At 50.6% G+C, this 69,885-nt stretch overlaps 1 protein-coding gene across 3 annotated transcripts; it reads left to right on the top strand.

Moving 5' to 3' along the window:
* The first annotated feature begins 10,265 nt into the window (after positions 1-10,265).
* On the top strand, positions 10,266-55,379 carry TENT4A (terminal nucleotidyltransferase 4A). 3 transcript variants are annotated; one of them, XM_053593154.1, is made up of 13 exons: positions 10,266-11,505; positions 33,805-33,928; positions 34,892-34,938; positions 36,309-36,429; positions 39,166-39,273; positions 40,221-40,349; positions 43,853-44,066; positions 46,395-46,521; positions 47,537-47,637; positions 48,290-48,462; positions 48,980-49,138; positions 51,530-51,694; positions 53,105-55,379. In XM_053593154.1, exons 1-13 carry the CDS (start codon positions 10,787-10,789, stop codon positions 53,294-53,296), a joined length of 2,379 nt encoding a protein of 792 aa, XP_053449129.1. In that variant the 5' UTR covers positions 10,266-10,786; the 3' UTR covers positions 53,297-55,379. The 3 variants fall into 3 exon arrangements, with proteins under 3 accessions (XP_053449129.1, XP_053449120.1, XP_053449137.1); XM_053593145.1 differs by having other exon boundaries at positions 53,102-55,379; XM_053593162.1 differs by lacking the exon at positions 51,530-51,694 and having other exon boundaries at positions 10,686-11,505; positions 53,102-55,379.
* The last annotated feature ends 14,506 nt before the right edge of the window (positions 55,380-69,885 follow it).

Genomic DNA, 69,885 nt, shown 5'->3' with positions numbered 1-69,885 from the left:
AGGATGTGAGCCAGTTTCCCGAGTGTAGTAATTACCCAAATATTTTATTGAATAGCGGCTTAAAAAAGTACAACACACGCCTCAGACCTCCTCAGAAATTTAAACAGGTTTAAACTGCCATGCAGCTAATTCACAGAGACAAAAGACAAGCCCCCCTGGGCCCCTGCCCTGTCCCCACCCACCCCACCCCGGGAGCTGAGCCACGTGGCAGCCGTGAGAGCATGCTCACTGATCGGCCTTTCCCGACCAGCTCCGCTCTAAATGCAAGCCTGTGTGTCCAGCTGGCTCCACAACATCTCCCAGGGGACACAGAAGGGATGCCTCAAACCTAACCATCCCTAAAGAGACGCTTCCTGCTCCTCCAGCGTCCCCACCTGAGGTCGCCTCAGGACATTCTGATCACCCGCTGCCTCACTCCTCTGTTGATTCTGATGGCTCTACTTAAAAGCCTGAGCTGGATCTGACTCCTGTCACCCATCTGACCCTCAGCCCCCATCTCCTCCTGAGGGACGCCACGTAACCCGGGCACTGTCCTTGCTCAGCCTCCACCCAGTTACCATTCTACATAGCACAAAGAGTGATCTCACCACCCACCTCACAAGTCTCCAGCGGTTGACCTCCTACTGTGGGGTGTGGGGTGAAGCCGCAGGTTTATGGGTGTTTTCCCTGCAGGGTCCAGGGAGGCTGCCCTTGTCTTCGCAGAAGCTAAAGCTCTGAGTGTGGGGCTTGGCAGCCACTGGACAGACGGATGCCTCTAGCCTGGCTTTCAAAGCCTCAGCTAGACCAATAGAACAAAATAGCCACCCAGGGGCCTAGCAGGGAATAGAGAGCAGTTAGAGAAATCAAAAAATTAGTTCATTAGAGCTGGGGAGTGATCCTCTCCCATCAGTGATGGAGCTGGGGCCTGAACTGAGGGCAGAAGCAAGGAGCAGGGACTGCTTTCCCCGCAGTCAGAGGAAGCAACAGGGAAAAGCTAAGAAGACTGAAGAAAACTTCAGCTTCTTTGAGACCCACAGAGGAATAACAGTTGCTAATACCCATACAGGCCTGGTACAAGGTGCCACTAACTCTTGTAAGCACACGACAGATGTGAATTCTTTTAATTCTCCAGTGATCCTAAACATGGGTTACAACTACTGTCCCCATTCTGCAGACAGGGAACTGAGCTAGGTTAACCACTTGCCTGAGGCCACCAGGCAAGGGCAGGATGACTGCAAAATCAGGCCAATGGGCTCCACGGCCCTGTTCTTACAAAAAGAGATCTGAAATTGAGAACTGGCTGTGTGCCCTGTTTAAAGACTTAAAACGGGGGAAATTCAGCACACGTTCCCTGAGGGGGACACTCTGGGTTTAATCACCTAGGACTGCTTCCCTGAATGGAGTTTCCTCCTCTAACTCCCGGTGCTGGTGGCAATAAGGTCTGGGCTGTCAATGACCTCAGTTGGCAAACTCAGGACGATTCAAGCTGCAGGGAGCGTCTAGCGTGGTGACACCCACAGAGCCTGGTGTGCAGCAGAAACCAGCTACAACTGCCGCTTCTTGTTGCTTTGGGACAAAGCCACAGAGCTGGAACTAAACGGGGGTGGGGTTGCTACTAGGCAAGAAGGAAAAACTGAAAAGGAGGATTTTTCTGTTTCACATTTGATTTGTCCTTTTATGTTGCAAATTCTGTCCATTTAAAAAATAAATAAAAGGAGACATTATTCTGATAAATGAAACACAGGTTGAATAGTCAACAGGTGGTAAATGCCACATGTTCTATGCTGCTTTTAAAATAAACTCATCGGCTTCCTTGCTAAGGCAGTGGCTTCTGTGTTCACCATCTGAGACACCTGTGCCAGCCCCTGGGTGGGAGCCAGAAAGCTCTGTAGTCTCTCCTTTGCTCCTTCTCCCATGTTGAATCAATTTTAGAGCCCTGAGGATTTCACCTCCTAAACATTTTTTGGCAGAGACAGTGCTGTGTGTTTGCCAGACCCGGTTCCATTTTATCTCGAGCTGTCAGCTGGACCACACTTCCCAGCCTCCCTCAGGGTAGGTGGAGCCCTATGCTTGAGTTCCCGCCGCTGAGAGACGTGAGTGTAAGTGACACACTGACTATTCCCAGGCTGGCCCCAAACCTCGGCAGGATCTTTCTTCCCACTGTCCTCCTGCCCAGCCCCATGCTCCTCTGCAGAGAACAAACGGAAAACTCCACTGACCAGGGCATGGCAGAGCTTCTGAAGGAAAGAGCCTGGATCTCTGAATTACTGTGTGCAGCAGAGCCCCCAGGCTCTCTTGCAGACTCATTTTGGGCTGGCATATGAATAAAAAACTCTTAATTTGGCCAGGCATGGTGGTTCACACCTATAATGCCAGCACTCTGGGAGGCCGATGTGGAAGGATCCCTTAACTTGCAAGTTCAAGACGAGACTGGGCAAGAGACAGTGTCTACTAGAAATAGAAAAATTATCCAGGCATTGTGGCAGGTGCCAGCTACTTGAGAGGCTGAGGCAGGGGGGATCTCTTGAGCCAAGGAGTTTGAAGATGCTGTGAGATTGCTGCTACGGACCTCTATCCTGGGCAACAATAACAAAAACTCTCCAATTTCAGATTGTTTCTTACAGCAACTACAGCTACTGATCCTAATTTATCTTCTCTTGAATAACCCTTTCCACACCCAATACCATGTCCATTATTGATTTTCTGTTTCTCTCGCTGGGCCGTGTGCCCCCAGCCTTTAACCTCTACCTTCAGTCTTGCCCCTCACAGCTGCAGGTGTTCACAGCAGAAGGGAGACCGTGCCACTCCTTTGGAGTCAGACTTTAATGGTATCCCCAACGTGTTCTCCCTGTGCCTGGTCCTGGGTGACAGCCTCATATCCAATTTCTGCTGCCACTCATGGACCTGGCCATTAAGAACCCTGGCCCTTTCTGTCCTCAGGGACCCCTCTCTTGCCACCTCATCCTGGGTTATGTCCTTCCTGGGTTATGCTACTTCTGTGTATCTTCCAAGATCAGCCTGGCAGTGGTATCCCACACCTGTGTACACCACACGTCTGTTTCCCACACTGTGAACATCTTTGGACTTTCACATAGACACTGTGTGTTTGACATACAGCAGGGGCCCAGCAAATACCCCTAGATGACAACCTAAATGTCTCCAGATATTACCAAGTGCCCCCAGAAGACAGAGCCAGCCCCAGCTAAGATTTCACACTCTCGAGTGATGCAAGAAGTGGTTACCAGACAAGAAAACAGAGGGCCACACTACCAAGGTTGTCCTTAAAACTGTACTCCATCAGAACAGGTGCTCAGAATCGGCCTCATATGGAGCAAGTCCAGAGAGGTCAAGGGTGGCAGACATTAGCTCTGCACGGCCCTCTGCCCCTGCTGCTTCTGCACTGGCAGAACCAGTGTTCCTGACAGTGCCCTGGGCCCAGCACAAGCAGTGGCTCATGGTGGGTCTAGGGCATTCGTGCTCATTCTGTGTCTCAACTTCCTGGTTTCTCTTGCAGTTGTGGTGGCAGTTCTACTTAATGAGATTTAAGGGAAAACCTATAGGACGACCTGAAAGTCACCCCTAAAGTTGCTATAATAGGGAAAATAGGAAATTGTAGCTAGGTGTACCTTTATTTACAAAATATTCACTACAAAGTTTTACAAAATACAGTTGAACCTCTGCAAGTCGACCACCCAAGGGACTGTAACAAACTGGTCAACATATGAAGGTGGTCAGCATAAAGATCTAGGCCTGCTGTGCCGACATAGACACGTGGTGCAGTCCGGTCTATGAAAATCAGGTCAGTTTTGAGGTGGCCAGCATAGGGAGGAGGTCGGCTATGGAGGCTCTGCTGTATTTACAAATATTCTTTACATTTTGGTCACCTCTGTGTAAAATTTTGCATGGATATTTTGTAAATAAAGATATAATTAGCTACAATTTTCTGTTTTCCCTATGTAAGGAGATTTTAAGGGTGACTGTTGGGACACCCTAGCGTGTGAGGGTTTCTTCGAAATTTTTTGCTTTTCTAATAAAAAGGGTCACACACAGAAGATGCTGCCTACTTCCTCCACCTGCCTTGAGTGTAGACACGAGTGCTGGGGCTGGCAGCCATGAGGCAAAGGCCCAGGGAATCTCACACAGGCCAGTGTGGGGGCCCTGGACCACTGGACCACCATGCTGGTGGCCTTCAATTTTGGGATTTCTTATTATGGGAGCAAAATGATTCTCTGGTTTTGTTTAAGCCTCTGTATCAAGTTAAGTAGTGTCATTTCTTTCAGAACGTGAACTTATTTGGAAATGAGGTCTTTATAGATGTAGTCAGTTAAGGATCTTGAGATGCAATCATTTTGAATTTAGAGTGGGCCCCAAATTTAATGACTATTATCCTTATCAGAAAGGGAGGTATAGAGCAGGGGTCCTCAAACTGTGGCCTGCAGGCCACATGACGTGGTGTGATTGTATCTGTTCCCGTTTTGTTTTTTTAACTTCAAAATAAGATATGTGCAGTGTGCATAGGAATTTGTTCATAGTTTTGTTTTTTTTTTTAACTATAGTCCGGCCCTCCAACGGTCTGAGGGACAGTGAATTGGCCTCCTGTTTAAAAAGTTTGAGGACGCCTGGTCTAGAGAGAAGCACAGGGGAGGATGTTATGTGAAGGCAGAGGAGGGATAACTAGCCTGTTACCCTCTTCCAGTATCCCACTCCCCCTGCAGTGTGATGTGCAGCTCCTTCCCCAAGACACAGAGGCTACTGTGTCTTGACCGTTCCTCCTTTCTTTAACTGTCAAGGTCATGCACTTCGTTTGGCTCACAGAATGGTGGGGAAGTGAAGACATCCACTTCTGAGCCTCCTCTCTTTCTTTCCAGAGTCCCCACTCTGTTGATCAGGCTAGAGTGTTCTGGTGTCAGCCTAGCTCACAGCAACCTGAAACTCCTGGGCTCAAGTGATCCTCCTGACTCAGCCTCCTGCATAGTTTGGACTACAGGTGTCCACAATACCTGGCTAATTTTTCTAATTTTAGCAGAGAGGTCTTGTTCTTGCTCAGGCTGGTCTCAAACTCCTCAGCTGCCTCGGCCTTCCAGAGTGCTAGGATTATGGGTCTGAGCCACTGCGCCTGACCTCAAGTTGCTTTCTTGAAACCCTGTTCAGCCCCACATTGAGAACAAGCTGGGACCAACCTGTTGGAGGGGAGGACAACCCTGTTGCCCCAGCTGTCAGCCAGCCAACAGCCAGCTATGTAAGCGTGTCCACTATGTATCTTCCAGCCATCAGCTGACCTGCCTTGAGTGCAGACACGAGGCAGGACTGACTTACAGCAAGATTGGTGGGGTTTGACCCAGAGCAGCTGAACTACTTAGCTGATCCATAGACTATACTTGCATTAAACTGTTGAGTGTGGGGATGGTTTGCTACCCAGCAGTAGCTAATATACACACGCCTTGATTTTTTTTTTTCAGTTATTTACATTACCTGTTCCATGACAGCGGTTTAGGCAGAGGTTTTCAACCTTTACAAGGTATCTGCATTTTGACCAGCACTGATGAATCTGGCATGGGTAGTCCATGGAGTTCACTTTCTAAATCACTTTCTCATGACAAAAAGTTGTAAAACCATAGTGTAATCGCTAATATTACCCATCCTCCAATATCAGGTGAGAGAGAGAGGAGTGGGTTTCGCTCAAAAAAAGATCTCCCTTGCCCAGGGTCTCAAGAAATGTATTTTACTCTTAGATTGTTTCTTGATTTGCATTAAAAAATATATTGCTCCCAACTAAAAAGAAGTACAGTCCAATTTCACTAATGACTATTGATGCAAAAGTATTCAACAAAATCTTAGCTAATAGATTGCAGCTACACATTAAAAACATCATACATCATGATCAAGCAGGTTTCATCCCAGGGATCTAAGGCAGGTTTAACATATGTAAATTCATAAATGTAATTCATCATATCAAAAAAAGCAAAACCAAAGACCATATGATCCTCTCACAATAGCTGCAGAAAAAGCATTTGATAAAATTTAGCATCCTTTACTAACAAGAACTTTCAAGAAAACAGGCATAGGTGGCACATTTCTTAAGCTGATTGATGTCATCTATGACAAATCCACAGCTAACATCATACTGGATGGAGTAAAGCTGAAATCTTTTCCACTTAGAATTGGAACCAGACAAAGTTGTCCTCTATCACCACTATTATTCAACATAGTTCTGGAAGTCCTACCCAATGCAATCAGGCAAGAGAAAGATCTAAAAGTGCATGCAAATGGGGGCAGAAGAGGCCAAACTCTTGTCGTTGATGATATGATCTTATACTTAGAAAATCCCAGAGATTCAACCACAAAACTCCTGGAAGTGATCAAGAAATAAAGTAATGTCTCAGGGTATAAAATCAGTGTCCACAGATCGGCAGACTTTATATAGGCCACTATACACCACTTTGTATAGTGAGAATGGCCCACATCACAAAGTCTCAAAGCTGCAGATGCTGGCGTGGATGGGGAGAGAAGGGAACACTTTTACACTGTTGGTGGGAAGGAAGTATGGAGGATCCTCAAATTAGATCTCCCACTTGATCCTGCAATCCCACCAGGCATATACCCAGAAGAAAAAAATCATTTCATCAAAAGGACATTTATACTAGACTGTTTATCGCAGTTCAATTTACAATCACATTTTGGTAGTTCAATTTACAATCACATATGGCAGTTCAATTTACAATCACCAAAATGTGATTGTAAATGCCCTAAATGCCCACCAACCCAGGAAAAGATTAACGAGTTGTGGTATACTATGGAATATACTATGAAATGCTATTCAGCCGTTAAAAAAAAAATGGAGACTTCACATCTTTTGCATTAACCTGGATGGAGTTGAAACACATTCTTCTTAGTAAAGTATCACAAGAATGGAAAAGCAAGCATCCAATGTCCTCAATACTAATATGAAGCCAGTAGATGATCTAATATATGCCCACATAAGAGAAAGACTCAAAACAAGTCAAGGTGGGGGGCGAGGGAATGAGGGAGCAGGGAAAGGGGACGAAGGAAGGGCATGGGTGTGCTCCCACTTAATGGGCATAATGTTAGGGTACATGGCACCTCTTGGGGGGTGTGACACAATTATAAGAGGGACTGTACCTAAAAATACAAACATTGAAACCTAATTCTTCGTATCTTCAAATTAACCTCATGCAATAATGAAAAAAATACTCATATAACCATACATCTAAAAAGAGTGAATTTTACTGAATAGAAATTATATCTCAATAAACCTTACCTTAAAAAAACAAATACATCGCTCCTAATTTACATGAAAACGTTTATGATCAAATATATAAATCACAAAACCTTGGATTTAATTATAAAAAGTTGTCTGGTGGCTGATGAATGTTAAGGGGCATTAGCTAGAGGCAAACTGCAAAGACAGAGCATGACGATAAAGTAAAACTCAGAGTGCTGAAAGCAGTAAACAGTGCCACTTTGTGCAGCTGACCTGGGAGGCTGGACAAGGACACCTGCTAGGCCAGTTGGCTGTCAGTTATTCTGCCACTGTACACTGAGGACCTAGCAGATGCCAGATGGTCCCTGAGCTGGCACACAGCAGAGGACAGGACAGGTACACACGCTTTCCTTGAGGAGTGCACATTCTAATGGGGTGGGGACATAGATCAGAAACAAGATAAAATATATACTAGATGATTCAGTGGGTGCCATTGTGTCCCCCCCAAACCGTATGTAAGTCCTAACCCTGGGTGCCTGTGAATGGTACACTATTTGGAAACAAGGTTTTTGCAAATGTCATCAGGGTAGGATGAAGTCATCAGAGGAGACCCTAATCCAATGTAACTGGTATCCTCATAAGAAGTGGCACACAGGGCGGCGCCTGTGGCTCAGTGAGTAGGGCGCCGGCCCCATATGCCGAGGGTGGCAGGTTCAAACCCAGCCCCGGCCAAACTGCAACAAAAAAATAACCGGGCGTTGTGGCGGGCGCCTGTAGTCCCAGCTGCTCGGGAGGCTGAGGCAGGAGAATCGCGTAAGCCGAAGAGTTGGAGGTTGCTGTGAGCCGTGTGACGCCACGGCACTCTACCCGAGGGCGGTACAGTGAGACTCTGTCTCTACAAAAAAAAAAAAAAAAAAAGAAGTGGCACACAAGGGCAGACATTGGAGTGATGACGAATCTACAAGCTGAGTGCCCAGATTGGCTAGTAACACCAGATGCTAAGAGAAAAGCACGGGACAGGCTCTCTCTGAGAGCCCTCTGAGAGAGCAAGGCCTTGCTGACAACTTGATTTTGAACTTTCAGCCTCCAGAAATGTGAGGGAGTAAGTATGCTGTGTCTTAAGCCACTTGATCTGTAGTGTTTTGTTTGCAGCCCTAGGAAACTCAATGGAGTAAAATGCAAAGAGAAAAATCAAGCAGCAAAGGGGAACAAGAGACCTTAGACAGAACCACTTGGAAGTCCTAAGAGAGTGGGGAGGGGGCTGTGAGGATACCCAGAAAAAGAGCATGCCAGGCAGCTGAACAGTAAGCACAAGAGCCCTGGGGCAGGAGCTTGTGCTGTGGCTGGAGCAGGCTGGATTAGGGGAAGAGTGAGAAGGACCAGACAGTCAGGAACTTGTGTGTGATAGTAAAGCCATTGTATTTTGTTTAGTCAGAAAAAAAGCCATCAGAGGGCTTTGAGCAGAAGAGTGGCATGAACTGACTTAAAAAAAAAAAGTTTTTTGTTTCTTTTTTCTTAAAAGGATTACTTAAGCAAAAATGCTGAAAGGGACAAAAATGGAAAGTGAGAAGCCAGCTAGAAACCAGCACTGCTTTAAAATAGCCAGAAACAGTGATGGCTGGAAGGGGAGCAAAGAAGGGTGAAGGCGGGAGGGGGTAGTAGTTGGGTTCTGGATATTGCTGGAGAGACAGACAGAGAGAGGGAGGAGCCAGGTATGACTTCAAGGATTTTGGAAACAGCCACTGGAAGCAAAAAGCTCCAGAGTAAGGACTTGGCTGTATGCAATATTTTGGAGTTTATTTAATGCACATGTACTAATTCGAGGCCATAATTTCCATCTGTACACCACACAGGTACTTAAAAATGTCTCAACCCAAACATTCATTTTTACTCGTCAACACTACTTGCCCCCAAATCTTAGTATGCAATACTGGGACCCCGCCAGTGGGCGACGTCTGAGGTGTCCCGCTCAGTAACGTGTGTATACTCATCTGTGATGCAGATGAGCAGGAGAGCGTTGAAAATATGCCACTGGCGTTGTGCTGAAAGGGCATCAGCCATGCGCAGCCGGGCCACTGCTAAGTTTCAGGGCCCTGGACTGGGACTGCGTTTGCAGGCGTGGGCACAGCAGTGATGGTCACCGACACTCTGGCGTCCACTTTGGATTTCACAGGACGTGCGGCCGGCGTTGAATTCCAACTCAGCCATTGCCAGCCAGCTGTCACCGCACTCCGGATACTGGGATGACGACCTAGCCCTGGCAACTCGATGCCAGCCGGAATAATTGAGCCGGGGGCCCGACGCCCAAGCTCCCGACTGCTTCCCCGAGTATCCTGGGAAAATCGCGTTAGGGAACGGACTCGGTTTCCATTTTCAAAAGGAAACCCAACGCCTGTAAGCAGGCCCTCCACGAAGCAGGCTCCTCCGCCTCTGCCGCCCGTCACCCCGCGCCAGGGGCCGAAACACCGCACCTAGCGCAGGCGGCGTGGGCGCGGGGGGCTACGATGGCAAGTGCGCGGACGCAGGTGACCGCAGCGGGAACGGCTGCACGGCCACTTCTAGTAAAAGACGTGGGGGGGCCGGACCTAGCCCCTACCCAAGACCCGCTGGCCCCAGGAGGAACCGCCTGAGGTGGCGCCCGCGGCCGGTTCCGCGGAACCTGCCCCCGCGCACGCGCAGAGCCGCTGCCCGGGAACCCCGGCCACAGCGCGCATGTCTGCACGCCTCCTCCTGCGCCCCGAAGAGTGACGGATGCCCACGGGCCTCGGCGCGGCTCGCTCTTCCTCCCCAGCCTAGTCTAGTCGGGAAGGGCTCAACGCCACCGCCGCCTCAGCCCCTCCCAGTCGCGTATCCTTCCGACGCCGTCCACTCCCCACCCGCAGACCAGAATGCCCAGTGCGCAGGCGCGGTAACCAAGGCGGCGGTGTCTAGTGAGGATTTGAAATGCGCCGCGCGTGCGCACTAGAGTCGCGGCCCGGGCCAGGGAGGCCGCGCTTCCTCCCCGCCGTCCCCTCCCCACCCCCTTCCCCGCCCCTCATTGGAGCGGAGGCAGCGGCGGCCCCCTCCTTCCCCAGCGCCCTGTCGCCACCGGGGGTGTCTTTTTGCTGCCGCCGCCGCAGAAGCACGAATCGAGCGGCGCGAGCGTGACTGAGGGGCCCAAGCACGGGCGGCGGCGCCTCCCGCGGGTACCCGGCCGCGCGGCGCCTGGGCCCGCCCCCTCGGCTCCGCCGCCCGCCCTTCTCCGATGGCCTCTCCCCCCGGCCCGAGCCGAACGCCGCCGCCGCCGCCGCCGCCGCGGCCCCCGCGCCCGCCCCGCGCCGCGTGAAGCGGGAGCCCAGAGGCCGGAGCCGCCCCGGGGACGTGGCCAACGCCGGAGCCGCTAGCCGCTGCCTGTCCGGGCCCGCAGCCGCCGCCGCCCGCGCCGGGACCCCGAGGAGAGCCGGACGCGAACAGGAGGCCGGGCGCGCCGCCGGCCCGGGGCCCGTCCGTCCGTCCGTCCGTGCGCGCGCGGCCGGGCCTCGGGGCGCGGCGGGGGCGGGGCCGCGGCGGGGCGGGCTGCGCGGGCCCCGCGGGGGCGGCGCGTGGATGGATCCGCGCGTGGCCTGGATCCAGCCGGAGCAGAAGGGGCCGGCCAATGCCCTGTGGATGCAGATCTGGGAGACCTCGCAGGGCGTGGGCCGCGGCGGCTCGGGCTTCGCGTCCTACTTCTGCCTCAACTCGCCGGCGCTGGACACGGCGGCCGCGGCGGGGGCGGCCGGGCGGGGCGGCGGCGGCAGCGGCGGGGGCCTGGGCTCCGCGCTGCCCGCCGCGTCGCCCCCGCCGCCCGCCCCCGGCCCCGCTGCTCCCCCAGCGCTGCTGACGGCGCTCGGGCCCGCGGCCGAGGGCGCGCGACGCCTGCACAAGTCGCCGTCGCTGTCGTCGTCCTCGTCGTCCTCGTCCAACGCCGAGTCGGGCACTGAGAGCCCCGGCTGCTCGTCGTCATCCTCCAGCAGCGCCTCGCTGGGCCGGCCGGGCGGCGGCCGCGGCAGCGCCTTCTTCAACTTCGCCGACGGCGCGCCCAGCGCCCCTGGCGCGGCTAACGGGCACCCCGGGCCGCGTGGCCCCGCGCCCGCCGGCTCCCCGCCGCAGCACCAGTTCCACCCCGGCCGCCGGAAACGCGAGAACAAGGCCAGCACGTACGGCCTCAACTACCTGCTGTCCGGCAGCCGCGCGGCCGCGCTGAGCGGAGGGGGCGGCCCCGGGGCCCAGGCGCCGCGGCCCGGCACCCCGTGGAAGAGCCGCACGTACAGCCCGGGCATCCAGGGGTGAGTGCGCGGGCGGGCCTGCCTGGGCCCCGGCTTTATTCCGAGCATGGATGTTGAGGGCCAAGACCCGATTTTACCCTAAAAGTTTGTCCTTTCTCTTAATTTTAAAGTCCTTTGTAAAAGAATGACTTGCCTAGGTCCTAGAACTAATAGTGCAAGAAATGGGTCGCCGAATCCGACTTGTAGGTATTTGCCTTTTCTCCTCTTGAGTCTGGAAAGGGAAATGGACGCGTTCTCTTCCTGTCCCTCCGGGTCAGGTTAGTTAGAGAGCTCTTGCCGGGGTGGGGGTGGGGAGGTGGGGCAGTTCAGTGCGGAGCTTCACTTAAGTTAAATTGCAGAAAAATTTAGTGTTGCCAGGAATTCAGGTTAAGTTGAAGGTAGATACCAACCCTTTTTTTTTTTTTTATTGGAGAAAGTTCTTTTAAAAGATACTAGGGTTTGGGTAGTGATACAATTTAACAGTGAATTTAGAGGTGATTTGGCAGGGTGATGTTGTATGTTATATTTTAATTTTGTGTTGAAATTGATGTAAAAAAGCATCAGCTGAAGTTTTTAAAAACTAATAGCGTTCAAAGAAAAAAAAGTTTTGTTATATATATTTTCTGAAAGCTGTTGCTTCATTTTAAATATTAATGCGTCCATGGGGGGGGGAATTAGAAGTTGTGTTTAAGTTGAGTGTACCTGCAGGGAACAGGGCACAACACAAAAACGTGGCGTGTGGGGCGAGACTTAAAGTTGTCCCAGGTGAGGCTTTTTGGACTGATGCTTTTTGTGTGGTTCCTTGGCTTTCTGGTGCTTTTCCAAGTGTCTAGAAAGAATTTGCTTGTAGGTTGTATGTCCGTATTTTCAGACTTGAATCTTGCTCCTTGCGTGGTATTTTGGTTGATTTTAAAAAAGCACTTAGGGATCTTGGGAGAAGGGGTGAATATTAGGGTCTATACATACATTTGGTAGAATTCTACAAATACCTACAATAGCTAGATTTTGGGATTCCTTCTTACAGTAAACTTTTTTCTTATACCTCTTATTTTTTATTGGAAGTACCTTGGAAAACACTTAAGTTGATAATACTTTAAGCATATGAGATACTGTGTAACAAAGCTGCTTGTTCTGTAACTTGTTTCACCTGGCTTGGCTTAGAAGCGTTACTTTCTTAAGTTCCTTGAAGCCTGGTGGTGCCCTGCAGACCCAGGCAGGCGCTCAGTCTCCTCTGCCCTCTCCCTCTGGTTCTTACTTGTGGAACTTCCTGAGGGTGTGTGGTGGGGAGAGTTTCTTCTTGATGCACGGCTCTCTGTACCTAAGGGCGCACTTGGGAGGAGCTTCAGGTTTCCAGCCTGTTATGTAACTGGAATGGACTCCCAGTGTCTCAGCACTAGGAAAAATAGGAAGGCACGTGGTCTCCGCTATAGCACGAGTTTGGGCCCCTGACAGTCTAGAGTTGCACCGCTGCTCTTGGTGAGCAGTGGTGCCCTGTACCCTGTACAGGTCACTCTGTTTCCTCATCTTAGTCCCGCCTGCCTCATTGCTGCTTTTGTTAGTAAATGAGCCCACAGGGGCCATGCTGGGGCTTAGGGTTCTGGAGCTAGGACTTGGGGAGGCAGATGTGCATTCTCCTGATCTTGACCCGGAAACCTGACCTTTCTTTGTGCCTTTGGTCCAGTTGTGCAGATCTCACTCCTCTCATCCTCTTTTGTGCCCCGATGACCCCGCATGTCTCTCCATATCCCCTTTTCCTCAAGGGCTGTCATCCCTCTGGTAGAGACTGCACCGCAGCCACAGTGAGTGTCTTTCACAGTCTCAGGCCTGCTTGGGGGTCTCCCCAGCATGGCCAGTGGGGTGGTGGCCACTGCCAGCAGGTCCGATCAGGTCCCCCCAAGCCTCTGATGACAATTTTCCTGGTCCCCCACCCCCAGTTTCGAGACTGATGCCTCAAACTCAGTGATGCCTCCAGAGCTCTGCTGCTTTGCCCCTGACTTGGTGCTCCCTTTTAGAAATCAGTTCAAAGGCCGTATGGAGTAGGGCTCAGGCGTGAGCTCTGAGCCAGCCAGTAGCTCTGCTTTGGGCCCCACCTAAGCAGGGATGCTGCAGTAATGCTCTTCAAACCCTCCTTGCCTGTCTCTTGGTGGCACATTCTGCACCTTCTGTGTGGCCCTCCCGACATCTGCTTCCTCCCATGTCTGCCTGGAAGAGGTGCCTGCTGGGGAGCCTGCTGTGTGCCTGGAAGGGTGGAGGGACTTCTGCTTGGTCTCTCTACCCTGGCTGATGTTTCTTCAAAGGTAGAATTAGTAAACCCATTCTTAGAGGAGGGAAAGCTCTCCAGTGAGCTTTTCTTGTGGAGCTAATCTTTTGGCATCAACAGATATCTTTATCAGAACTTGCTTCTGACCACTTAGAACTTGCTTCTTGCTTACCCAGGTTGTTGGGGGAGACCATCAGAGTTTTTCAGTTGTGTCTTAGAAAGGATGATAACTGAGGTAAGGGTGTGCCTGGCCAGTAACTGCACAGGACCTTGTTGATGAGAAGCTGCTCAGAGTTCTTCCGTAGTCCCAGGACGTGTTTCTTTCTGGAAAGACAAGCGTCTGCAGTGCTTAAGGAGGCTAAGCAGTCACCTGGTGTGGAACATCGACTGCCCTCACTTGGGTCTTTGCCTGGTCCTATGTGGTAACTGGCACTATTTGTCCTTTTCTGGGGAGGAGTTTTCTGCCCTTGAAAACTTCACCTGGTGGCCTGGCCTTGTGAGGCTGCTGGTGTGCCTTTAGCCTCGCGTAGAATGTGGGAAAGGCAGGCAAAAGAGGACAGAATTAGTGCAGTAACCTTCAGAGCACAAAGGTGAAATGCTGGTTTGCAGCTGCCACTGGCTCTGGTTCTGAGTTTTTGGTTGAACTCTCAAACCTTTGTTTTGGAAGCTGTGCATTGTTTGAGAAGCGCTGCCGACTTGTGCTGCTCACCCGGACACATGGGCACGCGTGTGGACAGGCTCTTGGGCCCTCTGCCTTCCAACCTCTGGCTGCCCCTGACCTAGTAGTGCTTTTGGGCTATTGCCACTTTGCCTTTGTGAGTCCCAATAGTTTTGGAAACACCCTCAGGTTAAAAGTCCTGCCTGAAAGGAAGGGTGTGCATCCTAAGATAAGTGGCCAAATCCTTACTGTTGGGCTGTAGTGCCCTGGTGAACACTGCTGTTCACAGTGAGGCCTTTGGAGGACTATGTTGTCTCAGGGGTGCCTGCAGTGGGCAGAGGTCATATGCAGCTTCCCCTCTGCAGGTCCCTTGATGCCTTTCAATGTCTTCTATTTCCTGAAAGAAGGTTCTGTTGTCAGTTTGAAGTCTGAGAAACTGACCAGTGTCAGCATTCATGGCCGTGACCCCCAGGGTGTGAGTTGTTTCCAACTCATGCATATCTTCACTTTTTTTTTTTTTTTTGCAAGGGAGTCAGAGCTTAAAGGAGCAGCTGGGATCCCTCGTCTCCTTCTGGCTCAGCTTTGCACAAGGGGAGTGATGTGATCTTCCCCAGGACTTCCCCATGAGAAGCACAGGTGAAGCCCCAGCGGGGGCTGCAGAGCTCGGAGCCTCACTCTAGGTGCCTTTCTCTCCTCCCCATGATGCACAGGAGAGTTACTATGAGATCTGCCTGGAAAGGTGACTGTGGCACCCTTGGACCTTGTTTTCTTAGTTTATCTTCTGTGAGACCTCTTGGGTATAAGGTTGTAGAGGCGGCATGAAGGATCACATGGAAGCTCTGCTGCACTTATGGAACTAGCTGTCACTCAAATCCCCTGTCATTTATTAACCGCTGCTATACCCCGTCTGGTCTCCATAAAGTGGAATTGAAGCTCTAGCTCGTGGTGCTGGCCTTGGTGGTGCTGAGCAGAACCATGTGCCTGGCCACTGGCCGACTCAGAAGAAGAGCTGCTGGTGTGTGGAGGGGAAGGGGGGCATGACAGGCTCTTTGGAAAAAGATTTTTTTTTTTTTTTTTTTGAGACTGTCTCACTTTGTTGCCCACGGTAGAGTGGGTCACAGCTCACAGCAACCTCCAACTCCTGGGCTTAGGAGATTCTCTTGCCACAGCCTCTTGAGTATCTGGGACTATAGGTGCCTGCCACAATGCCTGGCTATTTTTCTGTTGCAGTTTGGCCAAGGCTGGGTTTGAGCCCGTCACCCTCGGGATATGGGGCTGGTGCCCTACTCACTGAGCCAGGTGCCTCCTGAAAAAGGTAGGTTTTTATGGGGAGGGTCCTTTGGGAAAAGGAGAGGCCTCAAATGTTTTTCAGAAGGCTCACATAATGCAAGGCAGAGCAGGGTACAGCGGGTCCTGTGTCACTATTTGAAATTTTGATCCCTATTTTAAATGGATTCATGTTAAGTGGCCAGTAGGAGAAAGGATGACAATTATTAATCTTGGAAAATAAGTACTTTTTATTTCTTGGGAAGGTCATATGGCTTATAATCTGATTTTGTGGTTGTGGAGTAAAAAGGAGTTGTAGTTAAAAAACAAAAACAAAACTTGAGCTTCACAAGTTTAGAAACTTAAAGTTGATGTTGCAACCAGAGTTCGGTGGCCAGCCACGCCCTCTCAAAAGGCCACCCTCTGAACAGGCACCTGAGTGAGGACGAGCAGGCGATTTTGGGAGATAGGCTTCTGAGGCACTAAGGATGTGTGTCTGAGTGTGACAGTCAGGACACCTTCTCCCCTGATGCTGGAGACATGTGCTGAGTAGTGCAGCGTCTTATTCTTAAAATTTCTACACTGTGCTAGTTTTCTGTTGCTGTGTTGTAAATGACCACATACTCAGTGGCTTAGAAGGACAATTATTTACCTGCTCACAGTTTTTGTGGTTGGATCAGGGTGGCTGGGCTAGGTTCTCTGCTCAGGCTTTCCCAAGGCTGAGGCTAAGGTGCTGCCCGGCTGTGTTCTTGGCTGGTGGTCAGGGTCCTCTCTCAAACATGTTCCTGTATTGGCAGAGTTCTGTTCCCTGTCAGACTGAAGTCTCTGATCCTTAGCTACCTGCCCATGGGGGAGGGCAGAGGGTTCTCTGAGCTGCTTCAGACCACCTGTGTTCCTTGGCTCATAACCCCTCCATCTGCAAGCCAGCAAGGTGGTTCAGATGATTCTGATGACATCTGCTAGCTAGAGAAAGCCCTCTCTGCTCTTAAGGGCTCCTGCGAGTCAGGCTGTCCCAGGTGTCCTGCCTACCTTAAGGTTATGTAGTAACACAACATGATCATGGTATGACAACCTTACCAGAGCCGCAGGATCTGGGGCAGTCTGGAATCCTGGGAGGGCTGCTGCCTGGCATACACGCAGGTGTTCCCGTGGCCTGGCTCCCCCACTGGGGAAGTGCTTGATGAGAGGGCTGTGGTTTTCTTGGCTAGCACTCCTCTCCCTTGACTGGACTCCAGCCCATCAAGATGACTCTTGCAGATTCTCTCTGGTTTGATTGTCACTACTGAACATGGGCAGCCAGAGCCTTTTGTGCGTTGCTCAGACAGACAGTTGTTTAAAGTATGTCATTAAGAAGAGTTTGCAGGAAGGCTTGAGAATGTATGAAACACAGCAGTTGAAATGTCCTGTTCTTCTAGGAAAGCTATGAGTCCTGTGCAGCTGGGGGTTGCTGACTTGCGCCATCACCCCCAGAATCCAGCTCTGAGTACGTGGCATCCATCTTGCTCTGTGGTAGATGTGGGCAGAGCTTCTCCTGCAAACCAGGTTTATGGGAATGGTGGCTTGCCCAGGGACACAGCTTCAGAGAGGGTGCCTCCTTCAGGAAGGGAAGACCGACTGACCGACCGACCCCTCGTCTGTTCCCTCTGCCCCTTCCGAGCCTGAGTGTTCACTTTTAGGCATTACTGCTGCTTTACAGAACTGAGCTTGGCTCTGCTGCAGGCCCCCAGGTAAGAGAATCCAGGTCTCTGCCTGCATCCCCAGAGCCAAGCACACATTAGCTGTGGAGTAAGTGTCTGGAAAGAAAGGGCTGCCAGCTCAGGCGACAGAGTTGGGGATGGCAAGTCTATGCGATATTCATAAACCAAATGCTAAGGAAAACTTCATCATTTATTTTTCTTATAATTTTAAAAATAAAGTCTGTTGCAGTTTATCTGTTTTCCTTCTTGAAGAATGGGTAGGTCAGTTTTATGCTTTATAATACAGAATGTAAAACCAGAAAACATGTAAAAAAATTCTATTTTTTTGAGACAGTGTCTCACTATATTGCCCTTGGTAGAGTGCTGTGGCATCACAGCTCACGGCAACCTCAGACTTTTGGGCTCAAGCGTTTCTCTTGCCTCAGCCTTCCAAGTAGCTGGGACTACAGGCGCCCGCCACAACGCCTGGATATTTTTTTTCTTTTTATTGTAGTTGTCATTGTTGTCTAGCAGGCCTGGGCCTGGCTCGAACCTGCCAGACCCGGTGTATGTGGCTGGTGCCATAACCACTGAGCTATGGGTGCCGAGCCTCTATACTACATTTGAAAGGCATTCTCGTGTAGTTTTAACTGTTCTATTTTCTTACAAAACTAATACCTATGAAAAATTACAAAACTTGGAAAAGTGTGAAGGAGAATCACCCATTGTTGGGCCACCTGACAAGTGTCCTGGTACCTGTGGCCTGGGCTTTGGCGGCAGGAGCAGGGGTCGGCCAGTGGGGCTGTCTGCCCCATCGAGCTGACAGGATGGACTGGACAGGCATGGCCCTGAGGGTCCTGTGGACAGGAGTATCTCAGATGCTCAGCAGCACCTCCGTGCTGTGGGTGGTGCTCTCCTGTGCCACATCAGTGGCCCTGCCCAGCGGGGCAGCTCTGGAGACTGAAGAGTGGGATTAATTTCCTGAGTGGTAGCACTTGAGTATGGGTGATTCCTGCCTTTCCATGTTTGAAAGAAATTTCAGATCACTGTACCATTTCTGGAGTCCTTTAACTCTGAGGGAAGGATTAGGATGCGGTAGTTTAAGGGGAATAAAAATCGAACTATTTCTGTGTTTTTGGGTCAAACCCTCCACTGGGGTTCCTCTCTCAGCACTAGGAGGCAGTGTGGCTGGGAGAGCTCGCCCCATCAACCCACGTCTTGGTTTTGGCTGCTTTCACCTTAAGTTCTAACATCTGAGCCTCAGTTTCCCCAGTTGTGAAGCAGGGCCTGAGACAGCCACCTCAGAGAGCACAGTATTAACAAAGAAGCTTGGGAACCCTTTGTGAATTGTCACGTGAGGGCTTTAAAAAGGCTGCTCTTCGCTTTTCTCCTCTTCTCTCTGAGGAAACTGAAACCAAAACCAAAAATTAAGTTGTTCTTGCTGCCAGCTGGACAGGAAAAGCCTTTTGGTTGGTTTTTGAAAATAACAGACAACTTACTTTCTCAGGCCAAAACTTTTGGAGAAACTGTTAAACACTGAAGTTCCCAGTCTTGGAGGCAGTGGGGGCAGAGAGGTGATGGTGAACTCGGAGAGAGATCTTCCTAGTTTTCAAAAAATTTTGACACTGCCTTAGGAATGTCTGTTCTGCAGACGTGTTATCTAACTAGGCGTTTTACCCTCCCAGAGTCTTTGCCAGGTGTGTGCTGCCGTGTTAGCTTGTGGAAAGGTGGATAAGGTGTTTTTACTCTGTGCACACACTGGCGGGAGAGGATGAAGTGTTTTATTGCGGTGTTTTGTGTACAGGGCACGAAAACAAAAGTAAGGATGGGAGTGGTACCAGGTGACTAAACAGCACTGTCCTGTAGAACTTTCCCCAAAGAGGGAAGAACTCGGTTTGTGCCATCAGGACAGCGGCCACTCGCCACCAGTGGATTTTCAGCACCTACAGTGTGACTGATGCAAGTGAGGAACTGAATTCTAATCTTTCTTACTTTTAATTAAAATACAAATGCCATATATTTGGATAGCTCCAAATGGAAGTAACTTCAGACTCCTTATTTGAAACATAGTGTTTGAGTAACTGTTGTTGAAATAAGTTGGCACTCAAACAACAGTAAAAACTGTTACTAGGCAGGTTCCCATTGAGAAAGCTCGAGAAATCGTGTTTCTGATTGTCTGGTGCGAGTTCTTTTCAATAAGTTTTAATAACACAGGAAACATAAAAGAGAAGGTTCATAGCAGGTGCAGAGTGGCTCCCACCTGGCGTGCAGGTGGTAGGTCTCAGAGTTCCTGCACACAGGTTAACAGAACTGGACAGCCTCCCAAGTCCCCAGCACCACAGTGGCACTTCTGTGGGCTCTTTGGGGATCCACTTTTCTGGGTGAATTTCTTCCTCGAGTTACCAGAGCAGGGTTTTGTAGGCAGAAAAGTGAAGCCTAGACAGGCTAATGTGCTCTGCTGAGAGGTGCTGCGCTTGAGGTGCCAGCACAGGGCTGACCACTGGGGCCTTCCCAACAGCCTTAGATGAATGGACACTAAGATGCAGGAACTAGTAACTCACTCTGCAAACCTGCTTAAAATACATTGATGGAGGCTTTTTGCTCCCCCCCCCCCCAAAGAGAGAGATCAGATTCAGAGGTGCTGAATCTGTGGATGGTGGATGGGTGCGGTTCTTCCTTTCAGGATGCTTTGACCCCTTGTAGGTAAGGGGTCAGGACAGAAGGAGGCATTCTGGACTGGCTTGGAGGGAGGCTGTGATAGCAGGAGCATGGCTCTTTCCATCTAAGTATTCTTGGAAGTTGTATTCCATGAAAAGTGGAGCATTTGCTGAGTTGTCGACCTACACATTGCTTCATCCCAGGACATTAGAGGACTGAAGCAGGCCTAGCAGCCTTTTGCCTCAGTGGCAGTGCTGCTCAGAGTACTTCACCTGTGTCCTCACAGTCCTGGACAGTAGCTCATTTTAAGGAGAGAAAAATTAAGCCTTAGGAGACAAAAGCATCTTGTCCAAGTGCAGCTAGAAAATATAAGAACTGATAGGCCTGCTTGACACTGAAACCATGTCGCCTCCCCGAGAGTGTGCTGGTGCGCTGGAGTTAAAGGGCACTGCGGCAAAGGCCCTTGAACTCTGAAGCAGGATCGTGAAGGGTTGGCAGGGATGGGTGCCGTGGTGCAGCACAGCAGAGTGTATTTTAGTTATAGGCATCATCTCTAAATTTAAGCAAAACAGAATTTTGAAAAGTGGAGGACAGTTATGAAATGACAGCCACAAATATACAGGATGTTTTGCATGGCCTATGAAATGCAAAGAAGTTCCAGAGTGCCATTACAAGTTACCTTGTAGAAGAGAGTAAAAGGTGTTCTTGAAGACTGACTCACGGAAGACTGACTGGGTTTCAGGGTCAAACCCAAGACCATGCTGAGGGTGGAACTTAGGAGAACTGTCTGGGGAGTTGGAAGGCACTGAAACTTGCAGAATTGTTGAGAGTAAAAAGGAGCTTTTTAGGATCAGTTTTAGAGTAAAACCATAGATAGTGAAAGGCCTGTAGCTGAGGAATTGTTATTGGTGACGGGTCTCCCTTAAGACGCAGGGCTCCCGCTTTTCCTCTGCTCCTGTCAAGCAAGTGGTCTTCAGTGTTGGCTACAACAATCATCACCACTGGCCCCCTGAGCGTGCCCTGTTACGCAGTGTTCCCCGTGGCCCTGCCGGCAGAGGGGAGGCTCTTGTTCTCACTTTGCAGATGAAGTGAGGTCCCCAAAGGCTAAGTGCGTCACTCTGGGTCACAGCATGGAGCCCAGGCAGTCTGATTCCGTAGCCTGTGTTTTTAGCCCCCTGAACATTTGACAAAGAGGGAAGATGATAGGAACAGAGCACTTAATTACACCAAGTTCCAGTCTCTAGGTCCAGAGAAGTGACATCTGGCTTCTCAACAGAGATTGCAGGTGTTATCATGAGGCTCTGCCCAGTGTCTCAATGATTCAGATACCCCAGAGGTGGACAGCCAGTGCCCTGATGTTCCCAACAGGCACAGGCCAGACAGGGCCCGGTTCTGTCACCTGCCAGTGGGGAGTGGCTCCTGTGCAGGCAGAAAGTACACCCTGTGTGGGATGCCATGCCCCTGGTGATTCTGTTGCTAATTGCTATAAAGTTAGAGATTGTTTTTATGAGTAAGTTATGCTTTTACCAAATTAAAAAAAAAAAAGTGTAGAATGCTTTGAAGTCACTTAATTTCACCACCCAGAAATAACCAAAGCAGGATGAGGGGACTGCCCCTGTGGGACCTTTCTTTCTAAGCTCACATGTACATGGACACGTGGATTGGTCAACAGGAATATTTTAGTTAAAATTCATGTTTTCTTTGCATAAAATTTGCTACATTAATTTTGCTTGAAAGTAAAAGATGTTCAACTTCTGATGGAAATACTAGTTTCTGAGATTGCTGAGAAGAACATAACATGTGATGAAAACCTTAAATGGCTAAGGGCCAAAAATAATTGGAGTAAAAATTTTTCTGAAATACTAGTTTGCTGCCCTTTTATGTATCTTCCCACCTTTTGATTTGTGTTGTGTTCCCTCTGTGTCATCATAAAGTTTAGGCATTTGTATTTCGTCCTGTAGTTAATAATTATTACTGTCCTGGACCCTTACTAAGCACCAGGCCCTGACCTGACTACTTTAACTGTGAGGGTTCATTCAATCCTCGTAATGTCATGTGGGGCACTGGCACCCTCTTGTTGCCCCCAAGGAAAGCTGGAACACACCGAGCGTGTCCCTGACCCCAGATGTCCAGATTCCTGTCCATCTGCAGTGCTGTCTTGACGTAGGAAGCTGCAGTTTGCTGTTGATGAGTCCTGGCATCTGTGTTTCTGTAGGCTTCATGCTTGCCACAAGGACTCTCCCCGAGTCCTCTCCTCTCCTCAAGATTTCTAAGTTCTTTATGTAGTTCCTGTTTTTGGCGGGGTTCATTGAGGGCAGTGCTCCACCTTTATGTTGCCTTGGCCTGCTCTGATCAGCTGGGTAGGGTCAGCCCCATCCTCGCAGGGTGTCAGGCAGTGTCCTGTGCTGTGACCTGCCCTGCCCTAACCCTTCCTCTTCTTTGCCCCGTCTGCAAATAGGAGCTGCTGTCAGTCCCTTTTGGATGAGTGTGTTAAATGGCCAAATGTTTAAGAAGGGCCGACTGGGGCCACATTCCTGGGTACGCCTGGATAGTGGTGTGACTGGCTCTGTCATTCTTGAGTGTATTGCCTGGCCTGTGGCTTGGAGTGTCGTGAGAAATCTGAGCAACACTCGGTCCCGTCCTAGGGGTGGCTGATTGGATTGCCCCAGTGCCTGGAACGCCTCCACCCTGGCTGAGGTCAGCCTTTAGCGGGAGCTGGTCCTCTGTGGAGATTTTGATACTTTGTCACTGGTTTTGTAGCCTTTCCTCTCTTGAGTCTTTGATACTTTGTTGCCAGTGTTCTTTCCTGGGGGTGGGAGTGACTGTTCCTCACAGCCTTACTTAGGTGGCTGCTGCTGAGGTTGGCTCTGCCTGCTTTGTCCCAGCTACCACCCTAGCCCAGGGGCGTCCTCATGGCCCCCCATTCTGCTGCTTGTCCACCTTGCTTTCCTGACATGTCCTTGCAAAGTTTTTCTATAGAACGAGGCACTGCAATGCTTCCCCTGACCCTTAGCTGAGAGTTTGTCCATGCTGTGTTCGTTGTTTTCACTGCACGCTGCCCTTTTGTTCCCGATTTGGCGTGTTTAGGGCCCCCAGCCCTGTCCTTGCGCTGATGTGCCGTGAGTGTGTTCTTACTGAAGCCCTTGCAACTTGCCCAAGAACTTGGTCTGTCAGCCCAGACTGCAGGTTTGAAAGTCCAACTGTGTCACTGCTGACTTTCAGGGGTCTCACAGTGCCAGGTGGTAGAGAGTAGAGGCTTAGGGGGGCTGGTGTCCCTGGGACAGAGCCTGAACTGCTTGCTGAGTGGGTCTGGTGTCCTCAGGGTGAAGCCCAAACTGCTTGCTGAGGGGGTGGCTGGTATCCCCAGGGTGGAGCCCAGACTGCTTGCTGAGGGGCGCTGCTGTCCCTGTACTGGAGCCTGAACTGCTCGCTGAGGGGGGCTGGTGTCCCTGGGGCGGAGCCCAGACTGCTTGTTCAGTGGGGCTGGTGTCCTGTGCTGGAGCTCGGCTGCTGGCTGAGCGGGGCTGGTGTCCCGTGCTGGAGCCCGGCTGCTGGCTGAGCGGGGTTGGTGTACCGTGCTGGAGCCCGGCTGCTGGCTGAGCGGGGCTGGTGTCCTGTGCTGGAGCCCGGCTGCTGGCTGAGCGGGGTTGGTGTACCGTGCTAGAGCCCGGCTGCTGGCTGAGCGGGGCTGGTGTCCTGTGCTGGAGCCCGGCTGCTGGCTCAGCGGGGCTGGTTTCCCGTGCTGGAGCCCGGCTGCTGGCTCAGCGGGGTTGGTGTACTGTGCTGGAGCCCGGCTGCTGGCTGAGCGGGGCTGGTGTCCCGTGCTGGAGCCCGGCTGCTGGCTGAGCGGGGTTGGTGTACCGTGCTAGAGCCCGGCTGCTGGCTGAGCGGGGCTGGTGTCCCGTGCTGGAACCTGGCTGCTGGCTGAGTGGGGCTGGTGTCCCGTGCTGGAACCTGGCTGCTGGCTGAGTGGGGCTGGTGTCCCGTGCTGGAGCCCGGCTGCTGGCTGAGCGGGGCTTGTGTCCCATGCTGGAGCCCGGCTGCTGGCTGAGCCGGGCTGGTGTCCCGTGCTGGAACCCGGCTGCTGGCTGAGCGGGGTTGGTGTACCGTGCTAGAGCCCGGCTGCTGGCTGAGCGGGGCTGGTGTCCCGTGCTGGAACCTGGCTGCTGGCTGAGTGGGGCTGGTGTCCCGTGCTGGAGCCCGGCTGCTGGCTGAGCGGGGCTTGTGTCCCATGCTGGAGCCCGGCTGCTGGCTGAGCGGGGCTGGTGTCCCGTGCTGGAACCCGGCTGCTGGCTGAGTGGGGCTGGTGTCCTGTGCTGGAGCCCGGCTGCTGGCTGAGCGGGGCTGGTGTCCCGTGCTGGAGCCCGGCTGCTGGCTCAGTGGGGCTGGTGTCCCGTGCTGGAGCCCGGCTGCTGGCTCAGCGGGGCTGGTGTCCCTTGCTGGAGCCCTGCTGCTGGCTCAGCGGGGCTGGTGTCCCGTGCTGGAGCCTGGCTGCTGGCTCAGCGGGGCTGGTGTCCCGTGCTGGAGCCCGGCTGCTGGCTCAGTGGGGCTGGTGTCCCGTGCTGGAGCCCGGCTGCTGGCTCAGTGGGGCTGGTGTCCCGTGCTGGAGCCCGGCTGCTGGCTCAGTGGGGCTGGTGTCCCGTGCTGGAGCCCGGCTGCTGGCTGAGTTGTTCTGGCCTTGAGGGCTCAGTCCTCTGGTCATGTTTGTCACACCATCAAGTTTCCTCAAGTACTTCATAGTCCCTTCTGCTCTGTGATGGGCCCCTGGGGGATGGACACGGGGTCCCGGGTCTCAGACTCAGGCTCCACTGTGCTGGGGCTGCACTGGCTTCCTCTCAACTCAGCCCCACTTGGGGGCCTTGTCCTGCTGCCCATGCTGTCCCTCAGCTTTGCGCCTTGGCTGCTGCTTGTCCTTCCCATGTCAGCTTTGATGCCCGCCCTTCAGGAGGCCGTCCCTGAGTGCTGCCCTAATGGAGCCCTGGGCCCGGCACTGTTCTGGTTGTTGAGGGCACCTTACCTCGGGTGTGAACTCAGCGAGAGCAGGGCCTTCGTCCTGTCTGTTTTGCTCACTGCTGCGCTGTCACGGGGCCCGTGTGTAAGGCTCTGGGTGAGTGACTAGAGTGAGTCGTCCTGGCTGTTTCTACATTTCAGGGTTGACTCATACCTTGGGGTCTGTTAAGTTGTTCTTTCTCATGCTCTTATGTGCTCTCTCCCTCTTAATGTAAGTTTTTGTGATTTTCCAGCCTGTTATCTTTTTGTGTTTGTTTTGAGACCAGATCTTGCTCTGTTGCCTGGGCTAGAGTAGAGTGGTGTCATCATAGCTCACTGCAACATCACACTCCTGGGCTCAAGTGATCCTCCTGCCTCAGCCTCTCGAGCAGCTGGGCCTGCATGTGGGCACTATCATGCTAGACTAACTTGTTGTTATTATTTTTCATTTTTTGTGGGTTTGAGGTCTTGATATTTCCCAGGTTGGTCTTCCGTGCTGTGTAAAGATATCTAGAAAGATGACAGAAAGTGTAGCAGTTCTCATTTCAAAAATGATCCAGCTACTTGAGCTAGCAAGCAAGGCTTACCCGGCTTCCAGATGCAGTCTTGCAGAGGACTCAGTTTCCTCAGAGCGCCCAGAAATGGCCTGCAGCAGTCAGTGCTTGTGCTGGGGCTGTGTTGCAGGCTGAGTGGCAGGTGGCCTGGAGCCAGCAGATGTGGCTCAGGGATGTGGCTTCTCGGCTTCTCCTTGAGCTCCTCCAGAGTGTCTGTAAGCGCTGGTTGGCCTGGGCTACCTCACAGGGCTCACAGCCCCTGCTGGGTCAGCTCCTGCTCTTCTCCCGTCTGTAGCTTTGCTGGCAGACCCTTCACCCACAGCAGGTTCTCCTGGGGGCCTTGCCTGCACCTCCATTCACCTATGAGCTGCTACTCTGTATAAGCCCGTGTGGAGAGATGGGTGCACAGACAGGTCCCCGCTGGTGCAGGGAGGAGCTGCGACAGGTGCCAGGGGCAGGTGATGGGAGCCCTGGAAACATGAGGTTCTCATTCACAGTTTCAGTCCCTTTCCTCCCACTTCTTGTGAGCTTAGATTTTGAAAAAATTCACCTTTGAAATCCTGATTCAGAGTTTTCTAATTTGTGCCTTGTAACTAAAATTAAACAAAAGTGATTTATGATTAGCTCATTAACTACATCAGTTAACGGGAGCTTTAAAGAGCATCATCCACATTTCAAAATAGAAGGCTCCATTCACTGCTCTTGCACTTGGCATCTGTGTAAAAAACCCAGTTTTCTGGTTAGAAGGAGATGCTAATCCAGACCTTGTCTGTGCAGTGTGGAGCAGTCTGTGAACCATTTGTTTTACTGTAATTGCATCAAATCATGCTATAAAATCTATAAAATTACACTAGTTAACTCTGAATGTTTTGTCTAAGACAGTGGCTCTCAACCTTCCTAATGCTGCCTAATGTCACGACCCTATAATACAGTTCCTCATGTTGTGGTGACCCCCAACCATGAAATTATTTTCGTTGCTACTTCATAACTGTAATTTAGCTACTGTTATGAATTGTGATGTAAATATCTGATATGCAGGATGTATTTTCATTGTTACAAAGGGGTCATGACCCACATGTTGAGAACCGCTGCTCTAAGGAATAGTGAAATGGCAAAATGCAGAAGCAAGCATTGTGGAGCTGAGGGGAGGGGGCCTCTGATTTCTGAGGAACCGCTGATTTTAAGGCTATTGAAGGAAGAGTTGGAGTGGAAGAGAGAGAATAAATAAGAAATAGTGAGATGCCATATTTTCTACAGTGTTTTACGTTGTAATAGAAAAGATTAGGAACTGAAGTCACATGCAGTTCAGTCACTTTTCCCCTACCGTTTGGGGTTGACAGGGCCTATGAGTAACAATGTGGAGAGTGCTGAGACCCCACTGAGCAGGGACAGTCAGGAGCCCTGACAGCCCAGCTCCTGTGCTGAGACCCCACTGAGCAGGCACAGTCAGGAGCCCTGACAGCCCAGCTCCTGTGCTGAGACCCCAGTGAGCAGGGACAGTCAGGAGCCCTGACGGCCCAGCTCCTGTGCTGAGACCCCAGTGAGCAGGCACAGTCAGGAGCCCTGACGGCCCAGCTCCTGTGCTGAGACCCCAGTGAGCAGGGACAGTCAGGAGCCCTGGCGGCCCAGCTCCTGTGCTGAGACCCCAGTGAGCAGGGACAGTCAGGAGCCCTGACGGCCCAGCTCCTGTGCTGAGACCCCAGTGACCAGGGACAGTCAGGAGCCCTGACAGCCCAGCTCCTGTGCTGTGACTCCAGTGACCAGGGACAGTCAGGAGCCCTGACAGCCCAGCTCCTGTGCTGAGACCCCAGTGACCAGAGACAGTCAGGAGCCCTGACAGCCCAGCTCCTGTGCTGAGACCCCTGTGAGCAGGGACAGTCAGGAGCCCTGACAGCCCAGCTCCTGTTCTGAGACCCCTGTGAGCAGGCACAGTCAGGAGCCCTGACAGCCCAGTTCCTGTGCTGAGACCCCAGTGAGCAGGGACAGTCAGGAGCCCTGACAGCCCAGCTCCTGTGCTGAGACCCCAGTGAGCAGGGACAGTCAGGAGCCCTGACAGCCCAGCTCCTGTGCTGAGACCCCAGTGACCAGGGACAGTCAGGAGCCCTGACAGCCCAGCTCCTGTGCTGAGACCCCAGTGACCAGGGACAGTCAGCAGCCCTGACAGCCCAGCTCCTGTGCTGAGACCCCGGTGAGCAGGCACAGTCAGGAGCCCTGACAGCCCAGCTCCTGTGCTGAGACCCCAGTGAGCAGGCACAGTCAGGAGCCCTGACAGCCCAGCTCCTGTGCTGAGACCCCAGTGAGCAGGCACAGTCAGGAGCCCTGACAGCCCAGCTCCTGTGCTGAGACCCCTGTGAGCAGGCACAGTCAGGAGCCCTGACAGCCCAGCTCCTGTGCTGAGACCCCAGTGAGCAGGCACAGTCAGGAGCCCTGGCAACCCAGCTCCTGTGCTGAGACCCCAGTGAGCAGGCACAGTCAGGAGCCCTGGCAACCCAGCTCCTGTGCTGAGACCCCAGTGAGCAGGCACAGTCAGGAGCCCTGACAGCCCAGCTCCTGTGCTGAGACCCCAGTGAGCAGGGACAGTCAGGAGCCCTCGCCTGACAGACCAGCTCCTGACATCATTGGGTTTCAGGCGCTAAAACTCCCCATAGCTGCGTGGGAGGAGGATTGTGTTCATTCTTCCTGACTTTTCTTTTCCCTTAAAAAAAACATTGAATGAAATCTGACTAGACTATTGCTTTCCTTAGAAGAAGCCGCTGGATCCAAAATCCAGGGGAGCACCCTTAACCAGCCAACCGTTGGTCTGCTTGCTCCCTGTGGAAGGCTGGCAGCCTTAGCACGTGAGGTGTCTCTTTTGCCCCTGTTCTTTCTGAAATGTTTTATTTTGAGTCAGTTGTCTTTGCTGCAGAGCTGTGGCCTCTGCCTCTGTGCCCCTTGGTTCTTCATGGCTTTCACCACTGCAGCGCAGTTGCCTGCCTGCCCTCCTTGGGTTGAGTATAGAGAGTCATTTTTCAGCAACTTAAAAATCGTGCTTGGTGGAAGAGGCAGGCAGAATGGGCTGAGAGGAGGAAAAAGCCAGCTTTGCTCCAGGCTGGTGAGGTTGGCTGGCAAAGTCAGGGATCGCTGGGGGTGGCCTCCTACCCATAGCCCCACCTTCTGAACCACCCAGGCCTCCCTGGCTTAGGTTCAGAGTTAGACGAAGATGAGAACCACTTTCCTCTTAGCTCAGCTTCTGGACCTGAGGATCATCCTGAAATAGGCTTCTGTCTTTGTCGATCGCCTTATTAGCTGTGAGATAATAGAGTGGCTCTCTAAGTATATGACTCTTCTTTTTGCTCTTAAACAAGCTTAGTGAATTGGGTTTCATAAATATTTATAGCAAGAATGTAACAGATACTAAAATATTGCTGGTGTTGACTTTTTGGCTCAAAAAGCAGAATTTTACTAAAAGTTGAGCAGTCATGCATTACCGTTTGAATGGGTTTGGACTGTATGAGGTAATGATTGTACATGAGCGCTTTATTATCTATTTTTAGTAAAAAAGTGCATTAGAAAAATAATGCTTCAAAATTCTGTTCCCTAGTAGTTTCATGATTAAAACAAAAATTCACTGAAAACTCTGTTCTCACCATTTCCATCCGTCTTAAGGTAACCAGAAAGGGAATTATTCAGGGCTTGCTCCATTGGAATGTATCAGGTGAGATTCTTTCAAGTTGTATCTCAGAGCCCACCTTACCCATTTGGGGAAGCAGCCATCTTTGGTGTTAGGATGTCACCACTCAGGCAAGCTGGCCGAGGCTCACTGTATCTGTAGACCCCATTGCATGCCATACTCCCGCTCTGTACCACAGAAAACCCAGGTTCCTGTCAGATCAGAACCTAAGATGAGGCTGGAAGCCTCTCCGCAGAGCAACTGAAGCTGTGCTCTGAGTACTGGGCACGGTGCCCCACATGTGTCCTTATGCCCCACACTGTACACTGGGCTGTCTGCTGCAAGGGAGGTTTGCCTGAACTAGCTGCAGCTGGAGGTGGCAGGCTAGTGTGTGGAGATCAAGTTTGGCAACAAATAATATAAGTAGTGGTGGTCTGAACATGGTGGGTGGGGTCTGACTAATGCCTCTGTTGGCCCCTCTTCCTTTCTCTGCACCTGGCTGCCTTTTAGAGGCCATCCAGGTACCATATATGGTTCCTGGAGCACCAGCCACCAGCTCAGGTGAGCCCCAGGACTCACTGAAGAGTAAAGGGGACAAGGCTGAAAGGCTCTGCAGGCCTCTCTCTGTGTGAGAGCGCTCCCAGGAGTGTCCTGTGTCACTGCAGGAGGCCCTGGTCAGGCTGCCTCTTGGCGTGCACTGCTGCCCCTGTCCCAGGAAGGAGCTCAGGCATGTCCGGGCAACAGTGAGTCCCAGAGCTACCTCGGATCATCTCCGTGTCCTGCTAGTTTGGGGACATTGCCTCTGTGATACCTCACACAGGAGTTTGCCTACCATCACTGCACTGAAATTTCCTGGATTCAGAGATAGTATTTGGGAGCTGAACTGAAATTGAACTATAAAAGATATGACTGAATTGATTGGACAGCAGAGTTAAGTGTGATTTTTTTTTTTTTTATGCAGGGATCTTGTCAGTTGCAAAATTCCCTGGTGGTGTTGATATGTGAGAAGAATAAACTTATTTCCTCTTTTTTATTGTTTGATAAAAATTATTAAAACTTCATTCACACAATTTTATGAAAAACTTATGGAGAATTGAACCTGTGGGTTTATTCAGTACTTGAAGTCATAAACTAGAAAAGGAGGTGGGCTGTGGCCCCTGCTGGCGCAAGTCTTGTGGTCGGCGATGCCCGCTGGGGAAGCATGTTGGTACAACTGTCTCTGCAGGAGCTTGCAGGGGCGAAAACTGGGAAGGTTAGTACTGAATAAAATAATACAAAAGTTTTGGGCGGCTCCTGTGGCTCAGTGAGTGGGGCGCTGGCCCCATGTGCTGAGGGTGGCGGGTTCAAACCCAGCCCTCGGCCAAACTGCAACAAAAAAATAGCCGGGTGTTATGGCAGGCGCCTGTAGTCCCAGCTGCTTGGGAGGCTGAGGCAAGAGAATCGCGTAAGCCCAAGAGTTAGAGGTTGCTGTGAGCCGTGTGATGCCACGGCACTCTACCCGAGGGCGGTACAGTGAGACACTGTCTCTACAAAAAAAATAAATAAATAAATAAAAATAATACAAAAGTTTTATTTAGCAGCTGTTTATATTTTCAAAAGGGTAGTTGACCATTTACGTGGTTTCTACTGACAGGTTATCCAGTGCAGAGGTCAGGTATTTTCAGAGTGGTAATTTTTGATGTCGTGTTATAGGGAGTGTAGAGCAGTAACAAGGTCAGAGCGGAACACTGGTGAAACCCAGTGATCGGCTCCACACCCAGTGACGGACCACTCTCCGTGAGCTAGCGCAGCCCTGGGTGCCAGGGGTCAGGGGCAAGCTGGTGAGGCCTTCTTCCCAGAGGCTTCCTGCCAGTGCTGGACTCAGCTGGTCAGCACGTGGCCGTGAGGAAGCTGGGGGCCTGGAAAAGCTGCTGGGAGTGCTAGAGGTGTGGGCGGTGGGGCTGTGCTGTGCCTGGTGAGGCTTTTGTTCCACACTTCTCTGCTTAGGCAGTAGTCCTCCCACGCTGCCTCCCTCCCCCACCCCAGTCCTCTTGAGGTCCACAGAGAACTGGTACAGGGGGCAGCTGGGGCCTTTTCAGGTCTGCTGAGAAGTCACCATAATGATGGCTGTTAGACTTGACCATTGCCCATCTGCTCAGACAGCGGCTGTCACCCATCATCTCACTCCTGTTTTGGGGCCTTGCTGATCTCTGCTAGGGAAGACTGGTGAGGGGGTGGGTTTGGCCAGAGCCGCCTTGTCCAGCACGTGGTCATCCAAGAGATAGACCAGGCCAATCCACCAGCAGCGCTCATTCTGTCCTGAGAAGATGAAACAAAAACATTTTCCCTTTCTGTCAGAGCACTTGCTGACTTATAGGTCTAGTTTATCACAGGCTTCAGGTGGGCCAAGTTACTAGCGTGTCTTACCGATGGGACACCAGGGAATGTGGGCAGGCCTGTCCCAGCTGTCCATCTCTCCTGACTTTGGGGAATAAGGCTAGGCTACCCTTCTGATCTCTCTGAGCAAGTGACCAGACATCTGATAAACTAGATACTGTGTCAAAGCCGTGTCTAATGCAGACTGTGGCACTCGTCCCCTTCCTGGTCTTCGCCAGAGCATTGAGCAGGTCTCCTGTCAGTGAGGTGCCCTGCAGGTCACCAGTGGGCTGCGCATGTCCTGGGAGCTGAGGAGGAGAGACTGCTGCTCTTATTTCAGATACATACAACATAAACTTGACAGTGCACTCTACTCTGCAGTGGAGACCTGGAGTGACACTGTAACACGCGGAAGGCCCTGCTGTCAAGTTGTAAGTGTATTGAATACGGAGGATGTGGCTGGAATTCAGTTACCGTGTTCTTCCATGACTTCTGGCCAGCTACCTGATGCTGAGCCTGTACCTTTCTTAGGGTCTGTAAACATATATACTCTGTGAGGCACAGACGGGTTCTGGCTGTTGGTGGTTTGGGAGGACTAACTTCTGTATCTTTCTCCCAGAGAGCCCCCACTGCCCCCCCATGAGCTCTCTGCAGCCTCAGTGACAGATGAAGGTGAGGGGACTCCCCGCAACATTCCTGCTGACAGAAAGGCTCTTCCCTGGTGTGAACATTAATTTGCCTACTTGACATATCTAGTCTTGTATCTGGCATTGCTTAATAGTGGGCATTTTAAGTAATACCTCAGACTTACAAAGTGGAAAGTCTGATGGAAAAAGATAGTTAAATGCCTGGTTGGTGCTCAGTAGCTTGGGAAAAGATAGAAGCTTTACTTGAGAAATCTTGCAGTTTGATATATATGTTGAAAAATTATTTTAGCTTAATGTCACATGACTTATTACCTTTTTACATCTGTTAAAAACTGGACTTCTGGCTGTCTGAATTGGGACCCTTCTTGGGATGAAATTTACTTTTTTAAAAATGAAACATGATAAATAAAATTAGGCTCTAGTGATGGCCTGATAGTGCAGGTGTGCTGTCAACAAGTGCGAGCAGTGTTTATCTCCGCCTACTTGAGTCTTGTGTGTGCATTTAGACGAGGACTAGCTTTTAAACCTTCTGTGCAGTGTTTGGGATGGTTACTCTAATGGTTGTGGGGGGCGGATAACTTCAGGTGAAGTTACCTTCAGACAGGAGCCAAACTGTAAGGTGGTGAGTGTCACTGACACGGCGCCGCTCGCCTTGTGGCTCCAGCCGCTTCTGTTGAGGGCGCCTTTTCTGTGTGCACCGTTTTGCCAGCTGTTGCGCTGATCACATTTTATTTTTGTCTTTTACTATTTGCTTTATTAATGAAAAAGTTAGAATGGAAGCAGGTGAATTTGATTTGTTAAAATTCCTAGGATTGGTTAATTTTCCCTCCATCTCTAATTAATCTTCTAAAATGAAAGTAACGGTGGCCCAGGGCTGATCTTCTCAGAGCCCATGGATGGTTGAAGGGTGGCTCTGTGGGTGGATATGAGGTACCACCTGGATTCTGTCCTGACCCCTGAAAACACTGCTCAGAGCTTTGTCAAGAGCCAAGCTGGTTCCTCTCACGTTTTGTTTGGTTGTCGGCCTCCTTGTTGGCCTCTTAAGGAGAGTGCTTGAATGTTGAATCCAGTGAGACTAGGATGCACTAAGTACCAGATTTAGTGGGTGGTCAGCAGGTGGTCGGGCAGACCTAGACTGCTGTGCCCTGGGCTGTGGGCCCTGAGGACACATGTGTCTTTTTCTTGCACCTCAGCCTGTCTCAGCCTGTTGGTGCCCCTTAGCATGAGGCGTGCAGGGTGGCTCCAAAGGGCCTCTGCAGCAGCCTCTGGGAAGCGTGCTGTCCGTTGGAATCTTTCCTGCATGGCAGTCCCTCACTATCTTAATGTTGAGTCCCTGAAATGAGTCTTTCGGGTAATCCTTTAAAGGCCAATTGTAAATTTATGATTTGGTGTTGACAAAACTTATTTGTGGTAATCTGTGGTGCAGAGTCACAGGGTGTGATTTTGTCCACCACAATTTTCATTTTGTTATAGACGTTAGAGGAGAAAAGAAACTGGATTTAAGTGGCAGATGGATGTTTTAATGTCCTTCTAATCTAATAATAACAGGCTGGAAAATCTGGTTAAGTTTAATTGTAACTCTGGTGTGTTTTCTTTCTTATCCGCTAGACTTCATGAGGAAATAATTGACTTTTACAACTTCATGTCCCCTTGTCCTGAAGAAGCAGCTATGAGAAGAGAGGTGGTGAAACGGATCGAAACTGTGGTTAAAGATCTTTGGCCAGCGGCTGAAGTGAGTACAGGCTTCATGCTTCTGAGCCACCTGCCACATCTGAGTGGGTTTGCGACCCTGTGACTGCAGTGACTGCTGTGTCCACACAGACCCCTGTTTCTCGTGGGCCCGTGACATGGTTCTCCAGGTGTGGTTTGGGAAGAGCAGCTTCTGGGAGCCTGTTAGGATGCACATTCCCTGGCCCCCCTGTTCCTGCTGCCGGGCCAGCATCTGTATGCACACACTGGTGCACACTTGGGTGTGAGGACCCTTGGCTTGAGGGATTGGTGGGGGGTTTTGCAATGGAGTGATTACTTCAGGGTTAGACCTTGCATTCCCATGTTGGGGGCGGGGGGGGTAGTGAGGGCAGGGGATGAGAGGCAGGTGTTCCTGAGAGGCGGAGCCTGGGCACTTTGGCCAGCGTGGGCAGGCAGCCTGGGCATGCCGTCTTGGAGCTTCTCAGCAACCTGGCCCTGTGCTCCTCTGCATACTTTCAGCACTACCCATCAGGGCCACCTGGCTGGCTGAGTGTGCAGTAGGTGTAAGGGACACGTGTGCTGTCCGTGCAAGGGCAACGCCTTGGTTTCCCAGCTTTTTTAAAATGATACACATTTGTGGCTTTAAAGCTCAGTGCCTAGGACAGAACCCCGTCCAGGGCCTTGGCTGTGGGCTTGAGAGATTGTTGGAGGGTTTGACACTGGCTCTGACAAGCCCCCAGCTAGCTTTGTGTGGGCATGGGGTGAGGCAGTGGTTGTCTCATCTCTTAGTTTTGGGATTTTAGAAATTCCTTTCGGGGGCAGATTTTTAACTTAAAGGGAATTTTCTATTTAGTTGTAGGATTTGTTTTTTTGCATCTCCCTTCTACCAACTTGCAAAGTAGTTTGACCTTTTACCCGAGGGTTATAGTGAGGCCTTGTGCTGAGTAAGAAATGAAGGAAGTGGGACTATTTGTACACAATTCACAGCAATCGTCATTTCTTTCAGGTACAGATATTTGGCAGCTTTAGCACAGGTCTCTATCTTCCAACCAGGTGAGTACCAGATTAGTAGTTCTGTGTGTTTTGGGTGGGGATGGCATCTCTGTGCATATTAAGGGCTAAAAGTAGAGTCTTTGTAACCCAGTCTCAGGCTAGATATGGCAACTAAAGGGAAAGACCAGGGGGCGCAGCAGGAAACTTGGCAGAAAGTAATATTCAGATTTGTAACGTGTTAGTGAATTGACTGCTGTGCATCTTTCCTTTTGCGCTTAATTTGTTGGGGTGCAAGAATGCTGGGTACTGGGGACAAAATGAGGGGGAGGACTGCGGCAGGTGAACGCAGCAGTTACTTTGGGCATAACTTTAAAAAACTGATCTTATGCTTTAATGAAGATTTAAGCAAAATTCTTTTTAAATGGTATTTTGTAAGGATTTTTATCTGATAAAAAAATGGCAAACAAGTTTTCTTTTTTTTTTTTTTTTTGAGACAGAGTCTTACTATGTCACCCTCGGTAGAGTGCCATGGTGTCACAGCTCACAGCAACCTCCAACTCTTGGGCTTAAGCGATTCTCTTTCCTCAGTCTCCCTAATAGTTGGGACTACCAGCACCCACCACAATGCCCAGCTATTTTTTGTTGCAGTTGTTATTGTTGTTATAGCTGACCCGGGCTGGGTTTGAACCTGCCAGCCTCAGTGTATGTGGCTGGCACTGTAACCACTGTGCTGTGGGTGCCGAGCCACAAGTTTATATTCTGAAGTTGTTTTCTCATTAAGTACTCTTTTGGTATCCAAATAAAGTTTATGTACGTTGTTTCATCAAAAGTTTATCTTTTATTAACCCAGCGGTGGTTAGTGTTTGGAGACTGAAGAGGGTGTAATCTCAGGGTTTGGTGGTTTGTTGTTGTCAGGGACGGTGGGAATTGGACAGACTCAGGGTATCTAGGAAGCTCTGGGTTAGCAACAGCGATCCAGCATAGACAGCGTGGGAGTTAGGTCCCAGGAAGCTTTGGCATGCTGGTTTGGAGGGGCTGGCATTTCATCCCTCCTCAGTCGCCTTGTGCTGTTGGGAGAATCCTTTATCCCCTCACTTCCAGCTTATGTCACAGACACATTAAATCCTTAGTATCGTCCGTAAGTTTTTGGAGCCTGCGACTTTAAGGTCCTCAAATAATGTTTCCTTCAACATCATTTTGTTAAAGTGTTGATGAGGAAAACAGTTGGTTTCCTTATACATCATTTTGCTTATGGTCTCAGCCCCTGTCAGCACTGGGAGGAGGTGCTGCCCTTTGTGAGCTGCACGCCTCTCCCGAAGGGTGGTACTGTGGGTGGGATGTGTCTTGGCCTTTGGGACGTGGCACCCATCCTCCCCGTGTTGCCTCCTGGGGTGACGGCATTGGCTGATGTGCCTTCTTTCTTTTGTCAGTGACATAGATCTGGTGGTCTTTGGGAAGTGGGACCGTCCTCCTTTACAACTGTTGGAGCAGGCCCTGAGGAAGCACAACGTGGCTGAGCCATGTTCCATCAAAGTCTTGGACAAAGCTACGGTAAGTGGCGGGGCTTCGGAGCGGCCTCTGCGGAGGCTGGTCAGCAGGTGGGCCTCCTGTCAGGGCTGTGTGACCAGCTTGTGTTTGGTGGTGGTTCTTGGCTACACTTTTGATGACATTTGCACTTCTGGTATAACTATGCCTTTTACATTTTCTGTAATCATGATGGCCAAGAACATGTTTAGTGGCAACCTGAATTTGTGAACTTAATGAACTGTTGGAATTTGTGAACTTACAGACTGTTCTTGGTACTAAAATGTGTGGTTGTGTCTACTTGTGTTAGGATGAATCAGGAAAGGAGGTTATGTGACGGGAGGTGGTGTCACATATTAACCTCCAGATGCTGTCCATTCCTGGTTACATAATCCAGTGGTTAAACCGTGGCATTCATGATTACCATTGCCTAAGTTGTATCCAAGAGAGAAAACTATACCAGATCCATTTGTTGTTCAAAAAATGTCCATGTATGAAAAACCTCTTACTTGGTGAGAAGTTTGGAGATGGTACTGCTTCTGGTAAGTGCTTGTTAAGGTTTGTGTCAGCCCAAGGTTAGAAACAGCTCAGGCCCTCTCAGTTATTGACCTGCTGTGTGGCACTTACTAGCTCACCTGTACTGTAGGCTGACCTGGCATTTTTAAATTGATATTTCAGTTTGGGTGAGATGTGATTAACTTCCTTGTTGCGTCTGAGTGGAATGTCAGAGGTGAGAGCCTCGTTTGCTCACCAGTGGATTGTCAGAGGTGAGAGCCTCGTTTGCTCACCAGGTGGTACCCGAGGAGGTGTCTGTGTTTCTTGAGTGTTTACTCTTGACAAGTGTTTGGATTCGGGTGGGGGATAGTTTTTTAAAGTGATGCAATACGTGCGCTGGGATATGCAGGTGTCAGGTGGATGCCGTGTTGGATTTTAACAAGGTGCACGCACCTGTCTTGATGGCGGGAGAGCGAATGGGCTGACACCGCTTCCTTCCGTGAGGCCTGTCTCCCAGATGGGGCCATTTGCTTTCCTGGCATTGGGGAATGAGCCTATGGCCACCTTCTAAAAAACTCACTGGCCTTGCTCACTAGTCCTTCTAGCTACTCATTGGTAGACACTGTTCACAGGTGAGGAAACTGAGGCCCAGAGAGATGTGTTAAGCAGCCAGTGTGAGACGGGGCCTCAGTGTAGCCCTGGCCTCCACTCTGGACGTGAGTACCCAGCCGCCCGCTTGTCTCTCTGTGCCTCTGCGTGCTGCTGTGGTGCCCTTGCCCGTGCCCGGGAGGTAGGCAGCTAGGCCAGTCTGAGGCTCTGTAGCTCTGCCCCTCCAGTATGTGCCCAGCCTGTGGAGTCCAGGCCCTGGAAGCAGAGAGTGGGTGGGGATTTTTGATGAGGTGTCAGGGTTGAGAGGTAGAGGAGCTTCTAACAAAAGGGTCCCGTCTGAGCTGCTGTGACCTCTACTGCTGGTGCCTGGGCCCGTGTGACCTGGAAGGAGAGCAGGCATTTGTGCCCCCAGGGCTCCTTTCACCTGGGAGCAGTGGTCATTTCAGGCTCAGGAGCCCAGAGTGAGGCTGTGCTAAGGAGAAAGCTTGTCTGTTTGGAATGCCACCCAAAAGTAAATATTGTGGTGTCACTGCTAATTTCCAGAATGTGGGGCTCACATTGTGAGTGCATGAGCTTGTGTGCAGGTGGAAGGGGGCAGCAGAAGGGACGTGGGGGAATGAGCTTAAGGTGCTGCTGAAGCCCGGGTGTCAGAAGGCCTAGGCATTTGAGCATGGGGCTGCTTCTGAAATAGTTTTCGATGAGTTCTTTGGGAAGGTGTTGTGTTTTTCTTCTTTCTTAGAACACGCCAGCCCAGCTTACCCTGCCTGGTGGTTGAGGTAACACGCACAGGTCCCTGTCCGGCTGGCCCATCCTCATAGACGCGCCCTCTGCAGTTTGCCCAGGGCTGTGAGTTTTCAAGCCCAGAGCAGGTCCGGGGCTGTGCTGTATCAGTTCTGTTAGCACTGAAGGCTCTCATTAGGCCCCGATTATTCTGGTGACCGAAACTCCTTTTTTATTTCTTCCAGGCTGAAAGGACATTCCTTTTTCTTCAGGAAGAACACAATTTTGTCAGGTGGGGAGGGGGTGAGGTGTGGTCCAAATGTTTGTTGGGCAGTTTTTATGAGGCTAGTTTTGAGTGCCTTTTGGTGATAATTGTTGATGAGAGTATTTCCAAAATACCTTTTATATATTCTCCGATTTTTAGGGGAAAATTTTTTAAGTAAAATTGTCTTAAATGGTGAAAGTCTAAAGTAGAATTGTTTAGAGAAACAATATCAGTACAAAATGTAACTTTGAAATGGCTATGAAGCTACATTGAATGTTTTTAAAAATGTTACCAAGTATGCCAGGCACGTGAGCGGTGGGGCCTGGGCTGGCTGCTCTTCCCGTGGCCTCCCCAGGCGCAGCTGCTCACCTGGGCTCCTTCCCTCCTCTGTTTGGTGCTCGTCATGGGCCTGGGGGCTGAGCCAGCGCAGGCTATGGGAGGGACTGGGGACCAGGGAAGGGGGTCATCCTGGGTCCGAGGTACTACTGATGCGAACACTTGACAAATTTCCCTTTCTGCTCAATTTTAAAATTTAGCATACATTATCTCTAATCCCCTCATCTTGATAAGAAAAAACACCCAACACCTCTGTACAGCTTTGAAAGTGTTTTAATGCGGGACTGTGAAGAGCTTTGCATACTGAAGGGCAACTTTTTAAAATTAAATCTTTACAGGTACCAATAATAAAACTCACAGATCAGGAGACTGAAGTTAAAGTCGACATCAGCTTTAACATGGAGACTGGTGTCCGGGCAGCAGAGTTCATCAAGAATTACATGAAGGTACTGTCACCGGCGGGAGTGAGGGGCTTGAGCACCCATGCCGGGCATCTCTTCTCTCATGAAAGTTAAAAAATTTCAGCTCAATGTAGGAGTCTTTAATATACAAACTATACACTTAAATTATTTATCCTTCAATATTATGTCTAGAGATACTTTGAAATTACGTATTTTTGGATTTGCTTTTCTTGAGTAAGCATTTTATGAAGTTGATAATTATTTTAGAAAGCTATTAAAATGTTCTTTCTCGTTATTACCAAGAGTCTTTGTCTTTAGTTCACGTTCCTAAGTTCAGCCTAGGGAAGCTGAGAAAATTGAGCTGTACTTTAGAATACTCACTTTGGGTAGCCTTGGTACTTGATGGCAGGGTGACAGACTTGCTGCTTGAGCTGTGTATGTTATACTCTGACCTGGTTAACCCAGGTGGCCTTGACCTCCTGCTGCAGCAGGGGCCCCTGCACCATCAGGGCCCTGCTCCTTCAGTTCCCTGTCCCCTTCCCTCTGCGTCGTCATCTGGTCCAAAGGAGCATGTTTAGCCCCAGCACAAGGTCAATAGCAGCAACGAAGCTCTCTTCCCACGCCCAGCGTGTCGTCCTTCCTAGCAGGCCTCCCTCTGCCCACTAGCTAGGGAGAGCTCTCCACCTTGCTCTGTGTAGCAAGAGGGATAAACACAAGAAGGAATGCCTCCTTACTCCCCTGAGCTCCTTTATGCCTGGTGACCCCCCCAGCAGGGCTCCCCACCTCATCCTCCTGGATTGCTGCTGTGGTGTCCACTCTCTGAATTTTCATAAGCCCTCAGAAAATTCTTAGCCCCCTGCCCCCAAAGTTTAAGACTGATTCTCAAGCTTTCACGTGGGCAAGAAAATTGACTAAACTTTCATTTCTATCATGTGAAATTTCTTTATAAGTACATTAACTAATCAGTAAATCTTTTTCTTTGGAATTTACAGAAATATTCATTGCTGCCTTACTTGATTTTAGTATTGAAACAGTTCCTTCTGCAGAGGGACCTGAATGAAGTTTTTACAGGCGGAATTAGCTCATACAGCCTCATTTTAATGGCCATTAGCTTTCTGCAGGTACGTACGCTCTCTCCCAGATCAGTCCCGGGCAGGGCTGTGTCGCGGGGCTGCTTCGCATGCTCACTGGCTGCTGCGGGGGCCCAGCGGTCGTTGCTCTCCCTTCACTGTTCTAACTCACTATTAGGTGGACTCCTTATTTTTCTAATAAAACCTACTTCTGGTCAGTGCTTCTTTCCTGGTGCTCCTTCATGGCTTATCCTTATGGCTGATTTAACTATTAGGTTAGGGAGTGCGTATCTTGGTTCTGTAAGTTAAGTGTATGTCAGTCAAGCTCAAGGACATACTCCTAGAACTACACGTCCATTCTTTGGTAGATAATAAACAGCTATTTTTCTTGAATCTTGTCTGTGATTTATACTGAAAAATACTAGTCTCAGAGTAAAGTTGGGTACCATATACAGGGGAAACAAGTTTAAAGGAGCCTTTCTTCGCAGATGAATAAAACAGCTATATTTTGTCTTAAATTACATGTGGTCCTTATGTTGTTGAATAACACCATAGAAAATCTATCAATAGAAAACCTTCCTAAAGTGTCAAAGAAGTATAAGTGTTAAACGCCATGATATATTAGTAAACTAATGCCTTCTTAACATACAACCTAGTCTCTAGGTTAATTAAAACGTTAGTTATTCTATTTATATTTCTTTACCATGAAAAGTGTTCCTTATGAAATCTGAGGACGGGTGACAGACTAATGTATGTTAGACTCTGACCTGGTTAACCCGGGTGGCCTTGACCTCCTGCTGCAGCAGGGTCCCCTGCACCTTCAGGGCCCTGCTTCTTTAGTTCTCCTGTCACCTTCCCTCGGCATCATCATCTGGTCCAAAGGAGCTTGTCCAGCCCCAGCACGAGGTCAGTAGCAGCCATGGAGCACCCCACCACCACCCAGCTCACCAGCTGAGGCGGACCGTGGACTCCTCCTCCGTAGTAAGCCGCCCTGCTGTATTCCTCCATGTTTGTTATTTTGTGTTGTGATCGTGCTTAGCGAGGGTTTTATGTCCAGAATTTGGTAGTTTTCTCATCAATACTACTGATAGTGGAACTATTGGCTATACCGTTGTTAATTATTGCGACTTTCCTGGCATGTCTTTGCAGAAATTCTTTAAGAATAGTGAAAATGGAATTCTGTGTCTGTTTTCTTACAGTTCTAGTCACATTGTCTTGTTTTCCATTTTTCCCTCCATGGTATGGTCATACAGCTCTTCTGTTATCGTTTTTGGACATTATTTGAACTAAACATGGACTTCTGTTCTTAACTGACTCTCCGCTGAGCTCTGTCCATGGTCAGCCTTGTAGTAACAGCAGCTCCTGCTTCCTTCTGCCGTGCCCAGTGCCTGCTGCTGCCCTGCCTCGGGGCTCCCACTGCTGCCATCTCCACATCCCCCGGCCGGCCCATTGCCCATGGCCTGTCCTGCCTGCATACCTAAACTCGTTCCGTGACCAGTTGAGGGAGGGCGCCAGCCTGGCACTGGGAGGCTGGTATTGTGGGAATACACAAATAAGTCCTCACAGGCCAAAATTCCTCTCAGCCCTAAAACCCACTTGTTGGCTGGAGGAGATCTATCTCCTGTGGATCTGTTATAAATATTTGTAATCATTGTACTTCCGTCAGGACTTTTCACTTTGATGTGGACCTGGTCATCATTTTCTAGGTTGGTGCTTTGCAGTAGAGTTCTCTGTGTGGATGGCAGTGCTCCACGTTTGCACAGCCACACAGGCTATAGCAGGCTTAGCGTGTGGCTGGTGAGGATTAACAAACTGAATTTCTTTCTTTCTTTCTTTCTTTTTTGAGACAGAGTGTCACTGTGTCATCCCCGGTAGAATGCTGTGGCATTACAGCTTATAGCAACCTCAAACTCTTGGGCTTAAGTGATTCTCTTGCCTCTGCCTCCCAAGTAGCTGGGACCACAGGCATCTGCCACAACACCCTGCTATTTTTGGTTGCAGTTGTCGTTGTTTAGCAGGCCTGGGCGGGGCTTGAACCTGCCAGCCTCAGTGTATATGGCCAGTGACCTACCCACTGAGCTAGGGGCTCCAAGCCAACAAACTGAATTTCTAATTAATTTGCTTTAATTCTCTTAACTAGAAATAGCCACATGTGGGCAGTGAAGGTCTGGATGGCTCAGAATTGTGTCTTAGATCAGTGACACTTCAAGGCTGCAGTGGACCGTGGCTTAGATTTAGAATAACTCTGTTGCCTACTTGAAGAAAGTGTGGCACTGAGCAGAGGCTGACACTAATCTGTATGACAAGCAGAATGTAAATTTCCTCTAAATATTATGATACAGTGCTAATTACACAGTTAATCATTTCACATTCTGGTTTTATGAAGACACTGTTCTACTAGTTAGTCTAATACTGCCCCCTGTTGGTTGTATTTTAGAATAATTATGATGAATTTTTATTTTTATTTTTATCTTCAGATTAATTTGAAGGTACAAAGAATTAAATTCGAATGTTTGCATTTGTTAGGTAGACACCCTCTTATAACTGTGTCCTGCCCCTAAGAGGTGTGCCACACACCCCAACATTGTGCCCATTGAGTGGGATGGGAGCACACCCTTCTCCCTCCTATCTGCCCCCTTCCTGATTCTTCCTTCCCCCACCTCCTGCCTTGAATTGAGTTTTTCTCTTGTGGGTGTGTATTAGCTCATCTGCTGGCTTCATGTTAGAATTGAGCACATTGGATTCTTGCTTCTTCATTCCTGTGATACTTTACTAGAAGACTGTGTTCCAACTCTATCTAGGTTAATACAGAAGTCTCCATCTTCTTAATGGCTGAATAGTACTTCATGGTATACACGTACCACAGCTTCTTAATCCATTCCTGGGCTGGTGGGCATTTAGGCTGCTTCCACATTTTGGTGATTATAAATTGAGCTGTGATAAACAGTCTAGTGCAAATGTCCTTATGATAAAATTATTTTTTCCTGCTGGGTAGATGCCCAGTAATGGGATTGCAGGGGATGTCTAATTTGAGTTCCTTGAGGATTCTCTATACTTCCTTCTAAAGTGGTTGTATTAGGTTGCAGTGACTAACATTTTTTTTTTTTTGGCTGGGGCTGGGTTCGAACCCACCACCTCCGGCATATGGGACCGGCGCCCTACTCCTTGAGCCACAGGTGCCGCCCCATGACTAACATTCTTAAAATTACATCCTCCATCCAGATGACTCAGTTGTGCAGAATGTGGTCAACTTATTCACTAGTATTTGATGACTATGGTCAATCAGATGTCTGTGCTTTTAAGAAGTTGCTGTGTATATTGCCAAGGTCAAAAAAGCATAAGTTTCATATTAGGAATTTGTTTTTGTTAAACACTCCTTTCTGACAGGGACTTTCTGGGTTCTGTTAGTGCGTCTGCTGCCCCTGCTGCTTCCTCCTACTGGGTGCAGGAGCTGCCCAGCGGGTCCTAAAAAGGCGCAGCAGGTCTCCCTCATGCTGTTTGTGCTGGTAACAGGGCGCAGATCTGTACCAATTGTGGATGCATTGCCTTTACAGTTGCATCCAAGAATTGATGCCCGGAGAGCTGATGAAAACCTTGGAATGCTTCTCGTAGAATTTTTTGAACTCTATGGAAGAAATTTTAATTACTTGAAAACTGGTATTAGAATAAAAGAAGGAGGTGCCTATATTGCCAAAGAAGAGATCATGAAAGCCATGACCAGTGGGTACCGCCCATCGATGCTGTGCATTGAGGACCCCCTGCTGCCTGGTAAGGGCGTGGCTCACGCTGGCGACTGGGGACTGGGGGGCTGTCGGGCCCTGAGAGCCCAGAGCGGTTTTGTTTGCTTTTGAAGCAGGTCCCTCCTTCACTCAGAGGGTTAATAGTGATACTTTCAGAATTCCTTGTTTCATGCTTCTAACTGACTTATTATCTTCTAAACTGTTTACATTCTGTGTCAGCCAGACTTAAGATCAAAATTATTTCATATTATGTGGCGCCTGTGGCTCAGTGAGCAGGGCGCCGGCCCCATATACTGAGGGTGGCGGGTTCAAACTCAGCCCCGGCTGAACTGCAACCAAAAAATAGCCGGGTGTTGTGGCAGACGCCTGTGGTCCCAGCTGCTTGGGAGGCTGGGAGGCAGGAGAATCGCTGAAGCCCAAGAGGTGGAGGTTGCTGTGAGTCCTGTGACATCATGGCACTCTACCGAAGGCGGTAAAGTGAGACTGTCTCTACAAAAAAAAAAAAAAAAAATTATTTCATATTTACCATAAACTATTCTCTTCCCAAGATTATGTAACATGGAAAAGCAAAGGCTGCTGGGATGCCCTCCCATTAGACATGTACTCCTCCAGTTTGTCCTGCGCAGGTGTAAACATTTATTATTGCCGTCTTACCAATTACATGCCATCCCACTGCACAGACAGATTTGCCACTTGGCTTTTGGCATGACACTGTATCCTAGACCCTTTTTAATGTGTGTCAGTCACGTTCTGTTATAAGGATTGTCACATGAAGAGTCTGAGTCTGGGATTCAGTTTTCCCAATTTTATTCCCTTTGGTGAATTGGTGGCTGCTCATATCCCCATACCTTTGGTGACAGTCTTTCTTAATCTCTGCCAATCTGATAAAACCTTGTGGTATCAATTCTCATTTAATCTACATTTCTTAATGTTTAGTGGGGTTAAATGCGTTATTATAGGTCAGGCCCACAAATGTTCCCTGGGCATGTGCTAGGCGAGGCCCCGTTTTTTACTGTTGGAGACAGTCTGTGGTGGGCAGAGGACAGAGCAGGTGAGGGGGGACCCCAGCCCCGAGCATGTCTGTCACCCTGCACTCCCTGTGCTGCCCGCTGCCTGCTAGCCGTCCTCCTGGGGGAAGTGCCCTGTGTGCTAGGGAAGCCTTTCAGGCCGTACTCACCCGCCTTGTCTTTCTAGCTCGACTTCTGCACATGTATTTAGTATCTTGTATTTCATGGTTATTTTTGTTCTGGGGCTTCTAAGATAGAGAATTTTACTTCCTAAAAATCATTTGCAAGACAATGAACTTCTCTTTTGTTGCTGTTGTTTTTAAATGGCATCATTTATGCTGTGCTTTAAGCAGCATTCCCAGCACCTTCATGGAGCTGCAGTGTGTCACCCACAGCTGTCTGTCTCGGATCAGTCAGGGGGGGAGACATTTACATTTTCTTCAAGGGTCTGGTTAAATGTCCTTGAAAAACAAAGAATCATATTATTGCTGGGTTATATTAGTCTAGAAAAGATAAAATTCCAATGCTTAGAGTATACTTCCTTAAAAGAATCCATACTTAACCTGAATTGTGAATAATGAGCCATAAGCAAATTGAAATTCAAAATAGTGATTTTCTGAGGTCCTTTAGACTGGCTGACCTGAGGGCTTCAGTGATGGCTTCACTTGATCTGCTATCCGTCCAATGGCAATATCTGAAATGTTCCAATCTGAAGGATCAGCTCCTTGCAGTCTCTGTTAGTGTTCATTGACTTGTAATTTATATTAATATCTATTACTGCTGTCTTATTGATTAAAGATAATTCCACAGTATGATCAGATTTGCAGCTTGGCTGTTGGCATGACACTGTGTCCTAGACCCTTCTATGTGTGTTGGTCACCTTCTGGCCCTGGCCCAGGGCTGGATCTAGGGTGAACTTGTCCCTGTGTCTGCTGCTGTCAGGTCGCTACAGTGACTCATAATTTTGGGGTCATCGATCACAATAGGGCGGTGCTGGTGGTCTGTGACAATGTCTTTGGCTTTCTTGTATTTCTTTGCCATCTGGGGAGTTGGCAAACTTTTTCATGAACTAGCACTCCCTCTGTGGATGACACCTCCGTCTGTGGAGGTAGCCCCTCGCTGCACGGAAGTTGGCGATGCAGATTGGACCTCTGGGACTTGCACACCATGGGCAGTGCCTGGTGATTAATGGTCCTTACAGGTGCCAGTTTCCACATGTGCCATCTGATAGCCTCATTCAGCTCTGCTGATGAGAGCCTGCCTCAAAGTAGCTTTATGAGAAGATCGGAAATGTGTGGGAGTTGGCGCGGTCTCCCTGGGGTGCTGATAGCTGGCTGTCTCTGTTGCAGGGAATGATGTGGGCCGGAGCTCCTATGGGGCCATGCAGGTGAAGCAAGTTTTTGATTACGCCTACATCGTCCTCAGCCACGCCGTGTCGCCACTCGCCAGGTCCTACCCAAACAGGGACTCTGAGAGGTAACGTGTCTGTGCTGGGCCCTTAGCCCCGTGAGTGGTACATCTCCACTGTATCGTTACTGCACTGTTTACTGGGGCTTCGTCACATGACTGTATTTTACAAAAACTTAACATGTTGGTAAAGGAAGACCTTTTGAGAATTCAGAATGGCTTATTTGATTTATCCATGGTTGAAAGTTGAAAATTACCTATTTGGGGAGTCAGTATTTTCTTTGGGGTATTTTGTTTTGGGGGAAGTGATTCCCAGCTTCTAAAACTCTGGGACTTGATGCTTTTCTCGAGGTGGCCTTTAAAATGTGAGCTTCCAGCTTTTACGTGAGCTTGGATGTGTGCGCCCAGATCCTGCCCTCCGCTCCTGGGCATGGTTGCTCCTCATGTTATGGTTTGGGGCATTTCTGCAATGTACACTTTACTTGATAGCCAGAAATGTTTACTTCTGGCTCCAGGTTGTGCTTCAGGGATGAGGGTGGGAGGCGGGAGTAGAAAGGAGGGAATGAGGTTCTAGAGTAGTAATAGGAAGGGCGTCATCCCTGCTATTCCTGAGCAGGAGGTGGAGCAGATGGGGTTTGAAGCCTGGCACAGCAGCCTCCCCACGCACTAGTGGTGGTAGAGCTTGGCGTGGGTTCCGAGGACTCTGTGCACTTGGTGTTTGTTTCAGGTGGTGCTTGGGGGCCTCTTGGCACCACGTCTGATTCTCTCGTGTGCAGTGGGAAGTGGAAATGTCAGGACCTTGTGACCCTTGTGGGTGGGAAGGATGGACTCCCCCGCTCAAGGACTGGACTGGAGCAATCTTCTGTAGGTGGCTGTAGGTTCAAGGGCTTCTGTACACACCACCGTCTCAGGGTGCACTTGCGCTTACACATGAGAAGTCATGGAGACTTTGTGAAGTTCTTAGCTCTTTTCCTATCTTGTATTTAGAGGATGTATTGTCATGAGTATCAAGCAGCTACTCAAGGGTTGTCAGCTCCCTGGTACCTGCTGTCCTGTGTTAATGTCCCGCAATGTCCCTTTGCAGCACTTTAGGGAGGATCGTCAAGGTGACACAGGAAGTGATTGACTACCGGCAGTGGATCAAGCAGAAGTGGGGCAGCAGGATCCTCCCATCCCCGGGGCTGGGTGAGACATTGACTCCTGCTCACCTACATCACCTGACATGTTAATGGAAAAGTAGCTTTGTCTCTTAATGGCAAGTTGAGCAAACTAAGGAAATAGTTTAAGCATTTAACTAAGAACTATAAGATCTAGGCCAGGGCTATCCTGTAGAAATGTATTGCACACCGTGCACCACATGTGGAATTTCAAAGTGCAAAAACAAATGAAATTAGTGTTAATATATTTTATCCAACCCAATTAAAAATATTAACATTTTAACATGTACTCAGCATAAAAAATTATTCAGATATTTCATAGCTTTTTTTTTGTAACTAAGCCTTTGAAATCCAGTTTGTATTTGTACTTAAACCACATCCTAATTAGAGTGCTAAGTTTTCATTGGAAATACTTGATCTGTGTTTAGATTTTATAAACCTAATGGTTGAAAATGATTTACACACTCAGGTTTTCCAAACATGTTTTAAATATCTTCCGGTAATTAGTATTCCGATAATTAATTCTGAATATAATTTTAAAAATTAAATTACAGTGTAACAAAATTCAGTCTTGGGTGTGTCAGTCCCGAGAGCAGCATTTCAGGCTTGGCGGTGGCCGTGCCTGGATGGCCCAGCTCTGCTCAGCCTACAGGGCAGTAACCGGCTGTTTCCCTCCATAGACAACAGACTCAAGATAAAAGAGCGGCTAACCACGTGCAACGGGGAACAGACCCCGAGCCGAGAGCCCGAGTCGCCCTACGGCCAGCGTCTGACCTTGTCCCTCTCCAGTCCCCAGCTGCTGTCCTCAGGCTCATCTGCTTCTTCTGTGTCGTCACTTTCGGGGAGTGATGTTGTGAGTCCCTCCCTGGCCCTCCTCCCTCCACCGTCTCCATGTGTCTCTTGGTTTGTGTTCCTGGTAAATGTCCATACCAGCTAGTTTAAAATCCGTCTTCCCTTTCCTTTTGATCCCGTTTTGTGCCTGTGTGTTGCGGTTGGGTGGGAGCCCTGAAGTCTACACCAAGTGCCCCCTGTTGGGAACTTTAAGAACCTTTGCTGCTCACGTGACCTGTCAAAAGCAGTGACATTGTCGGCAGTTTAACTACAGTGACCATTTTTGAACAGTTGTTAAAAAACCTGTTTGGAGATAAAATTTAAGTCCAAATTTCTTGTCTATATTCCCTTTAACATTCTTTCTTAGTTGTGAAATTACTCAGAGGAAGTCTGCATAGGTCCAGACCACCTGTGGTTCAGAAGTTACCCTGTTTAATAATCTTCTGTAGCCTCCACTCACACCTTCTCCTCTTGACTTAAAAGAAGCAGTGCACCCTTGTGATAACTGCTATCCTTGTCATTTCTTGTATGAATTCAAGGATTCGGACACACCGCCCTGCACAGCGCCCAGTGTTTACCAGTTCAGTCTACAGGCACCCACCCCTCTGATGGCCGGCTTGCCCACTGCCTTGCCTGTGCCCAGTGGCAAGCCCCAGTCCACCACGTCCCGAACACTGATCATGACGACAAACAATCAGGTACGGGGTCCGGTGTCCTTCCTGGTGACAGCCCCAGGGGGTGGCTTGTGGGCTATAAAAGGAGGAGATTGATGATAATTTGAAATTATAAAAAGATGTTGAGTCTTTGGTGGTTTGGTCATTTCTGTCTTGTTACAGGAAAGTCTCTTGATCTGTTTTTGTGGATTGATAGAACCTAATTCTGGTCATGCTACAAGGATGGTCTTTAACACTGCTGACACGAGTCACCGTGTGTAGGGTTAGCAGTGGGGAAGCTCTTTTGGTTCTTGAGCCCCACCTGCCTTCTGACCAGCCCAGTTGACTCTCTTTCTGTACATTACCTCATGAAGCCACTGTACTGGGTCATCTCAGGAGGACGCTGATGTTACCCATTCAGCCTGTGCCTCGGCAGTGGCAAACACTTGTTCCTACTTTCCTCTCACAGTCTCAATGAGTAGAAGTTTATGTTCTAATGTGAAGTTAGGCTTTTTCCATGTTATTAATTAGGCATTATATTTTTCCTCTGTTAGAATATGCTGTTTTTTTTAAATATAGGTGAAGTTAGAAGTCTAAAAGAGAATTTTATAAATATAATATTTTTATCTACTTCCCAATTGTACATTAGATGAATATGTGTAGGTATAAAACTCAACACATTAATTTACTTCAAAGTAAAGTAGAGCCATTTGCTCAAATGTGGTTATAATTAGGTATACAGTGATGTAGGTACACGTAAAACGTATCTGACTCCTCCTTGGAGTTTTGCTGTCTGCTCTGGGAGGACGTTCTCCAGGATACCCCTGAGCCTAAAGAACGCTGACGTGCCTGATGTGGTGCTCACAGCCATCTTCCACCGCTCAGCCAGAGGTGCCATGTAGCCCGCAAGTCCTTGCCTGCCGTGTGGATGGAGAATTCCCAGGCAGTTTGTTGTTGGCGCAGTTGTTAGAGCGAATCCTGCTGCAGATAGCTGGTTGCCTTTTTGCAGTTGTCACATTGGCCGAGGCATCTGACCTCCCCTGGGCTCAGCACAGGAGAGCTGCAGAGTCACACTGGGGCTGTGTGTGTGGCTGTGGCCTAGAGTCCAAGGGACAGTGGGTCTGGAGAGACCAAGGAGATGTCAGGCCAATTTGCAAATTCGTTTATGTCCTCATTATATGCTAATAGAAGTTAAAGTAGTGAAGTTGTCGAAGTGTTTTTTCCAGTGGAATAATTAAGTAAAATCCCATTTTTAAATGTCCTACATATTGTCTGTGCAGTGCAGCTTACAGTGTGCTGAGGTCACCCACTGGGGCAGGGCCCCTGAGTCTAGTGATGGTGAAAGCAGTGACCATCAGAGTTGGTGGGCATTCAGCTGTCAGGCCCCGGGATGGAGCTTGCTTTCCTGGTGACCAGTCCCTGGGGGGTGAGCACATTCCTCGCAGGAGAGACTGGGAGTGTGGTGTGGGGCCCTGCCCCTGCCCCTGCCCAGAGAGGCACATGGGCCGAGATCCTTCCACCTGCTCTTAGTAAAGTGTCACAAAGAGTCCTGCATGTGCTTTGCAGCCTCCAAACCATGTGTGGGGGTCCCAGCTCTGTCCAATCTCCTCAGAGGTTGTATTCACTTTCCATAGGCCTTGGGGTGGATGAAGAGGATGCCAGGATGGGACCAGGGCAACTAACTGTCACACGTCTGAGGAGGGGTCTTATCCCCTCTGCTATAGATAGCGGGCCATCCAGAGGCTGAAGTGTCCCAGGAACTGGAGAGAAGGCCTGGAAAGAACTGTCAGTCATCCCTGGTCATCCCATCCCCAGACCTCACAATGTTCTTTTTTTTTTTTTTTTTTTTGTAAGAGACAGAGTATCTCTTTGTCACCCTTGGTAGAGTGCTGTGGTGTCACAGCTCACAGCAACCTCCAGCTCTTGGGCTTAGGCGATTCTCTTGCCTCAGCCTCCTGAGTAGCTGGGACTACAGGCACCTACCACAATGCCTGGCTATTTTTTTTGTTATAGTTGCAGTTTGGCTCAGGCTGAGTTTGAACCCTCCACCCTCGGTATATGGGGCCGGTGCCCTCCTCACTGAGCCACAGGCGCCACCCTGGTTACAGTGTTCTTCATGGCCTTGGAGTAGGGGAGTCACTGCGGGGCCCTTCCCAGATGTCCACGTGACGGTTACTCTGATGACTTAATTTTTTTTTTTGTACGGTTGTTTGGTCCTCACAAAAAGTCACTGGGCACACTTTGTGATCAGTGGTGTTTCGGGGTGTGCTTTCCAGGTCAAATCCAAATATCCTTGGGTCCTAGTAAGACGGGAACTGCCTTCTCCAGCCTCGCACAGATCACCTTCAGGGCAGCCTCCTGGTGCTTGCTTTCACAGTGGGGGGGTCTCACTTCTGCTGGTCTGGTACCTACAGACTTGTCTTGTTTTGCTCCCAGACCAGGTTCACTATACCTCCACCGACCCTAGGAGTTGCCCCTGTTCCTTGCAGACAGGCTGGTGTGGAAGGAACTGCATCCTTGAAAGCCATCCACCACATGTCTTCCCCGGCCCTTCCCTCCGCATCCCCCAACCCGCTGTCCAGCCCTCACCTGTATCATAAGGTGGGTTGTGTTCGTGGCCGCTGCTCTGCTGAGGCCCCCGAGCAGGGACAGTGCTGTGTGTGGCCTCCTCCGGGGGGAGTTCACAGAGATCATTTGAAAGGCAGTTTATTTTCTGGATGTTTTTGCTTCATGTTTGCTTTTCCTTCTTAACAAAACTTTAAAAATGTTAAATTATTTTAAATTGCAACACAGCTTAGTTGGTTGCCATAAGCATCTGTCTCAATTCCATTGAACTGGTCAGCATAAAACTGAAGTTTGAGATAAGGTTCAAAATGAAAAGTTTTATTTCCCTATTTGTTTGTTAAATTCATTTATATGCCAAATACTTTGGTTTTCAAGAAGACGACAGTAAAACCAACAACAAACCTTGCCACCATGTTGCTGGACTCCTGGGAGGTGGGGATCCAAGGAGGTGGGTGGGAAGAGCCCCGTATGTGCCTGTTGGGCTTCAGCAGGACCCGGAATGTGCCGTCCCTGCCCTCACAGTTTCTCTTAAGTTCATCCAATGTGTTAGAAACTATAACTGAAACTGAGAAGGCAGGTTGCCGTTAAGTCCCTGTGTTCCTGAGGGACCCGAATTGGAAAGCTGCGGCTGTGGTCCTCGTATGCCTCCCATGCGGCACTGGGCCCTCCGGCGCTCAGTGTGTTCACGAGTGTCCACACCTCTGTTCCACTCGGGACCTCTCACTCATCTAATCCTACTTGCCTTTTCATCCTGAGGCTTGTTCTTGGGCCCTATGTCATTAATTCCTGATGATGATTTTTACTTAAGAGTTAAGTAACAGAGCATTCCCTCTTGGATTCGCCCACTCCCCCCACACCCCACTCCGCATGGCAGGAGGACTCCCCTCAGGCTGCCCTTCAACTGCTGCCACATGAGGTGACTGACAGACACGCATTTTGGTTTTCCTTGCTCAGCCCCTGCCATTTGTCCTGCTGTGAGATCTTCCTGAGGCCTGCTGGCGTTTTCTTTTAGCTTGCTTCACACGGGAACCTCAGGGTACAGGGGATGTGCTCTGGGGTGACCCCCACACACATGCGGGCCTGGGCACATCTGATCACGTGACCCACACACACGCGGGCCTGGGCACATCTGATCACGTGACACCCACACACATGCAGGCCTGGGCACATCTGATCACATGTGTGGTGCCAGAGGTTGTAGTCAGGGGAAGAAAATAAGAGGGACCTTCTTATTTCTGTAGGCAAATGGGGTGAGTGAGGAGTGAGATCTCATGAGCTTGTGAGGTTTGATCCTGGCCCAAAGTTTTTACCTTGAGAGGGTCACAGAGTGAGAAGAATGCTTTTTGTCCGAAATGTAAGTCCAGTGCGGCTTGTGACATGTGAGCGCTGTGCCTGGTGTTCGAGTGCTGGCTCCAATGTCTCTGTACCTCTTTCTGTCTCCAGCAGCACAACGGCATGAAACTGTCCATGAAGGGCTCTCACGGCCACACCCAGGGCGGCAGCTACAGCTCCGTGGGCAGCGGGGGTGTGCGGCCTCCCGTGGGCAACCGTGGACATCACCAGTATAACCGCACTGGCTGGAGGAGGAAAAAACACACACACACGCGGGACAGCCTGCCCGTGAGTCTCAGCAGATAATGGCTCCTGGCTGTGCTGGCCTCCCTCACCCCTTCCACAGACTGAAGCTGCTGTGGGCACCGGCAGGGAGCCAAGCCCAGCACCCAGCACATCAGCCGGGCAGTGGCCCCGCCGTGGGTCACTCTGCATGTCTCTCTGTGTGGTGGTCACGTCCATCTTAAAGAACAGCGCGTCGTGCTCATCTGTGAAGCCTTATTAAACGTGGACGTTGTTTCTGCCTTCCCAGGATCCCTCATTCAGTGCCGAGGCAGGTCGGGCTCTGGAGCTGCGGGACGGGGACGTGTGCTCGCAGTTCCGCAGCGGCCACGACTGTTCCGTTGCTGTTTTGTGTTTTTGTTTCCTGTCTGTCAAAGCAGCAGAGGAGACCAGACCCTGTTGGTGTCTTCCCTCCATGGACAGGCCTGGGAGGTCATCGTTTTACTGCCCTCATGTTGTGTTTGAAATTTCAGAACTGTTTTTCTATGTAAATATTGAAAACTTATGATTTGTGCAATAACTCAGATATTTTTTATTTAATTTCATATTTTCACATAAGTTATATTTAAGGGAGGAGGGAATTTTTTTAAACAAGCTTAGATCCTTTCCCGAGTTGCATTTTCTAAGTTGGGTTCATCGTGTTGGCTGGTTGTCTGAGGAGCATCGTTACAAATACCATGAAGGGGGGCTTGGGGGTTTTATTTTTATGTCTTTTCTTTTGGTCAGATGTGAGTGAAGGAACCGAGCGGCCCTGCAGTGTCCTCTGGGCTCTGCTCTGAAGCCGCTGGACAGTCTGCTGGGGGCCCTGCCTTTGGGCCCCAGGCTGTCATCTTGCTCTGACTGCTGAGTTTTAACGTTTTTGTTTTTGGTTCTTTTAAACTAGACAACAAATCCAGCATTTGAAGTGCCAGAAGAATAACTTTCTAAAGGGAGAAGAGGTGGTCACATTATAAAATCTTAACAAAAATGTGAACTTGGAAATGCTTCAGTCAGTTTTCGTAACATAGCCTGTAATGATGGGTCTGGTGAATATCATTATGGACCATGGTACCCAGTTTTAGGAATGTGGAGAAAGGAATTCCGTTGATTCCATTGGGAATCTGTATAGCAGTATGCATTCGTTCTGTTAAGAGCAAACATAGGAGAAGTCCTTCAGCTGCTCAGTGTGCCGCGGGGAGTATTTTTAATGTACTGCAGGAGAGCACAGCCCAGCGTGGGGGCCGGAGCGGCTGGTGCCCGACGTCGGAAGCATACAGGTATACTATGCAAGTGTTCTGCCACAACAACCACTGTCTTTGTTACCTTTTTTTGAACAAAAGTATATCCATCCTGCCTAACCCTGAGCTTTCGGAGCACCACAGTTGTCCTGGGATTTGGTTGCATCTTGTAGGCCATCTGACTTCCCGTTTTTAAAGTTGGGGGTTCTGGTCCTGCTAAACACTGTAGGTAGGTTGGTCTTTGAAGTCCACTAGTGGAGAACGTTGAGACGAGAAACTTGTCACCATAACACCTGATGGATGTGCAGCAGTGGGGAGTTCTAGATTGATGTCTGATGTGTTGGACACCCAGCAAGGACAAGCTCTAAGTTGTCTGCGGTCGGCCCTTCTGAAGCAGGACTGCCCACGCTGTCGTCTGGAGCTACTGGCCGTGACGGCGGGTTCTCTCGGAGGCATTCCAGGATAGAGTAGCACATTGTGTCTGCAGTTCTTGATGATCGAAAGTTATCAAAAATATTTAAAAATATTTAAATTGTGAACCTATTGATAAAGAATATTTATGAAAACTGATCTGTAGGCCTGTACTAATCTCTACACATTAGCAATATTGACTGTAAACCTACATTAAGGAAACCACTACAGGGACAGCGGTGAGTGTCCCGTGGGGTGTGCATTTTAAAGCTCGATTTGTAGACGCAGGTACCATGTTCCATTAACGTCATGGTGAACCAAATGAATTGGCCTGGCTACCACTGTGGTCTTGTGCTACAGGTTCAACAAAAGATATCATGTCAATTTTTTTTGTGTGGACAACAATGTGGAAGCTAAAATTCACATATTTTTATGTAAAGTTTTTCTATTCTTTGATTTTTAATAAACTTTGCAAACCAGTTGTGTGTGTGTTTTCACATACATGCTTTTCTTGGAAGGGGAAGAGTGACTTCTACATTTTTAGTTGTAGGTCTCTATACAAGGGCAGGTTTTTTAGTCACTTATTACCTGGTCTAAATAGAGTTCAAAAAAAGTTACGCCAGTTGTATGCCATGAGTGGGGGAGGTGGGTTCTTTATCAGAGAGAGCATCAGAAACGTGCTCTCTGCTCTCATGTTCTTTTTTCTTTTTTTGAGGCAAAGTCTCAATTTGTCACCCTTGGTAGAGTGCTGTAGTATCACAGCTCACAGCAACCTTCACTCTTGGGCTTAAGCAATTCTCTTAAGCCCAAGAGTGGAGGACCCTCCCAAGTAGCTGGGATTACAGGCACCCACCACAATGCCCGGCTATTTTTTGTTGCAGTTGTCATTGGTGTTCAGCAGGCCTGGGCCAGGCTCGAACCTGCCAGCTTCAGTGTATGTGGCTGGCGCCGTAACCACTATGCTACGGGCACCAAGCCTGCTCTCACTTTCTGAGGCCTCCGGGGACTCAGTAAAGCCATTTGAGTGACACTGTTCCTGTGGGGTTTCTGATAAGCTGATACATGATGTTATGTGCTTAGATCACCTAGGTCAACATTACATCATTTAAAAACTCATTATAAAGCCACCAGTCATGTAGCTTAAAATGTAACTTAAGTTTGGGATTGCTAAGGAAATCGACAAGAATGCTTAGACCCCTGTGTGTTGTAGAACCATCAATCTACTGCCTTTCCTGTTGTGGCAGTAGGCATCGTAGGTGAAATGGAAGCCACGGCAGCCCTGCTGTGACTTCTAAGTCTGGAGCCCAGTACCAGGGTGGGGTGGAGGGATAGAGGCTGCTGGGAGGATCTATAGCTGGGGAGTGTTTTTAAGTCACTAGAGGGAGGCAAGGCTTCCAAGACCCTAGGTGGGCTCTGCCTTCTGTAGGAAGGGCTGTCCCAGGGCATCTGGAAGCTATGGGGCAACTGAGGAACAGAGCCTGAGAGTGGGAGGTAGAGTCTGAGCTGGAGCTCCATGGAAATGGGTTCTGTTTGCCCAGCAGGCTGGGGAGAAGGTGTGTTGAGGTGTGGCCAAGGAAAGTGAGGTCCTCTCAGAGACAAGGTGGCTTGTCCCATGTGGACTGTGCCCTCCCTGGGCTCACTGACTATGGCTGGCTCAGCGTGGCCACTGGTGGAATCTCCACGTGGTGTCTGAACCCCATCAGGTACTGATCCTGGGCTAGCAGGTAAACTTCACGACCAGGTTCCAGAATTTTCCTTTAGAGTCACCACAGGGTCCCAGTGGCCACCTTACATCCCTGAGGAAGGTACTTAGTGGTAGGCACCTCTGACCCTAGTGTTCTGTATGCCAGAACCTAGGCACCAGGTCGTGCAGAGGGAGTGGTGACGTTTGTGATTCAGATACCTGGTCTAGGATGTGGTTTGTCTTAATCAGATCTGTCTGTGGTGACCTAACCAAAGTGCTGACAACTTTGTGCTGGTAACCCTCGCATGGTCTGACCCGCAGGTTCTTGTCTGTCCTTAGGTGACTAAAAGACAGCTGACGTTAAATACAGAGACACACATGTGCCAGATGTCCCACCCTGAGGGTAATTCTCATAGTTTAAATGTTTCCTCTCTGGTGTCTCCAGGCCCCATGGGAGGGGCCTCTTTAGAGGGACAGGTTCCTACCAGCCCTGAGTTAGTGGGGCACCTCAGACAAGCCTGGCCATGGCATTCTGTGACCCAGGTCTAGAGGGGTGAATTCCAGGCAAGCTCCAGGAATGGTGATGGGGTTGTAGATGAAGGAAGGGTGTTGTGCATGGGCCACCCTGGGAGCCTGAGTTCTATCCTCTGTGAAGCCACCTGGCCATGGGTGGGATTACCAGGGGTTCCTTTCAGTAAGCGTAGGGGTGCTGCCCTCCCCCAGAACCCCGGAGAGGGAATGTTTGGAGCTCTGGCAATGCCCAAGACCAGAATAAAGTGACAGTGGGGCCACGCAGGCTCTGGAGAGGAGCGTGCCATTTGGTTCCCACCACCTCTCCTCATGTGCTGAGTTTTTATGGTGATGGATACTGCTGGCTGTGGATGAACCCAAGCCTCCTCCACAGATGTGAAGCCTCCTTCAACCTGTCAGAACATTTCCAAGTTGGGGATAGTCTTAGGAACCAGCCAGAGCCACACACTGTGCAGGATGAGAAAGGGAAATACTGCCATGGGAAGTGGCTTCCCAGGGCAGGCAGCATGGAGCCCAGCTAAGGAGACTGGGAACCCGAGGGTCCACCTCCTTCCCTCTCCTCACAAGCTGCCTGCGGCCCCTTCTCCTTCCCTGGCTGCAGCTGGAGCCAGCACTGTGAGCTGACGGTGCTGTGGGCCCACCCATTTGTGTGAGCCATGGCCACTGCGAGTGGAGCCTGCTGCCTCCATGCTGGAGTCCACTCTGGGGTCCTGCCGGGCGGTCGTGCTGAGCAGGTGGTGATGAAGCCACTGGGGCTCACAAAGTGGTTATCGCAGCCTGTTCCTCACCCCCGTGGTAGTTCTCCAGCCTGGTTGGGTCTCCACTGTCCTGTCTTCCTGCCCCTCCTCTGACCCCATCCCCTTCCCTACCTTGCTCTGTCCCCCTCTTTCCACTGACCTCACTGTCCTTCAGTTGCATCAGCCCCTCAGAACCCCCTTGTGGCTTTCGTAGGCCACTGTAGCCCTGTCCTAGGACCAGGAGTCCTGCAGGGTCCAGGCAGGGTGGTGTGGTGAAGGAACTGAGGCAGAGTGGCTGAATAAGGTCGCCAGATAGGTATGGTGCCCCAGGCCTCCGTGCTCCCAGGCAGCCCTTCCCAGTTCTTTCTCCTTCCCCAGGAGTTGGAGATCAGACTCAGTCCCGACTGCTGCTCCCCTCTCCTCTGTCAGAACACCTGCCCGGCCTGGCCACCTTCCATCAGCATGGGTCCACAGTCACACAGAAGGGGCCTCTGCTTCCCCTGGACAGAGGCCCCCCTCTCCTGGGGGCCTGGCTCCTGCTCTGTCCCAGCAGCCCTGACACCCTTCCAGTGCTCAGCACCCTTCAGTCCTGCAAAGCCCTAGCCTTCTCCCAGAGCCTCCTTCCTCTCTGTCCTGTGAGCCGCTGACTTTCTCCAGCCTCCCTTCTCCCCATCATGACAAATCCTTGCCTTGGGTCAGTGCCCACCATGTTCACATAGCCCCTTGGGTCAGTGCCCACCGTGTCCACGTAGCCCCATGGACAGCATCAGCCCTTGTCTCCTCAGCTAGTGAGGTGGTCTGCCAGGGGCCCCTCCTCCTCTGGTTCCTCCAGGTTCTCTTCCCTGGTCTTGCAGCTCCAGCTGGAGCCCTGTGGGCATCTCTGGCCTGGGCCGTCTTCTGAGCCCCTCATACTAGAAGTATCTCTGAGGATGAGTCTCCCAGGTCCTGCACTCAGCAGGCCCCCCCACCAGTCACCCCTCATCTCTTCCCTTTTCCTTGCGGCCCTGTCTGCACCGGGTGAACACTGCTGGTCTGTCTGTGGTGTCCCCACACATCCGTCTCATCAGCTCAGCACTTGTGTGGCCTCCCTGTCCCCTAATCTTCTGGCTCTGAGTCTTCAGCAGCTAGACTCACCCATTGCCCTGCATCCCAACTGTCCTGCTTATTCCTGTCCTCCCTCTCACCGGGACACCAGGACGCTCCTAATCAGACTTCAGGCTGTTCCCCAGCCGCCTCCCCTGGGCTCCAGCCATCTGATGCAGCCCTCGCCCTTTCTACCTGGGGGAGCCTCAGGACAGCATGTCCCCACCTTCAGGCACTATCTTGTTACCTCCACAACTTGCCCTTTCTGCACTGCCTGTGTTTCTACTATTTACCTAACTTTATTTTGTCCAGATCTACTTAGTGAGAAAGGAAAATATATCCCTTTCTTAAATGGAAATAGCACCGCTGGCTGTGAATGTCAGGTCGCAAATAAAATGCAAACTGGTCATTAGGAAAGTCTTCAGAGCCCTGTGGGTAATCCTGCCCCCAGAGGGCCCCGAGGCGGGTGGGGCACAGAGCCCAAAAAGGGAAAAGGGAAAGGATTCTCACTTTGTGCTTCAGGGTTTTATTGTTGGTTCAAGTGTCCACTTAAATTAGCTGACTTACCAGCGTACATCCCCTGTTTTGGGAAATCAAACCTCAACTCTTAATTTGATTTAGAAAGCTTTGCAGAATCTCACCTTCATCTCCCTTTTCAACCTGCCACTTAGTAGTAGTTCTGAGAGAAAATAGATGTTTCCCCCACAGCATCCTCAATTTATCATCATAGTGAAGCCTGGGGCTAAGGGAGGGACTGAGGGAGCAGTAGTGAGGATAGGTCTCTGCAATCACCCGGCTCAAGTCTCCATTCTACTGCCATCGGCTGTGTGTCTTCCAGCAGTCACTTAACTCCTCTGTGCCCATTTCCTCATCCCTCCCTGTGGGGCCTGGTACAGACTACCGCACAACACAGAAGGAGCTTGCTGCTGTACCAGGCCCGGCGTGAGTCTGCCAGCCACTACACACATCATCAACCTCCTAGCAGGCCAGTGCAGGGGGCTGAGCCTGTCAGGCAGAAGGGGAGTGACAGGAGACCTCATTTCTTGTGACAGGCAAAGGGAGAATGTCGTAGTATTTGGCTTCATATTTTTCTTTCCCTTTGTCCTTGCATTTGAGTTTATTGTGCTGCTTGAGATTCTTGGTCTTGAGCTCAGAGCACTTTGAAAGAAAAGCCTGTAGTAAGTTTAGTAAATGCTATCATTTGATGCTCTGGTACAGTGGGTTTTCAGACTATTTTAGGACAAGGTGGGTGGTAGATACTGCTGTTTACCCAATATCTATTTTCCTTTATTACATACTGGATTGCCAAATTTAGAAAATAAAAATGCAAACCCCTGAGTTGAATTTGAGTAGACTAATTGTCATATAAGTATGTCCCACCTATTGCATGGTCCGTTTGACGGGGTGCCCTGTGTTTTCTCTGGTCCGGTGTTGTCGGGGCAGCGACATGTGCCCCAGAAGTTTGCTTTCTTAACCTTCTTGCAGCTAGGGGCAGCCACAGTAGGTGGCTGTCATTAGTGCCTTGAATACGGAGCATTTTTTCTTGGAATAAAACTTTCAAGCAGAAGGTACTTTGCTTGCTGCTCTTGATTCTGGCTAGAATTTGAATGCTGTGCTTGGAGGTCCAACCGTCATCTTCACAGTCATGAAGTGACAACTGCCTCAGCAGGCTGACTGGAGGCTGGAAAGAGGCTGGAGGTCTGAGGTTTGAGGGAACCCCTGTCACTGTATTCATGACGTGACACTTACGTGAAGACGGCACTGCTGTCTGTGCCACTGATGTTCAGAGCTCTCGGCTGAATACAGTTTTATCTGATGCACACAGGAAGCCTGGTTAAAGTGACCTGGTGGGCAGGGGGGTGCTTGAATTCCTGCTCCACTCCTCTCTCCATCCCTCTCCCAGGCATGGGGGGGCACCCCATCGAACCTCTGGCTTTCAACCAGCAAACCACCCCTTGCTTCCCACTCTTATTTTCATTTTCATTTTCTCAACCGTTTTGGTTTGGGGGGATGAGGAAGATGATTTGCAAGTTGCAGAAATGCTCCTACAACTCCCAGCACTGTCACTGAGTGCCAGGAGGCCTGGGGCATGGTGGTGGTGGTAGGGCTGTCAGGTCTCCCACCGTCATTCGCCCCCCAGAGGGGGAATGAGGAGGAAGCCTGGTTGGCCCTGACAGCTGTCGGCCCCAACCCAGCTAAAGGCTGCTCAGAACCAAAGGACTTCCCTGCTCCCCAGCAAGTGATGCTGGGGCCCTGGGGGAGCATTCAAGGCCTCCTGGGAGACATTCTGCCCTGAACTGATGTGCACAGAGTGACTTGTTATTCTTTTAAAATATCCAGTCATGTACTAGCAGCTGTGTAAAATACGGTAAAAGTAAATTACTAGAGAAATGAAATGGCAAAAGGGAAAAACAGGATGTGCAAAGTAAAAGCCCGTGTCGTTTGGTTGTTGGCTTCAACAGCCAGGAAACTATCCTGTCAAATCGCCTCTGGGGTCCCTGGTGCCCCTCCGCACATCCACACTTACCAGGCAGTTCACTCAGGTCCAGGCCTGTGGCAGGTCTCCCACCACCACCTGGGACCATCTGTCCCCTGGTTCGTGTAGTCAGCCCCTGCCCAAGCCTCTTGCACTCGCCCCAGGGTTCGTGATGGTTCTTTCCTGTAGGTGGGCAGGAGGCAGACACCAGGGCCTTGCTCTTGAGAAAGAAATACTGAGACCTGTGTGCTGCCTCTCGGAGGAGCCACGGGTGCTAGGGCCCCCTGGAGACTGAATTAACTGGTTTGGAGGGAGCCTGCACATTAGGGACTCTGAGCTCACAGGCAGTCCCCAGCACACTGTGTCCACGGGCCAGGATCGTGCTATGGGAGCCGAGTGCATCGCCACTTCTCTTCTTGCCTATTTAATTTTGAAATTGCTGGCAGCCTCACTCACTAAGTCTCAGTCACTGCCCACCAGTGGTTAGGGCCCACAGGGCGGGGACAGCTGTGACCCTGCCTCCAATGGGCAAGGCAAGAACTGGCTGGAGTCTCCTTCTGGTGGGATTCCCTGTGCCAGGGCAGGGTCGCCAACTCCTTTTCAAAAGCAGTGGCAAGGTGCGGTCCCAGGCCTGTGGCGAGACGCCTTTCTTTCCGGCTGGGTGACCCCATGTGGCCAGGTGTCCATCCTGCTTCCTGCTTTTCCGGATGTAAGACAAAGGGTGGTTGGGGCTCTTTTTGGCTGCCTCCCTCTCTCTTTGCATCTGAATTTCCAGCTCATTTCAAAGTCGTGACAGACCCAAGGCTGGTCTGGCACAGAAGGGGTCGCACCTGCTTGTGGGAAGGCGCTGACACTTTGTCTCTACCTGTGTGTCCTGGGGTTAGACAGCTACTGTCCCATTGTCTGTAGTGCCCTCAGTAAGTAGGGGACAGCTCCAGCCACCACCACCTCTGCCCACCATCTGGCAGCCGCCCCTTCCCTGGTGGGTTCCTTTTCTATTCTCAGTGTTGGGCTCCACATCTGTCAGGCAATCATCTGATCATTGTAGGAAAACATTTCTTTTGTGGTGTCGGCCACTGTTTTCAAGTTTACCTTCTTCACTGAATAAATTCTGTCCTACCTGGGGTCAGCATTGTACCCAGCACCTAGAAATTGCCTGAGGAAGTTTCACTGGTGTACAGACAGGTGGTTCTGCCCCCTCATGCTTCTGTTACTCAAAAAAGGAGCGAGAAGCTAGCACAGCTGTAGAAAAGCAGCAAGGAAGAGAGTTAAGACTGAAGTTTCATTTTTTTCTAGACAAATTGGAGTCTAGCTACTGCCATATGCTTCTCGACTTATGATGGGGTTATAGCTCCATAAATGCATCATACTAAGTTGAAAAAGCATTTGATACACTGAACCTGCTGAATAGCCACCTTCCGTGGGCTCAGATCACTTTTATCAGCCTACAATTGGGCAAAATCATCTCACACTTAAAGCATATTTTACTAAAAGTTTGTATTTATAAGTCATAGATATTTGGGGGATACATATGATAATTTAACACATTCATATAATTTCTATACTTGTATAATTCATAGAGTAAAATAAGTGTAATTGGGATCAAACCCATCATTTGATCCGTTTGTCTTTTCTGTATGAGACACATTTGAATTTATTCTCTTCTAGATTGTCCATGTAAACTACAATCACTCTACTGATGTAGAACTGCCCTATGATCCAGCAATTACACTACTGGGAATATATCCAAAGAAAAAGAAATCGGTGTTTCAAAGAGATCTCTGCACTTGCACGCTTGTCGCGGCCCTGTTCACAAGAACCAGAATGTGGCGTCAGCCTCAGGATCCCTCAGTGGGTGAATAAATCGTGTGTGGACACAATGTTTTTCAGCCACAAAAATGAAAAATCCTGTTATTTGCAACAGCATGGGTGGACCTGGAGGGCCTGGTGTTAAGGGACGTAGGCGGGCACAGAAAGACAAATCCTGTGTGTGCTCACACGCCTCTGGGGCTGTGCAGTGGACCTCTTGACACAGAGGATCGGCTGGAAGGGTGTGGTGAGAAGAGGCTGATTAACCAGTACAAATATGCACACAGTTTGACGGAAGAAATAAGAGAGAAGCCTATTTTACAGCAAAGTGTTGAGCATCTCAAGTAACTTGCCGCACACGGCCCTGAAGGTGAAGGATGGGTGTCCTGGAAGTGTGGCTGCTAGGAAACGCCCGTCCCTCTCCCTCCGTTGGAAAGTCAAAAACCGGTTCAGTGGGACCATCAGGAAGCCAGGTGCGGTTGGTACTAGAATTTTAAAGAACGCCAGGTCCTCCATTGGGCTGTGACATTGCCCATCTGAGACGGTTTTATTTGGATTTTTCACAGCGTGCCTGCTAGCCCATCTGTGCAGGGTGACCGTGAGTTGGAGCCACGCGGAGAGCCATCATTGCCAATGCGCTGTTTCTTCTTCTTTGTTATTTTTGGTTTTTAAGTTCCTGGGGGAGGAGTGTTTGCTGATGAGCCTGCAGGTGAGCCAGGCCTTCCTCCTTCGTGCACAGCCCCATGCGATACCCCAGGGTGCCCACCGGCCCCCTTTGAGGCTGCCCCCCACCTGCTGGGCCTGGTGCGCCCACAAGTCCTGGCTGCGCTGGGCATTCTCACCCTCGGGAAGAAGGGAGCACTCTTGCCTCAGCCTCGAGCCAAGGGATTTTCACTTTTTTCTTTTTTTTATTGCCCTCGGTAGAGTGCCGTGGCATCACAGCTCACCATAACCTCCAACTCCTGGGCTTAGATGATTCTCTCACCTCAGCCTCCTGAGTAGCTGGGACTACAGATGCCCGCTACGATGCCCAGCTATTTTTTTTTTCTTGTTTGCAGTTTGGTTGGGGCTGGGTTTGAACCCGCCACCCTTGGTGTATGGGGCCGGTGCCCTATCCACTGAGCCATAGGGGCCGCCCAATATTTTCACTTTGGTCAAAGTGCCCTCCAGGAGGGGGGGCCCTGAGGTAAGCTGTGAATTAAGTTAATACATTTTTTTTTAACTCCATGTCCTCAGGTTTCAAAAAGTACTTGGAATATGAGATGGCAATTTTTTCTCTATTGAAAAAAGATCTATAAAGTTTTAACAGTGACAAGGAGGTGAGGCCTGGACCTTGGGGGTCTGGGGCCATTCCTCCACGGTGGAGTGAGGCACCTGAGTTGCTGAAATTAGACTTGCACGCACCCGGAAGAATCTACAGCCACATTCTTCAGCCACCTCTGGCACTGATAGGGGATTAGTGGCCCCTTTGTCATCAGGGTCCTAGATGTGCTAGGAGGGGGCCTGAGCTTGAGGTGTGTGTGTGGTGGGGACAGGCCCCCCAGATGCTGTTTGGTTCTCCTGTGGATGGGAAAGGAGCCTGGAGTGATTGTGGGTGGGAGGCCCAGGTTCTGATCAGCTCTGTGAGCTCATCCCTGGCCTTCGGTGGCAGCCTCTTTACTGGAGCCATGAAGACCTGAGGCCACACAACCTCCCCCCCCCCCACCTCCTCCCTCTCCTCTGAGCCTGCAGCCTCCAGGGCTCAGGTGCCCACCCTTTGTCACCTCCTCCCTCCCCTCTGAGCCTGCAGCCTCCAGGGCTCAGCTGCCCACCCTTTGTCACCTCCTCCCTCCCCTCTGAGCCTGCAGCCTCCAGGGCTCAGCTGCCCACCCTTTGTCACCTCCTCCCTCCCCTCTGAGCCTGCAGCCTCCAGGGCTCAGCTGCCCACCCTTTGTCACCTCCTCCCTCCCCTCTGAGCCTGCAGCCTCCAGGGCTCAGCTGCCCACCTTTGTCACCTCCTCCCTCCTCTCTGAGCCTGCAGCCTCCAGGGCTCAGCTGCCCACCCTTTGTCACCTCCTCCCTCCCCTCTGAGCCTGCAGCCTCCAGGGCTCAGCTGCCCACCTTTGTCACCTCCTCCCTCCTCTCTGAGCCTGCAGCCTCCAGGGCTCAGCTGCCCACCCTTTGTCACCTCCTCCCTCCCCTCTGAGCCTGCAGCCTCCAGGGCTCAGCTGCCCACCCTTTGCTGCTTTCTCTTTCCCTCTACCCTTCCTGGCGCACTCTGCCCAGCTGCCCATCCCCCAACTTGCTGGAAGGGCCTCTGGCCCAGATCTATCAGGTTCCTTGTCACCACTGCAGGGCTGGAGCCCAGAGTGTGGGGCGCTACAGAGCGCAGCATTCTAGGGCACTCTAAGGGGTATGTCCGCAGACACTTGGCTGGGAGGCCCTGGGGAGTCAGAATAGCACATGGGGCTCTGCAGAGGCAGAGGAGGAGCAGGACCCTTCTGGACACAGAAAAGCCTCTCAAATCACAGGCATCAGTGTGCGCGGTGTGGGGAGCAAGCGAAGCCAGAAGCCAAGGCTACCCCCTCGGTGACAAGGAGGGTCCCTCAGCTGGCATGGGCGGGGCGAGAGTGGGCACCCAACTAGCCAGTGGTGGATCCTGTGGGCGGGATTTGATTGTTAGGTTATGGCCACATAAAGAGAACAGTAGTTTGGTGAACACCCTACATTAGACGCTCTCAGCTTCAGCTGGCGATGAACAGGTATTCCTCATCAGTGGAAAACCCCAAACTGGCTTTCCACTCTCTCTCTGTTTTTCACAGTGCTGTGCACCTCCCTACCTGTGACTCTGTCCTGGAGGTGGCTTCACAGGCCAGGCCGTCTCCATCGCAGCCTGGGATCCCTCTTCCCACCAGCCTCCCCTCAGTGCTGGGAGCCAGGCAGTGGCTCCACAGAAGGCTGTTTATCCCACGTCACTCTGGCTTGTCCTTGCACAGCCCACCCCCTCCCAGAGGACATACCAGGGTGTAGTCAGGCACCTCCAATCCAGAGTCAGGGTGAGGTTTGGACCTGGCAGGGAGGTGGACTTGTGCTTCCAGTTGCCTGCTTCCTGCACTGGGATGACCCAGGCAGGGGGAGAGAGAGCCAGGTCAGGAGGTGGGTGCCTGGGCTCACCAGGAAGCTGCCTTTCAAGAGGGAGGGAAGCCTCCGGTCAGCAGCTGCCTGGGGGTTGGTGATGCCAGATGGACATACAGAATCTAAAAAAATGCAGTTAGAGGAGGCAGACAGGAGTAGACTTTCCCTTAATACCAAGATTCGAAAAAATGGGAGTGGCAGGAGTTTACAACAGGACACTTTTGGTTTATTTTGTGTCGTCACACACCTATGAACAGAGCCCTCTCCCGGCCCCTCGCACCTGTGCTGGGAGAGGTGGATTGCTGCTCTCTGTCACTCCTGAGTTGTGTCCCTCCACCTGAGTAGGTGGCTTCAGCATGGCAGGGTGGGTTTGCTTTCGTCTTCAGAGACTGACCACATGGGACCACATGGGACCACTGTGGGACGTTGAGCTTGGCGGCACCTGGCAGGATGGCCAGGCCTGCTTCAGCCGGTCAGCAGGTTAGGCTCTGACTTCACAGGTCAGAATCCAGTTCTGAAAACCTGATTCTCAGCCAGTGTGGACCCCTGACACTTGGTGTCTGCTTTGGGATTATTTGAAGTATTTGACCTTGGGGTTTGTGTTGGGGTCCCTGAGACTGTTCCCACTCACAGGACTTGGCATATGGTCACATGCTCGTGGGTGTGAGGACACAACGCAAAACCAGGAAAGGGAAAGGCATGGCTGGTGGAGGGCAGAGTCTCAGGAACACTGGCGCCATCTTCCAAGACCCTGCCCCAGCACAGCCTCAGTGGTTGCAATGATTTTCTCCAGCACCAACTTAGAAGAACACCATGGCCAGGGAAGCTCAGGAGGGACTCGGCACTAGGGTATTTATTGGGGCCATCACGTAGGCATCCTCTGCCTCACATGTACTAAAATTCCAGGCTCCCCAGTGGAGAGCAGGAGTCAGGTGTGATCTGCCCTCTGTGCAGACAGCCTGGGCCAAGTGAGCCTCTTCCCATCCAGGGGACGTTGGGGACCCTGAGGCCTGCGATGCAGGGAGAAGCAGGCGCTGGGGCTCACCCAGTGGTGCTCCAGGCATGAAGGCAGCACCTCAGCGGTGCTGGCAAACCTGCACAAGGGTGAGGAAGGACGGAATGGCTGGGGCTTCCCGGGACTACTCCCCTACCGAGGGTGTGGGCTGCATGGCAGGGACCCCGCCTGCAGGCCCTGCTCTGGCTGCCTGAGCTAGGGGTGCGCTTCACCAGATGCTCGGGGATGAGGGAGCACACAGGAAGGGGGGAGGGTGCAGTCCCTGGAAGCCTCTGTCCTCTTCTGGTGCAGGAGGTGGTGGTGGCCGCAGCAGGCGTGGCAGGGCTCGCACACAGCCCCATGCCCAGTCGGAGCCCTCTGCAATCAGGACGGCTCCTTCCCACCTTGAACATTTTCTACTTTGTTCTGGGAGCGGTCGGGTGTGGTCCTGGGAGCCTGTGTCTGGTGGGGGAGCAGACTTGAAAACATCTTCTTTGTTGTTCCTCGGCCAGAGGTAGAGGCCTGGCAGGGCAGTGCTGGTCTGCCTTCACTGGAGCAGATGCCACACTCTGCTGTCATCTGCCTTCTTGCTCTCCATGTCCTGTGGGGACCACTTGGGCCCTTCGGGGACACCCCCTTCTGGCAGGTGTGACATGGACCATCACTGAGGCATGCGCGTGCTGGCTGTCACAGGGGTCCCCGTTGAAGGTGTTTTCTGGGTTCCTGGGGGCCACCTCTTGGCTGTGCACGTCATTTTCCTACTGGGGGCCACCTGAGGGGCCTCTGGGCTGGGGTCCACGCCGTGTACCTGGGGTGGGATGTGTCGGCTGGAGGAAGGGCTCCTCTTCCTAGCTCTCACAACGGGCCCGTGAGGACCATAGGTGCAGGGCAGCCTCTCCTCTGTTCCGTGTAGCTCCCGAACCCGGGCCAGTGGCCCAGTCTTAGGCTTCTCCTTTGTGGTTGGGGCCCCGAGCTTGCCCTACAGGCTTGGGAGCAACCAGACACTGGGTGGGAAAAGCAGGGCTGGGAGCCTTGGGGCTTTGTCCTTAGCACTGGCCAGCCTGGAGGAACTTGCTGTAGTTCCTGGTGCAGCTGAGGGTAGAGGGTGAAGGGCAAGTTCGAGCACGGCCTTGGCTTCTTGGTGTGGCCAGGCTGTCATGCGGGGTGGCACTGGGAGGCCTATGGTGGCCGCTCACACCTCTTCTCCTACTTGTCCATCTGGAGACCCTACCCAAGCTCCAAGACGCAGCCTGAAGTTTTCTCCTCTGAGAAGGTGTCCTGCCTCCAGCCCGATGCTCCAGGCAGAAGGAAGTGCTTTTAAAGGAAAGGCTCACTCATCCTCACCCTCCCGCCAGCCTCCTGCTCCAGGGCATCAGCTGGGATCTCTGTGGGTGAACGCATGTGAGTGAACGCATGTGTGCACGTGTGTAATGGGGCAAGTCTGTGCTGAGACTTTGTGATCCACAACCTGCCAAATGCTCACGTGGGAGCTTCTGACAGGGCCTGTTTATTTTAGCCTCCAATTGTATTTTTACCTAAGTGATGTTCAACTAGATTTCCGTTGACAAGGTACCAGGTGAAGTGAGACCTACCTGCCCTGGAAAATGACAGGAACACCTTTAATCTTTCCAACATAACCTTTTCATCCTGAACTTAACCTTTCCCTTTTTGACATAAATGAAGAAATTAGGGCTCCTGACCATTGTTGATCTAAGGTGATTACAGAAACATCTCATGGGAATGTGACAGTGAGCCTCTAACTCTGCTCAGTACTGGGGGCCCAAGACCTCGGAGAAGTGTCTGTCCTGATGGGGAACTCACTGACCAGCCCTATGCAGGGCTCACTCTATGTCAGGCACAGCTCTGAGCACTCAGCATGCATCAACTTGCTACTTCTGGCCACGGTCCAAGGAGATGGGTGCTAGCATCACTGTGGGCAAGCTGACAAAGCAGGGATGAGAAGGGACTTCCTGGCCCCCCCGGCAGCAGGCAGGGCCAGAACTGCAGCTTGGCAGCCTGGCTCCAGGCCTGTGCTGTTCTCAGGGGACCCCACAGCACCCTGCAAGGCACAGCCAGCATTGGGCCCTCAGCTGAGCACAGGGCGGGGTGCTCCTCAGAGCTGGGACTGCAGGGTGTGTGGCACAGATGCAGAAGGCTGCCTGCACCAGCATCTCACCAGCAGCTTTGTAGCTACTTGGAGACACGGGACATCAGTAAATAAACAAGAAACACCGAATGTTCTAGTGTCCTGGGGCTGGTCTGACGATGTGCCACACACTGAGAGTGCTAAATCAGCACGTTGCTGGATGTCAGAAGCTCCAGATCAGTGTCAGCAGGGCTGTGCTGTCTCTGAAGAGTTGTGGGGAGAATCCTTTCTGCCTCTTGTGGCATCTGGTCGCTGGCAATCTTAGTAGACACATCACCTGAGTCACTGCCTCTCTTTGTGGGCCCTCCCCCTGCTGTGTCTCTGCACTTGCCAAGTCCCTCTCTTGATAGGTTACCAGTTGTTAGGTCGGGGCCCACTCTGATCCAGTGTGACCTTGTCCTCATTTAACTG

The sequence above is a fragment of the Nycticebus coucang genome, chromosome 1, assembly GCF_027406575.1.
Source record: "Nycticebus coucang isolate mNycCou1 chromosome 1, mNycCou1.pri, whole genome shotgun sequence".
Classification (NCBI taxonomy): domain Eukaryota; kingdom Metazoa; phylum Chordata; class Mammalia; order Primates; family Lorisidae; genus Nycticebus; species Nycticebus coucang.
Note: the sequence above shows the minus strand (reverse complement) of the source record. Positions and strands in the feature narration are given on the sequence as shown.

What these genes read in the sequence shown, in the direction of transcription:
- TENT4A (XM_053593145.1), top strand. Translation starts at nt 10,787, where the DNA reads ATGGATCCGCGCGTGGCCTGGATCCAGCCGGAGCAGAAGGGGCCGGCC. An exon ending in GGTCTCTATCTTCCAACCAG is followed by an intron (nt 34,939 to 36,308) that starts GTGAGTACCAGA and finishes TTCTTTTGTCAG; the next exon opens with TGACATAGATCTGGTGGTCT. An exon ending in CCTCCCATCCCCGGGGCTGG is followed by an intron (nt 47,638 to 48,289) that starts GTGAGACATTGA and finishes TTCCCTCCATAG; the next exon opens with ACAACAGACTCAAGATAAAA.